The sequence below is a fragment of the Nicotiana sylvestris genome, chromosome 5, assembly GCF_000393655.2.
Source record: "Nicotiana sylvestris chromosome 5, ASM39365v2, whole genome shotgun sequence".
NCBI lineage: Eukaryota > Viridiplantae > Streptophyta > Magnoliopsida > Solanales > Solanaceae > Nicotiana > Nicotiana sylvestris.
In genome coordinates this window covers 174,953,373-175,025,461 of record NC_091061.1, presented here as the reverse complement: position 1 = coordinate 175,025,461, position 72,089 = coordinate 174,953,373, and the positions used below count along the sequence as shown (strand labels likewise).

Genomic DNA, 72,089 nt, shown 5'->3' with positions numbered 1-72,089 from the left:
ATTTTCGCTCCGTTTGGTATTCGACTGTGACTTCTTAATACTTTTTTTACCTTATTCACTGCAATTAACTATTTTTCATTCTATAGGTATTTCATGTCGCTATTATATATTTTTTCTTTAGTTGAAGCTTGTAATTTAACCCTTCTAATTTCATGATATTCATTACACACATATTGTAATATTATCGATTCTCATGTTTTTTTGTTTGTAAAATTCTTTTCTGATTATCAAAAATTAAATTAAAAACCAAAAGATTAATTAATAGAATGTTATATTTCTCATTGAGTACTAAAACATCAAATTCCCATCATCTAATACATGATTGTGCTAAATTTTATAATACAATTATCTTCGTTCAATGCTAATAAATTTTTTGGTTAAATTCATAGATGAAAGGACTCATAATTTTGAATGAAACAAGGAGACAAAGGGTACATGTATGTATTTTCATTTATATACATCAATTAAATATTTCAACAACAATTATTTGTATCACAAATAACTGGCACTTATGTGTAGGTATACACCTTGAGATTGACAATGATCTATTAGATATCTAAGGAAGGTGTTTTGAACGAATTTTCATATATATAGCTTCTACAAAACACTACTCTCATCTGACAACAATTTCTTGATGATTGGCAAAAATTTTTAGTGGCAAAACATTTACAACCATAGCCGACGTTTAAATTATGTGTTGTTAACATATTTTTTATAAAAAAAGAATCACCGTCCATATGATTAGTTGATATAATATAAGAATTCCATAATCGAAGTCATCAGAAATATAACTTCTGAAATTCATTCGATAGCAATTTTTTCAGTATAATAATAAAGATCGATTGAATAGGCTCACGTTCATCGGTTCAAGCTTGCATTTTTTCTCTTTAATTACTGTGCAACTCCTCTTATATTTATTATAATATTTTAAAAATATTAATACTAATTAGCATAGGACACGTGTCCAACAACTAGTATTGTATTGGGAAAAAACTGAGTTTATATTAAAGATGACGTGGCATGACACGTGGTTTGGTTAAATGGTCAAAGCGCAACAATTGACTAAGAGGCACGGATGGAGACAGCCACGGGAAGAGGAATTTAAATAGGCACGAGACGAAGTGCAGATACGAGTCTCGTACCAATTCAAGTCATTTACAGCCAACGGATTAGAAGGCATTAAAGACAAAGATCTGATGACAGAAAGGAGTCCAAATTCATTATTAAATACCTGATACGTTAGAAAATTGGTATTTAATAGGAATGATTGTATAACGGCTTATTTAATATCATTTATTACTCATAATTATATCATTAAAGCTGAGGCTTCATTCCTTTACCTAGAATTACCTATAAAAGGAAGAAGTATCATCATTTGTAAGGACACGGAATACTATTGGGAACTCATTGAAATACAAAATTATTTGCTATTTTACCATCATTCTCAAAAGTATTTTATTTTCGTCTCCTGATTATCAGTAACCCGAATTTCTTTTTAGCTTTGACCAAAGACTCAGATTTTTGGTTAAACAAATTGGTTCCGTTACCGGAAATCTGATAATCTTTACTTTTAAGCTATATCTTGTCCATTGTCGTCACCATGTCAAACAATAACACCGACAATAACAGTAATAACACATTGGGAAACCATGAGAATCAAATACATCAAAATCAAGATGACATGGTTCCCTCTCCTCCAGATTCACCACATCAATCTCGTGAAGGCACTCCTGTTACTGAATCCCGTGCTGATCAACAAGAACAATCTGAACACTTTGAAGGAGTTACAACTGAAGCTTTACAAAAGCTAATTGATGCACAGGTCGGCAAAGCTCTTCAGGCACTTGTTAGTCGATTGCCTGCTGCACCACCCACACCAACTCCTAATAATAATACATTGGAGAATCCCCGTTCTGGTCTTGATAATTCTGGAAACGGAGCAACCCCCAGTGAACCACAGGAAGGGGGACCAGGTAATTCAAATAATTCATATTTGTAAAATTTAGTACTAACCTTGCAGAAACAGATTAAGAAACAAAATGAGCGTATTGAACAAATCCCCGGAGTTCCGCCTGTAATAAAAGGAGTAGACATGGACAAATACTCACAACAACCATGGAAGCCAAGTGCTGCTCCCCTTCCGATTCCGAAAAAGTTCAAAATGCCTGACATCCCAAAATATGATGGTACTACAGACCCACGTGAACACGTGACTGCATTTACAACAGGCATGAAAGGCAACGACTTGACCAAACAAGAAATTGAATCAGTACTGGTCAAGAAATTTGGAGAAACACTCACCAAGGGTGCATTAATCTGGTATTCTCTTTTATCTGAAAATTTTATTAATTCTTTTGCTGAGCTTGCAGATTCTTTTATTAAAGCACATTCGGGAGCACAAAAGGTTGAGAAAAGAATGGAAGATATTTTCAAAATTAAACAAGGGGATTCAGAGTTGCTTAGAAATTTTGTTGATAGATTCCAGCGTGAAAGAATGACTCTACCTCGTGTGCCTCACAATTGGACTGCAATAGCCTTTGCAAGTAATTTAAATGAAAAAAGTTCTGAAGCCACGAGACGACTCAAAGAAAGCCTTCTAGAATTTCCTACAACCACGTGGAATGATGTTTACAACAGGTATAGTACGAAGCTGCGAATTGAAGAAGATACCGTACCTAAGTTTCATCATGAAGAAAGGGGTGGTCCCCGAAGATCAGAAACCGAAAAAAGATCAGGTAAAAACAGGTACGATCCATATATGGGACCTGCAGGAAAAGACCCACGGTCGAAACAAGATAGCCAGCAATATGATCAAAAATCGAGGAACAGGGACTCTGGCGCTTCTTCAAAGTTCAGGAATGATCGGAACAGACAAGAATCACGAGATGATGACAGAAGTTTAAAGGCACGATTCGGCGGATATAATTTTAATGTCTCTACCTCCGAGCTCGTAGCTGTTTTAAGAAGCATGGGAGATAAGGTACGGTGGCCAAAAGAGATGCGGTCAAATCCAAGTAGACGCAATCCATATCATTGGTGCGAATTCCACAATGATCACGGGCACAAAACATCCGAATGTAGATTCTTGCAGAGTGAAGTGGATCATCTATTGAGGCAAGGATACCTCACTGAGTTATTTAGCGTGAAAGGAAAACAGGCTTATATGAAAAACAGGCAAGAGCCACCGCAACCTCCTTCACCCAAGAGGACAGTGAATGTCATAAGCGGGGGAGAAGATATTCACGGCATAACCTACACAGCCTCCAACAAGGTTTCTAAGGTAACAATTACACACGGGAAACGGGTGCGGCATGTCCTAGAAAATGAAAGTATCTCGTTTGATGATGCAGATACCGAAGGAGTGACAACTCCACATGATGACGCACTGGTAATATCTTTACTTGTACATGATACTAATGTAAAACGAGTTTTGATTGATCCAGGGAGTTCTGTAAATATTATACTACTAAGGGTACTACAGGAAATGCAAGCTGAAGACAAAATGATACCCAAGGTGCACACCTTGTCAGGCTTCGACAATTCAAGTGTAGTAACAAAAGGAGAGGTAATTCTAACAACTTTTGCTACGGGTGTTGTTAAAGAAACTAAATTTCAGGTAGTTGATATGGAAATGGCCTACAATATGATCATGGGGAGACCATGGATACACGATATGGATGATGTCCCATCAACTCTGCATCAGGTTATTAAATTCCCATCACCATGAGGAATTTTCCAAATTCGTGGGGATCAGCAGATGGCTAGAAGTGTCAACGCTGTAACAAGTACGAGCACCGTAAATAAAGAAAAATAGCAATTACAGGAAACAGTTGAAGGTAAAAAAGATCAAACTTCAGCTGAACAAGAAAAGACAGATTTGGACTCAAGGCCTGACACAATTCAGGAACCTGAAGAAAATGAAAGCATCAAAACGACAATTGAAGAGCTTGAGGCAGTGATGTTATTTGAGCAATGGCCTGAACGGAAGGTTTATGTCGGGGCCAATTTAAGCTTAAACATGCGAGGTATGATAATCGAATTTTTAAAAGCTAACTTAGACTGCTTTGCTTGGTCTCACGCTGATATGACAGGGATACCACCAGATGTGATGACTCACAAACTCAATGAGGACCCTTCTTTCACACCAATAAAGCAAAAGAAAAGAAAGCAAGGTGCTTTCAAGAACCAGGTTATTCAGGATGAGGTCCAAAAATTATTAAAAATCGGATCAATCCGTGAGGTAAAATATCCTACTTGGTTAGCTAACACGGTGGTTGTACCCAAGAAAAATGGTAAGTGGCGTGTTTGTGTAGATTATACCGATTTAAATAAAGCCTGTCCAAAAGATTCCTTTCCCTTACCGCATATAGACCAACTAATTGATGCAACCGCAGGTCATGAACTTTTAAGTTTTTTAGATGCATACTCGGGATATAATCAAATTAAAATGGATCCTGGTGATGAAGAAAAAACTTCTTTCATCACAGACAGGGGGACTTACTGTTATAAAGTAATGCCCTTTGGTCTCAAAAATGCTGGGGCAACCTATCAAAGGTTGGTCACCAAAATGTTCCAAGAACATTTAGGGAAAACAATGGAGGTATATATAGACGATATGCTCGTCAAAACCCAGCGATCTCATGATCATATTTCACATCTGTCTGTTACATTTGAAATTTTGCGAAAATTTAATATGAAACTCAACCCAGAAAAATGTGCATTTGGAGTTGCATCAGGTAAGTTTTTGGGTTTTCTTGTTTCTAACCGTGGTATTGAAGTGAATCCTTCTCAGATCAAAGCAATAGAAGAAATCCCTGATATCCTTACTAATAAAAAGGAAGTACAAAGATTAACGGGAAGAATTGCAGCTTTGGGGAGATTTATTTCCAAATCCTCAGAAAGGTGTTTTAAGTTTTTCTCTGCACTCAAAAAGCAAGATCATTTTGAATGGAATGAAGATTGTCAACAAGCCCTTAGAAATTTGAAAGCTTATTTGTCAAAACCACCGTTGTTGGCAAAACCAAAGGTGGGGAAAAACTTCTCATCTATCTGGCCGTATCTGAAGTCGCGGTGAGTGTTGTTTTAGTCTGCGAGGACCAAGGTAAACAATCTCCTATTTATTATGTAAGTAAGTCCTTATTGGAAGCTGAGACACGATACCCACAGCTAGAAAAATTAGCATTAGTTTTGATCATGGCATCTAGAAAATTAAGACCTTATTTTCAATGTCATCCCATTAATGTAGTTACTGCTTTTCCGCTTCGAAATATTTTGCATAAACACGAACTTTCAGGAAGATTAGCAAAATGGGCTATAGAACTAAGTGAATATGAAGTTGTTTATCAACCCAGGACCGCTATAAAATCTCAAGTACTAGCTGATTTCGTGGCTGATTTTTGCCAGGGGATGCATTTAGAAGCAGAAAAAGAATTACTAGTTTTTAATGGTGCAAACCCGGGGACTTGGGTTTTATTCAGTGACGGTTCATCTAATGTAAAAGGGGCAGGCTTAGGAATAGTCTTTGTACCACCTGCGAGTGAGACTATAAGACATGCTATAAAATGTCATTCTATAACTAACAACGAAGCAGAGTATGAGGCTGTAATTGCAGGTTTAGAATTGGCGCGAGAACTCGGCATAACACAGATTATAATCAAGAGTGATTCTCAACTCGTGGTCAATCAAATGCTGGGGACTTATACAGCCAGAGAGACGCGAATGCAAGAGTACCTCGCAAAGGTACGGGAGTTAATAAAACAATTCCAAACTTGGAAAGTAGTGCAGATCCCAAGAGATGAGAATGTAGAGGCAGATGCTTTAGCAAATCTCGCATCTGCAGCAGACGTAGCAAATGATACAAATGCTTCAGTCATACATTTATTTCATTCCGTTCTCGAATCTGATAAAAACGAGGTAAATTTTAATCATTTAACATGGGATTGGAAAAACGAAATTGTTGCCTTTTTACAGCACGGTACAGTGTCTAATGACAAAGGAAAGGCTCACGCGCTTCGTAAAAAAGCTGCTCGATATTGTTTATATCAAGGAAATCTTTATCGAAAGATGTTCGGTGGACCACTAGCAAGGTATCTCGGACCCTCTCAAATAGAATATGTGATGAGAGAAGTGCACGAAGGACATTGTGGGAATCACGCAGGGGGACGGTCACTGGTAAGAACGTTAATTCGTACAGGATATTATTGACCTAAGATGGAAGAAGAAGCAACCAGTTTCGTGTCCAAATATGATAAATGTCAAAGGTACGGCAACAATATGCACAGACCAGCTGAGTTATTACATCCTGTTATAGCCCCGTGGCCCTTTATGAAATGGGGAATGGATATCGTAGGTCCACTTCCACAAGCAAAAGGTCAGTTAAAGTTTCTACTTGTACTTACAGATTATTTCACTAAATGGATAGAAGCAGGGGCATTTAAACAGGTACGAGAGAAAGAAGTTAAAGACTTCATATGGCGAAATATAATATGCCGCTTTGGAGCACCAAAAGAGATCGTGTGTGACAATGGACCACAATTCATTGGAGCTCAAATCACAGAATTTCTTCGAAGTTGGCAGATCAAAAGGATAACGTCTACGCCATACCATCCAGTAGGTAATGGACAAGCAGAATCTACTAACAAAGTCATTATCAACAACTTGAAGAAGAGGTTACAGGATTCAAAAGGTAATTGGCCTGAGGTGTTACCTGGAGTATTATGGGCTTATCGTACAACGACAAAAACAGGCACTGGAGAAACACCATTTTCAATGGTTTATGGTGCGGAAGCCTTAATTCCAGTTGAAATAGGTGAGCCAAGCACACGGTACGATCACGCAACGGAGGAATCTAATGATGAAGAGATGCGGGTCAACCTTGATTTACTTGAAGGAAGAAGAGAAGCTGCATTGATAAGGATGGCAGCACAAAAGCAAGTAAATGAACGATATTACAATAGGAAAGCACGCCTCATATTTTTCAAAATTGGGGACTTCGTGCTTAAAAAGGTGTTCCAATCTGCAAAGGCTGCCAACTCAGGAAAGCTAAGTCCAACATGGGAAGGATCATACAAAGTTCGTGACATTGCGGGAAAAGGAGCATACCAGTTGGAGACAATGGATGGTAAAATTTTACCCTCACATTGGAATGCCGTCCACTTAAAAAGATATTACTTTTGAGAAAGTACTTACGGTCAGGTATCACCATGTTAAAATTTCTCTCTTGGATTATTAATATTTTACTAACGATTTTAGATGCTAGGCAAAATACCCTAACTCGTGCCAAATGATGAGTCACAACCTGTAAGGCAAAATGGAGTATTCTTAAATTCCTAGCCCGGGGTTACAATTAATCTGATGGAAATACACACGAGTTAGGCAGTCTTCATCTATAATCGCACCTTCGAGTCCCGTATATCTTTCTGTTTCAGGAAAAGGCCAAAGTAAAAAGAAATAAACAAGTGCTCGAGGCTTCATACTTCACCGCTCAAACACTTGGGGGACCACAATATTGTACACAGATATGTGTATAAATGCAGATACGAATATCGAACAAAAGTCGGCCACAAAGAGACAAGTGTTGAGAAAAAGTTACGAAATCTTCAGCATTCATGAGAATAACAGAGTCATCTCTCAAAACTCATAAACAAAGTCACCTCTCAAACCCTTCTTAATATATAAAGATAGGGTCATGACTATGTACTGAAACAGGTTATGAAGAAAAACCTTGTTTATTCTATGTTATGTACAAATCTGTTACAAGAAAAACAGTTACGAGAAAGTTGTAGATGTATTGTAATACATGTAATAGTCAAACACTTGTTAAAGTTCATGAATAAAAACTTGCCAAAGTTGTTTCATACAAAACATGTGTATTCCTATTTCTTTCATCGTATTATAACACCATTATGAAGTTGAGACGTCTTCTTCATTAAGTGTCGATAAAATAAAAGGGCCCTCTTTTATAAGTCTCATGTTGATAATCCATGAGAAGAATCATAAAGCATTTTAAAAGGATAAAAATGCTAAGCTATTCCATAAGTCCTAAATAAATAGGCAAGAATAGAATATACAGAAGTACCGATAAAACTTCTTAATATAAAAAAAACTAAGTACAAACTTAGTCAACAAAATATTTATTTTTTTCAAATGCCCCATTATGATAACTGGGGACTTCATCAAAAGATCCCTTACAGCAATTTCATTTTCAGCTAGTCACTGAAGGGTTTGGAACATCAGAAGTTTCACCCTCGGGAGCAGGAATTGCAACCCCAATTGCTGCAGTAGCCACTTCTTCATTTAAAAGTTCTTCCGTTCCAGGAGCTTCAAGTACAGGAGAAGGAGTATCAGTAGATTGTTGACTTTTCTCGATGGTATCTACGACTTTGGCCAGTTTAGACTGCAAGTCAAAACCTTCCTGAGCAGCTTCCATTAAAGCATCACGGCGAGATTTTAGGAAAGCCCAACTCACCTCTATGTTGAAGTTCTCCTCCAGAAGTCCATATTCCTTTTCCCACATAGCAAGATCGTTTTTTCAAGATTTGGTGCTTAGCTAAATGGGAATCAAGGGAAGCTTCAAGAGAGGCATGAGAACTCTTCAAGGCACGAATCTCGTCAGAGGAGGTCTGTAAGTAAGCTTGAGCTTGAGTCAAGCTTTGCACTAACTCTCCTGCATACTCTTCTTTCTTAGCCAAAAGTGCCTTAAGCTCCCTAACTTCTTCACTAGCCGTTGATAATTGTTCTGACAAAGAGTATTCCAAAAGCTCTTTGTCTCTTTTAAATTGGCTTGAAGAAGCCTTGGCAGTTGCCAGTTCAGAAGTCAAACCACGGTTTTGCTGCTCCAGGAGGTTTTTATTTTCTTGCAACTCCTCTATGGTCCCTTGAGCATTCTCAAACTGTTCTTTCCAATTGGCTGCTTCAAGCTGGGCTCCCCTGGCTATTTCTTCGGCCTCGTGGACAGTTTTTTCAGACTCACGGGCTTTTCTTTCCAGAAGGGAAATTCTTCCCATTAATTCCGTACCAATGAGGTTAGCCTATAGATACAACTCATAGAAATGAGGGATTGAAGATAATTAAAAAAAAAACTTGTTGGTAAAAAGAGGAAAAATACCTTCAAAGTAGAATGAACTATGTCATTCATCAGAGTCAAGCAGCTATGGCTCTCCATCTTCTTCTTCTTAATATCTCCAATTAGGGGCTCGAGCCAAACATCGGCTCTACCAGTCTTTCTCAAGAGGCTGTGGTTGGCAGGAACTTCTAGAGTAACACTTCTCATAGTCATACTTCCACTGCTAGAACCCGTCTCTGTATGATGAACAGAGGGAAGAGGAGCAATGGAAGGAATGAAAGGAGAAGATGTAGAAACATGAATGGAAGGAGAAGATGTAGAAACCAACGCAGGAACGGACATAGGAGCGATAGAAACTGGCAAAAGAACAGAAGTCGTCAAAACTGGTAAAGAAATACTTACGGTTGGCAGTGGAATGGAGGAAATAGGAACGAATGAGGAAAGAGGAGCTTCATAAAAAACAGGGTCGAGCTCGCCACTCTCGAAACCACTATCAAAAAGATGCTGAATTGACTCATTATTATCTCTTGGTTCGGTGTCCTCGTCAGAATGAATCAAAACAGGCTCGGTGGTGGAGGTTCGAGCAGGAGTGTCTTCAATTTCATCATCAATGATTATTCGCCTCCTGACCCTTGGCCTGGTAATTAGGGAGGTACCCTCCTCTTCTTCAGAACTTTCTTTTATAGCTTTCCTTTTTGACAGCAAGGCTCGAGCCTTATCCAAATCAAGAGAAGCATTAGCAGACATGCGAATGGCCATAACTACTTCAGCCGTCATTCCTCTAACGCCAAATCCTGATTAAAGGAAGGATATACATGATCAAAATTGAGGAAAAAATGCTTAACATATAAAAAAACATATAAAAAGGGGCATACCATGTGTTTTCACCTTCCAGCCATGTAAGGAAGAAATCGATTTCCAAGTTCTTTGCTCCCTAGAAGTAGTCTTCAAAAGTGAGTCCACCCAACCACGGAAGTTGGGAATAGGTTCCACATCTTCCATGGTTGCTACAAAAAACCAAGAAGAGACGAGGTTAAAAACAAATTTCTTTTGAAATTCTCAAAAGTAGGTACGCTAAGTAAAAGGAAACCTACGTTCAAAATTCCATTTCTCAGGGAAGGGAGTATTTGTTTCGCCAATCAAGTCCACCGTACGAACAGCAACGTAACGGATATACCATCCACGATCTTTGTCATCTTCAAGATTTACCTGAACTTTTTTGCTCCTTGCAGTTAAGGTAAAAAACCCATGGCGTATTAAGTTAGGGTGGTATAAATGAATGAGGTGAGAGAAGGTGAAATTGACATTGGCTTTGGAGGATAAGTATCTCAAACAAGCCACTGTTCTCCACACTAGTGGACCGATTTGGGCCAGACAAATTGTAAAGAAACGGCAAAAATCAAGAATAACTGGGTCAATCGGAGGATTAAAACCTAAAGTGAAGGGGTAAGTATAAACAAAAGAATACCCACTTCTAAAGGAGGAAATTCTCTGATTTGGGGAAGGAATTGACATTCGAAGACTATCCTTCCAGTTACAATCTCTTCTTATGGTGGGGATTGTAAGCTCGGTTACTATTGTAGGATAAGTATCGGCTTTTTCCAAATTTGCAATTTGCTTTTGAAGAGACGTTTGATCACTTTCAAAAGACAAATCGCTGGGAACTATCTCATCAACTAAGGGTTCTTGAGAAGAATCAAGAATTTCTCTACTTCTAGAAGAGGGGCCTTTGGGATAGAACTCCTTGAAGAAGAACCAGAGGAGCCGCCTCGAGTAGATTCTAACCCTGTTCGAAGCCTACCTCCTCCGCCTCTTCTGTGTCTAACAGGGGCGTTGGGGAATTGGTCTAGAATCGGAACTTTTTTACGGTTAGGGTTTGAAGAAGACATTGTTAGGAAGGATAAGTCGAAAGAAAGTAGAAATAAAGAAGAAAGTGTTTGCTGAAGATTTGTGAAGAAGACAAAGGAAGAAAAAGTTATGTATATAATGGGAACCGTCAAACTTAGAAGTGTAATGATGGAAAGCCTATAATAAAGGCAACTATCACTTCATGAATAGTGAGAATGAAGAAGTCTTGAAAAAGGGTATAAATAGCAGAATCAATCAGAAAATGACACATGGGTGGAACATTAAATGGAAAAGACTACTGAGGCGTTAATACTGTCATAAGCATTAATTGTGGCGAAAATTCCTTTTTTATGAAGATCCACTTCCCAATTATTTAATTGATAAATAAATGGAAAGTGGGGGGACTATCTGTATTGGGAAAAAATTGAGTTTATATTAAAGATGACGTAGCATGACACGTGGTTTGGTTAAATGGTCAAAGCGCAACAATTGACTAAGAGGCAAGGATGGAGACAGCCACGGGAAGAGGAATTTAAATAGGCACGAGACGAAGTGCAGATACGAGTCTCGTACCAATTCAAGTCATTTACAGCCAATGGATTAGAAGGCATTAAAGACAAAGATCTGATGACAGAAAGGAGTCCAAATTCATTATTAAATACCTGATACGTTAGAAAATTGGTATTTAATAGGAATGATTATATAACGGCTTATTTAATATCATTTATTACTCATAATTATATCATTAAAGCTGAGGCTTCATTCCTTTACCTAGAATTACCTATAAAAGGAAGAAGTATCATCATTTGTAAGGACACAGAATACTATTGGGAACTCACTGAATTACAAAATTATTTGCAATTTTACCATCATTCTCAAAAGTATTTTATTTTCGTCTCCTGATTATCAGTAACCCGAATTTCTTTTTAGCTTTGACCAAAGACTCAGATTTTTGGTTAAACAAGTATGACAAATAAATAGGAAGAGTATATATTCAAATATACAAGTAATTTTCTATTTTACTTGAGAAACACATTAGTAAATTAAGATAATTTTAATTTCTTTTAAATTGTCTGACCTCTTAAAGACTAATGGGCATACTAGTGGCACATTTTTATTTCTACTTGCACGAGGAATTGGGTTGCTGCATTTCCACATCAAAAAGAATTTTTTCCCCATAAAATCTTAGATGACACTTACTAAAATGTACATCTACTTTTGTTTTCTTTTGACTTAATCCAAACAAAATATAAAAATAGGAATAGTTGAACGGAAAGGCACTTAAACTAGAAGGAAACAAAAAATTCAACAAAAAAGTTAAAAACGTCAGTGTTCGAAACAAAATTATACACAAAAAGGTTGACTTGGTTACGTTTTGTTTTCAAGAATCCAAACAAGAGTATGTTCAAGATTAGGGTCTTAATTACCATATAAGTACGCAGTCAAGAACATACAATTGATTATGACTCTATCGATATGTATCAATTATCATTGAGTCAATTCCGTCAATGATTAATATTTAGATAAACTCTAAATAGATTTAAGTCATATACACTACTATAAAAATATTCTTTTACACTATCAAAATATTTAAATTAGGTAATTAAATATTAACTTTATGGTACATTTGTATCTATACCCGCTTTTTGGGTCACGTTTTAACTTGTACCCGCTTTGCAAAAAAATTGCAAGCGTACCTACTTTTTTGCGTAACTTCAGCATACGGGCTTGAAGTAGCAAAGGCAATCACGCAAACTTCAGCATTCTAGTAGACGGGCCTGAAGTAGCAAAAATTGCTGAACCAAGTGTGCTGAAGTTTTTGTTTGTAATTACTGAACTTAAGCATTCTAGTGCTGAAGTTTTGTTCTCTATTTGTGTCACGACCCGAATTTTCCACCATCGGGAGTCGTGATGGCGCCTACTCGTAGAAGTTAGGCAAGCCACGAAATATAGAAAATTTCAATCTCTTTCATTTTGATCATTTTTAACAACTTGTAATAACAAGTGATCAACATTTAAATAATAGCGGAAGATGAAATTAAGCGGAAGACTTAGACTAATATAATACCAAAATTAGTACAAAAATGCCAAAATGCGTCTCTACCGAGAAACCGGTGTCACAATATTCACGGACTATCTATGGATACTACATACAGATATCTGAAGAAAAGAAATACAGTCTGTCTCGGATACAAATAAAAACAGAACAGATAAGTAGATAGAAGAGACGTCGGGCTTGCGGATGCCTGCAGGACTACCTTGGGATCTCTGTGGACTGAAGGCTGGCTCCTCAAGTGCTACTGTTCCGGTGCTGCTCCGATATCTGCACAGAGTGCAGAGTGTAGTATTAGCACAATCGACCCCCATGTGATGGTAAGTGTCTGGCCTAACCCCGGCGAGGTAGTGACGAGGCTAGGACTAGACTCCAGATAAAACCTGTGCAATTATATAATATACAGCGGAAAATAAACAGGTAAAAGCAGTTTAAATGGGAGGGGGTGCATGCTTCGGGAGGACACATCAAATCCAGCAGAAATAAAGAGAAATATGAAAGAAAATAACTCAAAATCTACAACAAGTAATAATAACACTGTTGCGGCGTGCACCCCGATCCAATATATATAACATTGTTGCGGCGTGCAACCCGATCCAATATATATTGTCACACCTCCTTTTTCCGCCCCCGCGAGGGTACAAATAGTTTTTTCCAATTAAAGGACAATCGAAACGGGATTTATTTATTTATTTCAGAGTCGCCACTTGGGAGATTTAGGGTGTCCCAAGTCACCAATTTAATCCCGGATCGAGGAAAAGAATGACTCTGTATTACAGTCCGCGAATCAGAAATCCGGATAAGGAATTCTATTAACCCGGGAGAAGGTGTTAGGCATTCCCGAATTCCGTGGTTCTAGCACAATCGCTCAATTGTCATATTCGGCTTGTTTATCTGATTTTATTCAAATATGAACTTATGTGCAAATTTTATCTTTTTACCGCTTTCATAATTATTATTATTATTTTTACAAGGAATTGCAACGTTGTGAAAATGTGTCTCGAACCGCGTCACAATCAATGTACCCGTGGTCGTTGACACACTTTGACTCCGTTGAGATTTGGATTTGGGTCACATAAATGTGCACCCGAATTTAAGAAAATTAAATTATTAAAGGCGCGCCTAAAGTGACTAGCGTATCATTTACTTTGGGTAGGGCCGTGGAATTTTGCTAAACGGTCCATCCCGAAGTCTAAGCAATTTTAAAGCAAATGTTTATTGAGGGCCCCACAATTTTGTATTTTTATTTGGCGAGGCTCATCTCATTCTTATTTTTTAAAAGGAATTTGCAACGTCATGGACACGCATCTCGAACCACGTCACAATCAATGTACCCGTGATTAGAAACACATTTCGACTCCGTTGAGATTTGGATTTGGGTCACATAAATGTGCACCCGAGTTTAAGAAGGTAAGTTAATTAAGTCGCGTCTAAAGAGGCTAACGCGTTATTATCTTTGGGGAAGGCAGTGAAATTCACTAAACAGTCAATCCCAAATTCTAAGTATTTATTATGACCAATTATTGAGGGCCCCGCAATTTGCATTTTTATTTGGCGAGGCTCGTCTCATTATTTTTTTTAAGGATAATCTTAGAATGACTACATTTTCTATTTTTCGTTTTCTCTAAAATAAATGAAGAAAAAGGTCCTAATTTTATTTACATACTTTCGAGTTATTATAGTTAAGTTTCGAAAGTGAGTTGTTTAAAGAGTTTACATGGGCAGCGCATCGAATATTCTACATACAGACGGAAAAGAAAGAAAAGACTACATTAAATTACAACTTCAAATCTTTCTCATTTTTGCATTCATGCTTCGAGTGGCTTACAAGATGAACCAGTGTATCAGTTTGTGTACCTGGTATTTGGAAAGCAAGGAAAGAAGATGAAGATCAGTAGAAACAGCAGTAGTGTAAATACACAACAACAACAACAACCCAATAGCAGCAATTCGAATCAGATTCGAAACCTAGAAAACTTTGAAGAAAATCGAACAACTCAATAGAACAAACCCAAAAGTATGTAAATAAACTAAACAGCAACAACCCACGCGTGTATTAAACTTGAAAACTAAAACACGTTTCTCACTTTTTCTTTTCTTTTTTTGTCTTTTGTTTTCTCTTTTTAAACTCTCCAACACTCTCTTCGGATTTTCAGAATGTCTTCCTATCTTTCTAAGTAAGACTTTTTTACTTTAAGTCTTTTCTCTCCTCCCCAGTCTTCAAAAAACTTTCTAGAAAATAATCCTCCTAATAATAATCTTCTCCCTTTTTCTTCTGTTCTCTATCTTTCTCTTCTTTTTTTTTTTTTTTGCATAGCTTCTTCCTTCGAAGACTACCTCCCTTAAGGCTCGTTTTGCTTTTCCCTGAAAGGAACCGCTGAGGATACCGATTTTCACCCAACTTGTGTTGGACTCCTCAAAACTGCTAGGGATAACACTGTTGGGGAATTATTTACTTACCTGTTGGGGGATAAAATGTTATCAGCTGGGGATAACGTTGTCGAGGATAACACTGCTGGGGGATTTTCATTCCTTCAAAATTGGTGCTCTACTCTTCTGAAGCCTGCTGGGAGCGACACTGGCCCTTTGCCTTTTCGAACACAAGTTTCAATCTTTTTGTTCTGTCCGCTGGGGATACAGTTTCCTTTATTAAAACTTGGGGATAACACTGGTTCAAAGATCAGCTCTCTTGAGACTGGTGTTATCTTTCTTCTTCCCCAAATGGGTACCTGACTTCCAGAAAATTTTCTAAATGGAAGGAAAATTTTCTGCCCCAGTTTGATAATATCCCTTGTGGCATGCATTTCTGTCATCAATGCCATTTCCTTTACCTGTTTCAAATCAAACAAAATTTGTTAGTTTAAAACGCGGTGGTTGGTTGTGATACTCCTACTGGGATGGCTTTTCCCTTTCTCCTTCCCTGCTCTGCGTTCCAAAACTTGTTGGGGATGATATTATTTGCTGGGGATAATCCCTTTCTGCTGGGGATATCCCTCTTCTTTTGTGGCATAGCTCGAAAACTGGCATTTCCCCGACCTTTTAGTCTAGTATGAATTTCACCAAATCATGCTCACTCCTCTCCTTGCTTTGTCCACGGGCCTTGGCCTTGAGGTTTATAACCTTTGATTTCGGCAAGGATATCCCTCTTGACACTCGTCAATCCTTTTGTCAATTCCCTTTTGCTGGGGATATCTTTCTTGACATTGGCCTCGCGTTTGTTCCTTGCTGACTATACCACTTGGGATGTACTAGTTGGATCTCATCTTGTATAATTGGAAAGCCGATGGCAGATTTTGAAGTCATTTCTCACTTGTTCTGACCAAACAGACTCTACTGGGGAATGTTTCTATGAAAGGAGAAAGATAAACAAAAGGGGAACCGAATAAAAGACCAAGGAAAAAGATGACTCTTTAACAAAAGAAACTATAAATAAAAAAACTATCAAACGCAGATACCGACTCTAATGGTCATGACATGCACATGTGGCCTATCCTCCGCCGTCAATCGTCTTTCAAGACCTTCAATTGGCAATTCCCCATCTGATTCTCAATCTTATTCGACTTGTAGTGCCCGAAGGGTTTTCACTATCAAGCCTCTCTCATTTTGGTTTTTCTCTCAGCTTTCATCGCCTTATGGTGTCCGTGAAGATTTTCACCGATAAGACTCTCTCATTTGTATCACTTTCCAGCTGGGGATTTGGAGTGTTGCCGGTATGACTCTCTCTGCTGGAGATTAGAGTCCTTTCTGCTGTGGAACAGAATGTTATGTTCGCCGGTAAGACTCTCATTTGTCTGACTTGGCATCTTTTGAAGACTGGTCAGAAGGTCTTTCTTTGGACCGTAATGTGGGTTTTGGATAGGGCTAGAAAAAAAAGGGTATTAAAGGCTCAAAAATGCATTAATTCTGGGTTATTAGTTACAACTTTCGGAACTAGATTTATTTACCACAAACGCAACTTTTGCCCCAGTTTCTTGCTTGGGGATATTTTACTTGATTGATTTATATTTTTTCAAAACTATGACCGAGCCGTGAAGCGCCTACGTATCCTCTCCGTGAAGCGCCTACGTATCCTCTTTGAGGAATCAGGTCAAACGCAGTTCCTAATTCCTCTTTTTTCATTTGACTTTCCTTTGTTTTTGTTATCATTTTTCTTTTTCTTTTTTTTTTTCTCATTTCTCCTTTCTTTTTGTCATTTTTTTTCTTTTTCTTTACCTGCCATGCTTGCGTTCTCTAGTCGTTTCTACTGATTCCGAACGAGGGGTACGAAAGAAAATAAATAAGGCTCAAAAGGGATAACGAAGGATAAAGTGTTTAGGTAGCAGAACAAAATGCCTTCGTCATTCCAGTCTTCAAAATATGCCAAATGCAAACAATACAATTAAACAAAAATTTGCAGCCTCTTCCGATGGTGGTGGACTTGACAATTATATTCAACATCTGCTTGTTCATTTGTCACTTCTAAAGCACCGTTGGGCGACACTCTCATTCTCATTACCATAAAAGGTGAATCTTGCTTTTAATTGTTTTCTTTATGTTTTACTTGCCCTAGTTCTGTATGACTCGAGCTCTGAATAATCTCAAATCGTCCTTATTTTCTTTAAATGTTCTGATCACCTCTCCAGGGTTTTATGATTAACTTTAAAGACTAGGCCCAAACTGTGTGCGCATGTCATGTCACTGGAATCGGCGCTGAACAAAAATGATAAAAGGACTTAAAAAATGACTGGAAATAATAAAAGACCGGATTTTGCATTAGACTACCGGTGAAATGGTTTGAATAACAAAACAAATGAAACAAACCAGAATAAAATCCCAAAATAGCCTGAACAAAACTTAAACAAACCGCTATGACAAAATGGAAAGATAAGAAGGTTTGACACAAGACAATATTCGGATTACAACCCTAAGAAAAATCCGGACAACAGAAATGACAACAAAATAAGCCACCAACAGCTTCTCTCTTGCTAACCAAGGAACGAAGCGTCCTCCCACTTTATCAAAATTGGCATCTTAGCCACTGAGCTTTGCATCAGTATTGTCCAGACCATTGCCAACTTCAATATCATCAACCTTAGTCAACAATTCCCCAATAGGATTCGAGTGCTTCTGTCATCAGGCCTGATCCCCGCAAAGTGTGCTTTTGGATCTTGTATTTTCGGCTTACCACAAACCAACCACCTTATCTTTCTTTGTGATTCAAAGCAAAACAGGTTAGAATGGACTCAGTCGGTCCTAATTATTAATAACATCTTTCTTTCTTTTTTCGATTTTTTTCCCATTTTTTTTTCTTTTTATTTTTTTTTGTGTTGTGGTCGAATCTTATGGAGATTGCATACGTATCATGACCCCGCATGAATCAGACCTTGCGTAGTTCGGACAACAATGAAACATTTTTTTTATCAATTTTCATAATAAAACAAACTGGGTTTCAGAGGTTTAAGGATGACTTAAAAACTCGAAAATCAAACAACCCACATATTCTAATCAAAAGCTTTACAAACTCAAAAACAAAAGGCCATCTCCCTTTCTCCGTTTGACAAATGAAACCAAACGGTTATTTTTGCAAATGTGGCCCTTTCCAAATTTCACATGAATTTTGAGGCCGGGGAGGATTATTTTATGACACTTTACAAACTTGTCCGTTCTTTTACGAAAATAGCCTTTCGACAACTGAAAGATACTCTAAGGTTATTTCGGCAAGAACGGTTTAAGACGCGGCCGAAGCTGACTCAGCTTATTTTTGACTAAAAATCCAAACGGTATTCACCTGACCGCTGACTCTTTGTTTTTTTTTTCAAATTACAATAAAAACCTAGTGTTGCAAACACGACCCTTCAGCGCCTTGGGGACGAAGATTTTTAAGGTTGTGTGGGTCAACTGGACCAAAAATCCTAAACATGACCCAAAAGGTGGCTGTTTATGCAAAGTCAGCCTTCCGGTGTCCCTTTCGGGAACATTCGGCTATTTATGACAAAACAGCATCACCTGACTTATTTATAGCTCTTTTTATCGTTTTTCCAATTAGAAAACTCAATATTGCAAACACGGCCTTTCAACGTCTCGGGGACGAGGATTTTTAAGGCTGTGTGGGTCAACTGGACCAAATCTTAAAAAATGACCCGAAAGTGGCTGTTTATGCAAAGTCAACCTTCCGGCGTCCCTTTCGGGAACATTCGACTATGTTTTGACAAAAAAGCGTCACCCAACCTCTTTATGACAGAATTAAAATTTTGACATGTTTTTTATTTATTTATTTGCTTTTGGCTATTTTAGCAAAAGGTGGGGTTGGACTCGATGAGGGTTGCCTACGTATCTCACATCCGCTGAGAATCAAACCCGCGTAGTTCGGGCAGATCATGAATAAGTAAATGAACTAACTTTTTTTTTTAATTTTATTTTATTGGAATTTGTGAAAGAACTGCTTCAAAAGAAGAAAGAAAGTATATTTTTTTTTTTGGATTTTTGATCGATTTTCTTGTAAGAATTCCTTTTCTTTTGATTTGAACTTTGAGAATTTCAAAAGTAAAAGAAAGATATTTTTTGTCTGAATTTTCATTTGTTTTCTCTTATTCTAAAGAAGAAAGAAAATATTTTTGGAATTTTACCTTTAATAAAAGAAATGCTTCTAAAAAAAATATTTTTTGAATTTTGAATTTTAATATATATATATATATATATATAAATCAATAATGGAAAATAAAGATATATATATATTTTGCAAGACATATCTTTTTGGAATTTTACTTTGAATTTTCTTGGCAAGACAAATACTCTTTGCAACAAATAAAGATATATATATATTTTGGAAGTAAAGAAAAATACTTTTGAATTATATATATATATATATATATATATATATATATATATATTTTGGAACAAATAATAAAACCACGTTCAACGCACGACTCTTTTTATTTTTATTTTTGGCATTTTCATAGACAAACAAATTAAAAAAAACCATTTTAAAAACAAGACTCTTTTTCATTTTCATTTTCATGGCAAAATAAACTATTTTCCTTTTCTATATTTTTTTTTGGAAAACAAGACAGAACAACGACTTTTTTTCTTTGCTTTTAATAAAACAAACTAATAAGATATTTTTTTTTTCATTTTCTCAAAATTTCGGCAGAGTTTTGACAGTATTTGTGTATTGGATTTTTTTCAAACATAAACAATCAATTCCCTAACCGCTATTTCTTTTTTTTTTCAACTTCACAATATTCCTGATATTCAAAAATCTGTCAACACACAAGTCCGAATCGAATAAATGCGCAAGTAGCAGCAAGTAAGATGCATCAGGATGGTCATTTTCATTTTTGGTGCACCTGTCCTAGACAGACCCAACCCCTGTGTTGAGCCTCAGAAGTCAGATGCACGTGATGCAAACAAACGTTCCTACTAGGGATCCAGCATGAAGCTGAGTTATTCTAAGTTCATAACCTGGGCATTTGTTCTAGACTGTGTACCCGAGCGGACAACTCGGGTCGAGGAGGGGCTACGTACCAGGGACCCGCGGGGTCGTCCGAATTTGTAACTTATCCGACCTCTTTCTTATTTCAAGTATTGACACTAACAGAATAGGGAGTCTCGACCAGCGAGCTTCTCCCCGGAGGTAAGAAGAGAAGGGTTTCGTCACAGTTTATATACAGTTCACATAATATCAAAGCGGTAAAGGCAATCCATTAGCACATTAGGCATGTATCATGTAACAAAATCAGATAAAACCAAATATAACAATTCATATAAGCTCGAATTTCTAACCCTGAACCATTGGTTCTGGGTCTAAATCCCCAGCAGAGTCGCCAGAGCTGTCACACCTCCTTTTTCCGCCCCCATGCTTAACATAAAGAATTATTCAAAATGTTCAATTACCAAACTACCCCTCCGACCTTATTGCAATTACCATTTTACCCCTGAACGTACTGCAATTTACCAAACTACCCCATCAGCTATAACCAATTCACCTAATCAATCTCAAACAAAATATAGCCAATATGACCAATTTCTAAACAAATTCAACAACAACTCATATGAACACAGATGAACAACATCAAATTAATGTGAATGAATTAACCATATTGGAACCAATCCTGGTTAACTTAGACCAAAAATGAATGATCAAAAGAGACAACAATATTAACAACATGATTCAAACTAAATCAACAAATCAAAAACCAAAAACATAAACTCACATTAAATCACTGGATTAAAAACGAACTTCAAACAAAGATGAACATGAATTAAATCCATTTTAAACAACAAAACATGACGGATTCAAACGATTTAAACTAACATATTTCCCTATTACAACTAAATTCTTTTAGACAAATAACAAAAACAAAACCGAAAGAAGAAACAATTACGAATTTAAACTTGAATCTAACAACATTAACAATTTCTGAAAAAGTACATAACACATGAAACAAACTGAAGAAATAATTAATTAAACTTCAATTTGAATCTAACAAACATTAAACTAATAATTTCACATGAACAAACTGAAAAATTACGAAACAAAACAAACATTTGCCGATTTTAGATTTGAGAATATCAAAAACAAATTACGGACAAAAATGAAACTCAAAACCCACTAACCGGATCGAAACGACGAACTCGAACTAGGTATGGACTGTTTTGACGAGCCCAACCAAAACTCGAACAAACGACGACGAAGACGATGAAGCAGCCGCGTAGCAGAAACAGTGATGGCGATGGGGTCTGTTTGGATGCAGCGAAGAAGAAGCAGTAGCAACTGGGGATGGAGGTCGATGAAGCAGAGGGCATCGATGGTGTTATGGTGGAGCTCGACGGAGCAGCAACAGTAACACTGCTGGATCAGGCTGAAGAAGATGAAGCAGTAGCAGCATGACGGAGCAGCAGCGGCATCAATGGAGAAGAATAGTAGCAGCCATGGACGATGATGGCAAAGCTTAGAGACGACGGGTTGGTTGCTGCTGGTCGTTTGGAGACGACGAGCATGGCAGGGCTGTGAGACGACACTGCGCGCAGAAGCAACTCACGTCGACGAACTTGTGGTCGTCCATGGCAGGGCTGTGCGACGTGGTCGTGGTGTTGATCCAGTGGTCGTGAGGGCGGAGAAGATGAAGCAGAAGCAGCTGGGTCTGGACGCAGCAGAAGCAACCATGTACGTTGGTTGTTTCTGCCATGGATGTCGAGACGAAGCTCGAAGGTGGTCGCTTGGTTTTAATGGCGGACGGGGGGTCAACTTGGGTGTGAAGGAGAAGACGATGGAGGCTCGGGCAGCCATTGGAGAGGCTTAGAGTTTTGGAGATGGGAAGGAGAAGAGAGAAAGAGAGGAGGGGGGGATGGATTTCTTAGGTTTTTAGGGTTTTGTTTTCTTTTTCTGTTTTTTGTTATGTTTTGGGAAAAATAAAAAATGAAGAGGAGTTGGGTATTGGAGTTATGGGGCGGACCGGGTCAACCCGTGTGGAGATGGACCTGGTCATGGGGAAGGTTGGGCAATTATTTGGGCCTGTGGCTTACAATTGAAAAAGTGGCCCAATCCGATTTTTCTTTGTATTTTTGCTCTTTTTTCTTCTTTTATTTTCTAAAACTAAATTCTAAAAATCCTTAAATTATTATATAGAATTAAATTAAGTTATAAAAACGCAAATTAACTCCCAATAAAAATTAACGCACAATTAAGTAATAATTAAGCATAAAATTGTACAATTGGACATTAAATGCTAAAAATGCAAAAGATGCCTATTTTTGTAATTTTTAATTTTTGTAAAACAAACTTAATTACTAACAATTGTAGAATTAAATCCTACATGCAAAAATGCGACATATTTTTATATTTTTTTATTAATTTAACAAATAAACATGCACATACAAATACAAATAGTTATCCAAAAATGTCACAAAAATTCTCAAAATTGCACACCAAGGAAAAATCATTTTATTTTGAATTTTTTGGGAGTAATTCTTTCATAGGGCAAAAATCACGTGCTTACATATATAACATTGTTGCGGCGTGCACCCCGATCCTATATATATAACATTGTTGCGGCGTGCAACCCGATCCAATATATTTATATACGTTAAACTCAACTGTACCACGAGTCCCGACAAGGGATCAAAAATAAACTACATTATCCCGGCAAGAGAATTCAACAGTGAAAGTATATACGTCCCAACAAGGGAGATCAACTATAACCAATCTTGACTCAACTCCTACTCATCTCAGTTAACACCAATACTAAATCATCAGTAATTTCTACGAAAACAAACTAAATCCTTGCTCAATATCGGGAATCACCAATTAAGCATCCATATCATCATTTAAGAACACAAAAAATATCAATTTAAGACTCACGGTCATGATCGACACCAACATATAGACACTCGTCACCATGCCTATACGTCGTACTCAACAAGAAGCAAATAGGAAATAGGACACAACTCCTAATCCCTCAAGCTAAGGTTAGACCAAACACTTACCTCAAACTTCCATGGCCAACTCAAGCCTCAAACACCGCCTTTCCTTTCGAATTCAGCTCCAAATCAATTGTATCTATACATAATCGACTTAATAACATCAATAAATGCTTAACAATCCAATTCCAATACTTAATTATAGCTTTCTAATCATTCTTCCCAATAATCCAAAAATCGACCCCGGGCCCGCTGGGTCAAAACACGAGATTTGGACCAAAATCCGATCACCCATTCACCCGCAAGCCCGAATATACAATTTATTTTGAAATCCGACCCCAAAACGAGGTCAAATTCCCAAATAATCAAAAAGCCCTAACTCTAACCAAATCCCTAGTTTTCTACCCTTAATCACATGATTTAAGCCTAGAAATCTAATGGGTGTTAATGGAAATTGAAGAAAAATGAGTCTAAGATTACATACCTATGAATTGGTGGTGAAATCCTCTTTCAAAAACCGCTCAATCTGGTGTTTAGATGAAGAAGTTATGAGTTTTTGTGAAAATCCCGTAATGCTACTGTTTCTGGTCCTTTAAAATAACTGGGCGAAAATATTCATCGCGTTCGTGACAGGCCACTCGCGTTCGCGGAAAATGGTTCACGTTCGCGGAGAAGAAACTCCTCAAGCCTCGCATTCGCATGCAAAGGATCGCGTTCGTGTAGGTCAAATGCCCCACCCCTGCCCAGGATCAATTAGCCTTCGCGTTCGCGTGCCAGGATCGCGTTTGTGAAGTGAAGGCCCACCAAGGCTTCGCATTCGCGACCTGGGTTTTCGCGTAGAAGGAATTTCCTTCAGCAAAAATTAATACATCGCATTCGCGAGGGTCCTCCCGCGAACGCGAAGAAGGGTATATCAGAAAACCAACAGCTTAAAACCTGTAACTTTTCTTAAGTCCAAAACCTTCTGAAGCACACCCGAGCCTTCGGGACTCCTAACCAAACATACGTACTAACTCAATAACATCATGCGAACTTATCCGTGCAATTAAATCTCCAAAATAACCTCAATAACAATGAATTAAACCTCAAAATCAAAGAATTTTTCTCAAACTCTTAAAACATCAATTTTTTTGCAATTTAAGTCTGAATCATGTCAAATGACATCCGTTTTTCACCAAATTCCACAGAATTATCTTAAATCATATATAAGACCTGTATCGGGCGTCAGAACCAAAATACGGGCCCGATACCATCATATTCTAATCCAACTTCATTTCAAAATTCCTTTAAACAATTTCAGAAAATAATTTTCTTTAAAAATTCATTTCTCGGGCTTGGGACCTCGGAATTCGATTCTGGGCATACGCCCAAGTCCCATATTTTCCTTCGGACCCTCCGGGACCGTCAAATCACGGGTCCGGGTCTGTTTACCCAAAATATTGACTGAAGTCAAATTAGCTCATTTTATAATCAAAACTTATCATTTTTCACAGATTTTCATACTTAGGCTTTCCGGCTACGCGCCCGGACTGTGCACGCAAATCAAGGTAATGCTAAATGAGGTTTTCAAAGCCTTAGAACACATAATTCAATTTAAGAGCATCACAATTTGCTGAAATTTTTATTTGTAATTGCTGAACTTAAGCATTCTAGTAGCTAAAGTTTTGTGATGTTGAAGTTATTTTGTTCATTTGTAAAAACTTCAGCACTAAATAAGCTGAAGTATTTTTGTCCTAGATTCATTAGTTTTGTCATTAAGCTTTTTCAAAAACTTCAGTAGAAGATGCTGAAGTTATTTAGTTCATTTGTAAAAACTTCAGCATGAAATAAGCTGAAGTTGTTTTGTCCTGGATTCATTAGTTTTATCATTAAACTTTTTTAAAAACTTCAGCAGAAGATGCTGAAGTTATTTAGTTCATTTGTAAAAACTTCAGCACGAAATAAGCTGAAGTTTTTTTTTGTCCTGGATTCATTAGTCAAAAACTTCAGTAGAAGATGCTGAAGTTATTTAGTTCATTTGTAAAAACTTCAGCACTAAATAAGCTGAAGTTTTTTTTCCTGGATTCATTAGTTTTGTCATAATCAGACTACTATAAAATAGTCAGGTTGCCAACAATATCTAAATCATAAAATTTTGGAAATAATAAACGTAAAAAGAACAGAATTATCATGAAAAGAATCACTAAGTGTGACCTTATACTTCCCGTACATGGAAATATTCACAAATTATTGTCTACTAACTTACGTAATTATTTATAATTTATTTTTAAATAATCTGATAAACATACTTATGACAATCACCCATGAACTGAGAGTTTCATAGCAGCACCAACAACAGAAGAAGAAGAAGAAGAAGAAGAAGAAGGAGGAGGAGGAGGAGGAGGAGGAGGAGGAGGAAGGAAAGAAGGAAGGAGGATGAAGTTGTTTAAAAAGTGAGTAAAAGTTAAAAAAAATTTAAAAAATGATATAAGTTAAATGGGGGCGACCAAATAAGGCGTCCCGTGCAATATTTATTAATTAACATTCCTCATCCCTTCACTTTGAGATTGTCTATGTGAAAAATGATTTATGCATAGTTGCTTTAAACGAGATCTTAGCTTGGAAGAGATTGTTAAATTAATACTAATTCACAGTATGAGTGGTTTTATCATTAATGGGGTACAACTACCAGAATGAACTCGAAATCATGATTCTCCTTATCTTAGATCTGTATAACTTGAATTATTCTTCTTCTTTTTTCCTTTTTACAGATAGCTTCTATTTTACTTTAAATTACTTCTATTTACAAATTTTGCATCATTAAAAGTAAACACATGAAAAAGCCAACGGAATTCAACATCATTATATAGATATAAAAAATAATGTTGTGTCTTAGAGTGCTATCGGTTAATATTGGATTCACACAATTTATCGGTTAATATTGGATCCACACAATTTTTCCATTTTTCATATTACCGAACCTTATTTATTTGTTATTGTTATTGTTTTTCGTCTATTTTCTGGTCCTTATGATATTGTTATTATTTTTATGGTTTCTGTTGATGATACTGATATATTATCTCTTTTCGTCTTCTAGAGCCAAAGTCTCTATCGGAATCAACCTCTCTATTCCTTTGGGGTGAGGGTAAAGTCTGTGTATACTCTACCCTTTCCAGACTCCACTTGTGAAATTTTACTGGATTGTTATTGTTATTGTATATACATATAAAAAATAATTTTGGCTCCGACCATGTATCTCTATTATGTATAAACACATTTGTTTCATGTCTAAACTGCTGTATTGTTATGTGGTTAAATTAGAAGCGTATCACATGTAGTTTCATATGAATGTGCATGGTCTTAATTAATCCTACGAACTAAATGCAATGTACACGAGATTCATAGTTTTAGAAATCCCATTAAGAAACGAAAACTTTTTATCTTAATTAATCTCGTTCATGTACCAATAATTTTTTTCAATTTTATTACTACTAGAAAATTAGCAATTCATTGGAAATGTTCACAAGGAGACAAGATCTCTTTGATATCCCTATGATGTTGTCCCAACATACCTATGAAGATACAAAAAAAATTACTACTACCGAAGATGTTGACTTATTTTGACATGTCTCGAGATTTGTTTTCAAGCTTATAAGACCTAATTTTAAAATTGGTTTAAATTTAAACATTCCGCCAATATAATTTGTTACATCAATATAGTTTAATTTGTTCTATTAAATAATTTATCTATTTTTTAAGTTACCAATCGAGTTTGCTATAAATAATTTAGAGAGACCGATTCAGAATTTAATTTTTATGTGTTCGAGTTCGAGACTCGACGACAACTCCTTTGATTTACCGTGTTCGAAATCAGCTATTTATACTTATATGGTAAATTTTTTAATACATATACAAAGTTCGACCTAAAACTACTACATTCAGATGATATCACTATACTTTTGTTTAAGCAACTTAACCCGATGATATAAATATTATTACACGGTCCACAAACACATAAGCATTAAAAAAAATTAACAAAGGATAATATACGTACTCCACCATTCAAAATATTTTCTACCTAAAATACCCTTCAAACTCTCTAAAATTTACATCAAGTTAGTTGGGTTCGTTATTTGATTTTTTCCCCGACAATAGACATAGCGTTAGTTGCGCCAAAAATCAAGAATGTCCAACTCCAACGGCTAAGATTTCATCAAACACAAAGCAAATCAAGTATGTCGAAATCCAACGGCAAAGATTTCATGCCCCCACAAATTTTATAATTACTAATTAATTATAGTATTTGCATTCCATTAGCGTATAAATAAATGTAAGCACACATAATATTATTCCAAGTACAACATAGCCGGTTTTCTCTCCTCTGTTTCCTCCTCAACCTCTCTTTTCTTCAAATAAGAATAACAACTTCTTTAAGATATACCATTTTCTCTCTTTTTTCTCTTCTTCTTAGGGGAGAAGAATTATGAATTATTATTGAACCTCAAATGTAAACCTTCATAGAATATGTTCTAATTCTTCTAAATTCCTTTTCATTTGCTTCATAGCAAATTCTTCAAATTTATTCATTTGTGTTTAACACAACATCTCCAAATATACCATGGAAGGTTCTTTCCTTTCCCTTTTTTTTTCCTTTCATTTTTCTTCCTTTTTATGTGTATTTATATTAAACCTTTTTCTAAATATTGAACCTTTTACGCATGTAAATAAAGGTCGATTCAGAATTTAAACATGATGGGTTCTGTCTTTCTGTTTTTATGTTTACGTCACTCAACTCATTATACGTTTATAATTATAGGTTCAGAATATAATATTTGTTGAAATTTTAGTAGTTTTTCATGTATAATGATCCGTCTCGACGTATAAGCTTATGTTGGTGGTGCAAAAAATTTGGAGAAAAATTGATTTTTTTTCTCTTATATGAATTTTTGTAGGTGAAAGTGCAGTACAAGTTCAAGAAAATGGAGAAAAAGAAGAAATGAAGAGAGAAGAAGCAGAAAAGGAACAAGAAGAAGTAGAAGTAAAAGTAGAAATAGAAATTTTGGAGGGCAAAGAAGAAAATGGAGAAAAGGACAAAAAAACCAAAGATGATCAGTCATCACCAAGGGCAGTTTTGGAAATTCATATCTCAGGGACATCAGATTCCGACAACAGCAGCATTAGCAGCGGGGAAAGAAGCAGCAGTTTCGGGTCATCTCCGTCTCCCGGCGGCGAGAAAACGGCTGTTTCCGGTGGCGGAGATGGCGGAGGAGAGGAGGCGGGACAAGGGTTGAGTTTTAAGAATTTTTTTGATCAAATGAAGAAAAAGTCTATAAGAAGATTATCGACTATACAATTATTTGGAGGATATGAAAATTTACTACCAAAGAAAAATATAAAGAGGAAATTGCTGGCTAGAATTCGAAGTGCAGAAGAAGATAGAATTGATTGCCATGATTTTGTTGTGCCTAAGCCTTCTTGGAGGAATTTTAGCTTTGATGAACTTGCTCAAGCTACTGATAATTTCACTCCAGGTAAATCTATAATAATTTTAGTAATTTTTTTAAATAATTTTGATGTTTATGTCAACTTGTACGCGCATTAACTATTTTATTAGATATTTACGTTCTCTCCGCCAGAGTCTTGGCGTAACCACTAAAGTTATTGTCATGTGACCTAGTAACTAGGAGGTTACGGGTTCGAGCACAAATACAATTTCTTGCAAAAATGCAGGATAATAATACATACAATAGATCCTCATGGTCCGACCCTTTCTCGAACCCTCAGTATAGTGGGAGTTTAGTTCATCGGACAGCCATTTTATTTACCGTCTGCCAGCATAACTAGTGTGTGTAAGATTTAGATAGATGAGAAAAAACACATTACTTATATTTATAAAGGGCAATTCGATGCATAAATCATCTTGCATTGAAGCAGGATCCGAAAATAAACCGCAACTCGAAGGGTATGATATAGAGAACCTACCATAATATAAGCATTATTAGGAGCTTCTACTACTCTAACCCGCGGCAGAAATCACACGAGCGAAGATAATTATACCGTTGCTCGAATGTCCCCTTCAAATTACTTTATTTATATGTGCTATAGTTTGGATCATGATTTTCATAGTTTTTCTTTTATTGACTTAGCCCATACACCTTAGTGTTACATAATTTTAAGTTTTTAGTATATTTTGTTGGTTTATTCAAAATTATTTATGCTTTAGTGTTACATAATTTTAAGTTTTTAGTATATTTTGTTGGTTTATTCAAAATTACTTATGCTTATAGGTATTGGTATTACCTTTCGCTGAAAATTTGCTTTATGTTCCCACTTATTCTTGGGATGCTAAAACAATTGGGAGTTATAAAAATCTGGACCTTTTTCTATTTTTTTAAAAGAACTACTTTTTTTTTTTACTAAATTTTTTTTGTTTGAGTTATTGAAATTGGAAATTTGCAGATTTTTCTTTTTATTTAATTTGTTTCGTATTCTCCTTCATGTTCTTTCAAGAAACACACCGGTTATTGCCCAAAATAAATAAATAATTTTATTTGAAATTTGAAGAGATTGAGGTCTATTTTGGGAAGGAATGTAGAACTGTTGAAGTGTTGTACGGTAGCAAATGCTAATTGAGTCAAATAAATTTAATTTAATTAATAAAAAGTTTTTAGTTGTGGGGTTACTACAAACCTAAAAAGTTCCCAGCTATTTATAACATGGAACAGTTAGATTTGGGGTATGACTCTTTCTTGACAGAGACAAGACTTTACTACTGCTCCACCCAAAACTTTAACTTATTAACATCCTTATCCTTCTTCTAAATCACAAAATTTTCATTTATAAGATTTAAATACATTAGAAAGAAAATTTTACACTACCTCCCTCATTAAAAGATTGGCTCTAACATTTTGAACCTTGCTCTACTTGTCACAACCCATAATACGTATGGTTCATTTTTTTCTTGATTCATTTTCATCCTCCCGTTTTTCGCCATACTCTCTCCGATTTATTTTAATTGATGCTTTTATATTTTTTTTGTGGTTCATAATATTTGATTTTTTCAGATATCTAGAATGAATTAGCTTCCTTTTGTTAAAGTTGCAGTTTGAATAAAGAGCATAGTAATATTTGTTATAGTTTCAATGAACAAATTAAGATTAATATAATCAATTTTATTATTAATTAATGTTAAAATGTAGATTCCTTAATATATATAAAACAATCAAAAAATTAATTAAAGTGGACGGGAGGGAGTAGGCATCACAGACATCACGTGTAAAAATGCATAGCGTTTCTCCGTTGTTCCAACGTTCCGCCTTTGAGAAATAAAACTTCAAAAATATTTTTTTTTAAATTCCCCGTCAAATAAGGAGGATCTATAGTATTTCTATACTTTTGTTCCGGCGTGGCTCGAATTCAAGACCTGTCGAGGTACTTTTATTTATACATAAAAGACAATATTAGCACTGTTGCCTTTTACATAATGAATTTAGAAGCAAGAGCCTAGACAGGTATGGGACATATGAAGAGTACTATTTGTGCATTTTAAGGCCGCATGCTATTGCCTGCTTTATTATAAGTTCACATTTAAGTTTTAGTTTTTTTAATAATGTTGGGTTCAGGGAATTCAACTACCCCACTTCTCACTAGTCAAAGCAGCCTTGTACTTGATCTTCTACTTTTCTTTAGCCATAGCAGAAAAGTAAACATGGACTGCTCAAGATTTTTATTACAATAATCAAAGTGATAGTGACTTGTGGGGATCTACTTATTCACTGCCAAACAGAAAAATGCTTAAAGGTCTTTTCTTATTTAGGAGTTTTTTTGAAATCGTATTATCTGATCAGTTTGTATACACCTCGATTAATTTTATCTACGACTTCCCATCTGTACAAGATTCGAGTAACACTATCCACCAAAGATTGAATAGATAAGAAGAAACCACCTAATATTTTTCCTGTCACTGAAATTTAGACCCGAAACCTCATTGTACTCAACAGTTTAGGAATATTATATATCAGGAAGGTGGCAAATTAGTAAAGACTTGACTAATTTTATTAGGAAGGTGGAAATTTGGTAATCTTGGTCGGAAATTCCGAATAAATGTGGTTAGAAAAGCTTCTCATTAAGAGTAAAATGAGAAAAATAAAGAATTTAGAATTAAATTATTCAATTGTAGAAATGTGTCATTGCCAACAATGAAATTGTATTATCTAAATTGAAACAAAAGGGAGTATTTAATTTTTCTATTACTGTCTATGGGCCTTGATGTTTCAATTTGTCCCCTCAAGTTTGAAATTTCTGCTCCAAGGCCATGTTGATGCAGCTGAGCAGCTGCAAGTGTACTCATCTGCACATGCCTGCAGCTTCTTGCCATTATTATTGACTCAAAAAGAAAAAAAATAAATGAATGGTCCAATTGTCCAAGAATTCCACAAGCTCCTAAGGGATGAAAATATAGAAAACTTGATTCAAATTCCAACCATGATAAAAAATGCTAGGTGATTTCTATCTATCTATGTGAATCTTCGTAGTCATTTTTAGGAAAAATGGCACTATATAGCCGCTCTCGAAATAATAGATGAAAAATGTATAATTTTTTATATATTTTTTGGATATGTATATATTTCTGTATGTTATATACAAGAAAATACATAAATTTTATACACTTTTGCAGCTACCAAATATAAATAATTTCGCCCGCGGGCTAAAATTGATCTTTATCCTCATTTTAACCCAATAATGTTGTGAGATACCCAGTGAAATAATTAAGTTGGTCCGGATACAAAAAGAAAGTTTTTTCAAGAATCTCACAATTTTACCTAAAATATGTTGCTTTCAAGGAAATGTATTACTCCCTCCATTTCAATTTATGTGAACCCATTTGACTGGACACAGAGTTTAAAAAAAAAGATAAGGCTTTTAAACTTGTGGTGTAAAATGAGGCACATATATTTTGTGTGGCTATAAATCATTGCATAAAGGTAAATTGTTTCCAAATAGGAAAAAAGGTCATTCTTTTTGGCATAGACTAAAAATAAAATAGGTTCACATAAATTAAAACAAAGGGAGTATAGTCTTATAATTAGATTGCATAATGTGCACGCTTACTTGAAAATAGAAGTGCCAACATCAAATAACTTTGCACGTAGTTTATGCTAAATATTCTACTGATTTTATACCTTGGAAATGTGACAGATAACTTGATTGGCAAAGGAGGACATGCAGAAGTGTACAAAGGACATTTACCTGATGGACAAGTTGTAGCAGTCAAGAAAATAACAAAGAAAGAAAAGAATGATGAGGACAGAGTTGGAGACTTCTTATCTGAGCTAGGAATCATTGCTCATATCAACAATCCTAATGCTGTTAAGTTAATTGGTTTCAGTGTTGATGGTGGTTTGCACCTTGTTCTTCAATACTTGCAACATGGCAGCCTTGCTTCTGTACTACACGGTGCTGTATTTCTCTCTCTCAAGCCTCAACTTTGTTGCTGAATAATTCTCTTGAAATTGTTAGAAAATACACCAGTCCCTCATCATAATGTACGAGGCCACTTCAAGCCGCCTTCAAGTTTTGGATTGGATAATATCACTCTAAAAGCTTAAACTTTTAGATGAGGTGGTCAAACAATTAAATATAGTATCAGAGTAGAGGTCGTCATTCAAATCACCGTTACAAAAAATAAAATATATTTCCTAATAGTTGGCTCATGAAAAAGAATCAAGGGCAGCGTGTCGAGACACAATGTAATTAAAGGGTAGCCTGGTGCACTAAGCTCCCGCAATGTGCGGGGTCCGGGAAAGACCAGACCACAGGGGTGTATTGAACGCAATCATACCTTGCATTTCTGCAAGAGGCTGTTTCCACGGCTCGAACCCGTGACCTCCTGGTCACATGACAACAACTTTACCAGTTAAGCAATAAAAAGTGTATTCTTTCAAACATTTTTAGGTTTTTGATGAGGTGGTCACACAGTTCACGGGAATAATAAACTATGGTTGTTTGATATTGATCTCTAGTCTAATGCTTTATTACTAGGACATGTATCATTTAATGAAGTATAAAATGTAATGAGGTGAATTGGGATGTTGGTGTTGTTTGACTGATAAATGAAGAACTCAGCATTTTTCAGGTAGAGAAGAGTGTCTTGAATGGAAAATAAGATATAAAGTGGCAGTTGGAGTAGCTGAAGGATTGCGTTATCTTCATTCTGATTGCCAAAGGCGCATAATCCATAGAGATATTACAGCCTCTAACATTCTACTTACTGAAGATTATGAACCTCAGGTTTTCATTCTTGTTTTTTCTTTAAAAACCTTGTAATGAACAATTTCAACTCACTCGCGTGTAATGAATAATTTCATATTGTTGCAGATATCTGATTTCGGACTTGCAAAGTGGTTGCCAGAAAAATGGGCTCATCATATTGTTTCCCCTATTGAAGGAACTTTTGGGTATGTAAAGTTCAGCACAACTGCATTTTAAATGGGTTCATTCAATCATTCATTACAAATTGTTGGTCTGATGAAAATATGACATAATTGGTTCTCAGATATATGGCACCAGAGTACTTTATGCATGGAATTGTTCATGAGAAGACCGATGTTTTTGCCTTTGGAGTTCTGCTATTGGAACTTATTACTGGTCGTCGTGCTGTTGATTCATCCAGACAGAGTCTTGTGATGTGGGTATGGTCTTGTTAAATTGACACATTCTTTGGACGAACTTGTTTTGATGCAGGGGTACAACTAAACTCATTACTTTTTGACTCGAAAAATATATACATATGCCAAAAAAGTTTAAAGCGTATACATATAAGAAGATTACCTCATTTTGAACTCATAGATTCTGAATCTTGGATTTGCCTCTAGATTTTGAATTTCTGAAGAAATATTCATATCTGCTGCTATTTTGCATAGGCAAAACCAATGCTGGAAAAGAACAATATCAAGGAATTAGCAGATCCTCGTCTAGGCGATGCCTACGACATTGTTGAGATGAAAAGAGCTATGTTTACAGCTTCTACATGCATTCATCATTTGCCAAACATGCGTCCCAACATGAAACGGGTATGTCTTTATCTTTTACACGTTGTTTGCAAGTTGAAAACCATATCCTATTGTCCTTAGACAATCAGTTTGGAAATCCTTAGACAACTAGAATTACTCATCCTATTGTCCAAACTTGAAATGACTAGAAATACTACCGAGGATGTGAAACGAAACCTCACTTTAATTGATTTCAACTTCATATCTAATAGCTCTAGCATTATGCAAACAATATGATTTGGTGCATGATGTTACTGAATGCATGCAAAACAACCATCTATGAGTACAAGATGAGATTTACCCGAATGCCTGTAAATTCTTGGACTATACAGGCTGTTCAGCTGTTGAAAGGCGAGAATGAACCAATAGACATGAAGCAAAAATCAACGGGAGGAAGATCATTAATGCTGGATGCTTGTGATTTCGACGATTACAGTAACACAACTTATCTCAAAGATCTCAATCGTCATATGCAGCTCGTTATGGAGTAATCTTTTGATCTTATCATCAAGTCTCATTGATCCTTGTTCTGCATCTGCTACTGTTAGCTATTCGTACTTGTTCTCCGTTTGTACATAAATCTTGTAAAATCAAGAGTTCAATCCAGTCACATATTCCACTAGCTGTTTTTTGGAGTGAAAGGTTTTGATATGCTGTCCATCTTAACACTGAGAAGCAGTGTCGCAAACATCTAAGTTTATCTTCTAATGTGTCTCCATATTTAGATGTCAACTGTTGATTTGCCAAGAACGAAAAAAGACATTAGCAGAACAAAATTGATGCAGCAAAAAGCAAGTGATTATACTGCATTAAGTCAGTTTTCACTCATCAAAATTTCATTTTGGTTTTGTATTATTATTGGATTTGGTTGCACTGATCCAACTTATAATGTAATATGTAAATTATGCAGTTGTCTGAGAAATTTATACTAGTAATTATTAAATGTATGCAAAAGATGTTTCCCAAAGGCACACAGACACCAGATGAAAGGCATAAGATTAAAAAAAGGGGGAGAAAATGATTCATTTTGATATTTACACAAATCAACTTGCACATATACTTCTCCCAAAGCTTAGAGACATCAACAGCAAAACTAACTATTTATTTGAGCTTTAATTTTACCTCCCTTCAAAACTTGAAATAAAGTCGTTGAGAATAAAGAGGCGAAGTCAGTATCTCAGCTTTATGAGTTTTGGATTTTGGAACGACGACGTCAAATACTAACAACTCAGTTCTAAATTTAATATTTGTTCATATTTAATGAATTTATTACATAAATATATTATTTGAGCAAAAGTTACTGGATTCGGCCGAACACGTAGTCGGACTTCTAGCTTCGCTCCTGATAGAGATTCTTTTCAAATTTAAAAATCCATATTAAAATGTTGATCATTTCATAAACTAAAATTACAGTGCATTTTCTTTAATTTTACTTTCTAAACCTTTCAAATCTCTTGATTAAAGGGTTGGAAACTATTTTAAAGGAAGGAGCTTTTCGCTTTCTATTGGAACAAACACCACAAAACAGAGAAGTTATTTTTTATAAGGTAAGAAACCGAAAAGTTATAATTCGTTTTGAAAGTACTAATTATATGAAAATTACTATGTAAAAGATACATTAATTTTGAATTTCTAATATCAAAATCATCTTATTCATAATGCAAAATTTCATTTGGTATAAGACGTTACATCTCCAAAATTGAGCGTCAGCGAGCTGCATTATTCACAAAATTTATGATATACCAGCATAAGTACACTGGAACTCCAGCATAATATACTGGAGGAGCACCGGTGCTCCAGTCTCCGGTATATTATACTGAAGTCAGCAAAGTATACCGGTCCAGCATAATATGCTGGAGTTCATACACAGGTGCACCGAACTCCTATATTATGCTGGACCAATCTCTATTGCAGCAAAATAGTGGCTATTTTTCATTGACTTCGTAAATGCTGACTATTTTTAAATAACCAGTCCGAAAACTGGCTATACCGTGTTATTTTCACGACCAGAAATTGTTATCAATAGCCCATAATGGGCCTTCGGTTAACCCTTCACTATTGGGCTTTCAATAGCTATGGGCCTTCAGAAAAACAACGACCCAGAACGAAGAAAACTCGAAAAAGGGACAATTACCATTGGATTCACAGTCCTCCGTCAGCACATTGTACAAAGGTTGGTGGAGCTCGAAGCTCAGTGCTCCGTTTGGCTGACACTCCAAAAAATGGAGACAGACATACTGATTCAATTAATTATCCTCCTTTTCACACTCGGAATTTTCTACGCCATGTACAATTTCCCCAAACAAGCTCTAACCCGACTCCGATCAAAAAACCGATCCACTGACCAAGCCCATATCCACTTCATCAAAGGAGCACAACTCCTCTCCCGAGCAAAATCTAATCGGAATAAATCAACTTCCTTCAACCTCGCAAAATCCGCCGCCGGCGAAGCTGATAAGGCTTTAGCTCTCGAGCCCAAAGATCCAGCGGCTCATATTCTCAAAGCCCTATCACTCGATCTCATGGGCCATAAAATTGCTGCTTTGAGGTATTTGGATTTGGCCCTATCGCCGCCGGCGGTGAAGGCGTTGTCCGATGGAGAGAGAGGCGATGCTTTATTGAAACGGGCCGAGTTGCAGGTGGCGTTAAATCGGAAGAGACGAGTTGACTCGGCTTTGTTGGACCTTTTAGAGGCTGTGAAATTGGGCTGTTCGGATCAAGCTAAGGCCTTTTGTTTGTTGGGCCAGTGTTATGAAATGAAGGGATTGAAAATTGAGGCCCAAAATGCTTTTGAAGAAGCTTTAAAGATTGAGCCCAATTTCGTCGCGGCCCATGAAGGCTTGGGCCGCTTAAGTTAGTGAACCATTTTATTGTTTATTGGGCCTTGTTGTTGATCGGCCCGATGTTGTATAGTTTGTTTTCATATGAACTCTTTGTTTGTTCCTTTAACTATTGACCATAGTAATTAGAGGGATTTGACAATTTTAAAATACAGTTTTAAAATCATTTCACTTGTTATCTTATTATTGTTAGTGCTACTTCTTGTTACTGCTTCCTTTTCATAGTTTATTTGTTATTATATTTCTTTTCGACAATGTTGTGACTGAACTGGTGGTCTATTGGAAACTATCTACCTTCACCAGGTCCATTGTTGTTGGTTAGTTTACTTTATATTTCATTGAGTGTCATACACCAAAGTGTAATGATTTTCACACTACTTAAAACTAATTGTTTGCGGGAAATGTGGATTGTTAATTGTTGAAAATATGCGTTCAAGCTAATTACTTAGAAATACTACATGGATATTTTTGAAGTAACGCCATTCATCATATGATTAAAACAAAGGCAATATTCATCGTTTTATGTGTTTAGTTGATGTATTATTAAAAGCTCGAAACTCCTTTAGCGAAATTGTATGGGTCAAAATTCATTCTAGAATATTTGAAATAAGATAATGCTAAGGAAAGGGTTTTTTAGCTGCTGTTGGTCGAGTGAATCAGGAAGTAGTAAAGTTCATACCCGAAGAGTCCACTTGGGTTGAGGTCGAGGTGTCAGTCATGATCGAGCTCGAGCACCGTTAATAAAGTTGTAACGGCTAAATTTTAAAATAGGGTATTAAAGGGAATATTCTATGAATATTCTCTGTACATATATTATTAGGATTTACTTGGAATGTGTCTCATATAAATAGGAAAAAGAGTGAGAATGGAGACACGTGAGATTCAATTGTAAGAACAACACTTTGAAAAAGGTTCATTCTACACTCAATACAAGACTTCACTTTTCACTAAGATTCTCGTCAGATCCGAGGAATCCTCAATAGTTTGAGGATCTATTGTTTAATCATTGTCAGGTGGAAGGTTCTTTTGTTCCACCTTTTGCTTATTAAATTGTTCCTCTTAATTACGTGACTGGCATCATATTATCATTTATTGAAAATCATATGCACACTGTTACCCTCGTAAATGCTATTCGACCTCCTTTTTTGATTTACAAGATCCGAGGACATTATTCTTAACTAAGATTAATCAACATTTAACAGAAATTAATTATTTAAACCAAGATTTATATTTTTGGGTCAAACAATTTTGCGCCATTTGTTGGAATTTCTTAGCTAAACTTTTAGTCCCCTCTAGATCTATAACTAACGCAGGTCACTAACGTCACAAAGCCCAAGATCTTTTCTCTTTCCTTGTGCAAAATCCGGCATGACATGTAACCGAGAAGAAAGAGTGAGGATAACAAGTGACTTACCTACCAACCTCCTAACTGTCCTCATTGAGAGTTGCGAAACAGCTGGTGAGGATACGACGCTGAGTGTGTCCCCTAGGCGAGATGAGTCGCCGCCTCCACACTGCAGCATAACAAAACCCCATGGGAAAGGAGCCACTATGTTCGGGGGGAAGGAGCACCCATATCTGTCAAAAAGCTTCTCGAGGCTTGGTTGATCGATACGCTGACCAACATCCTTAACAAACCCAACCCAGGCAACTACTAAAATCGGAGGGACTGTTACGATCTAACAAATGGACGAACAGGGTAATCAGCCACCCCGTCCAACGACAGGTACCACTCGCAATGTCATTGATAATGCGGGTGATGACGCCCTTACAGCCATCCTAAAAAGGATGGAAAAAATGGAGATTGAAATAAGGTGCTCCAAGATCAGATGAAAGAACATCAAGAGCGGGTCGATAAAATACCAGGCGCCCCTATATTGCTACCGAAAAGAGACACCGATTGTTTCATTCATCAGCCATACAGTGATGATGCAGCTCCTCATGCCATACCGAAAACCTTCAAAATGTCTCCCTACCTCAAAATATACGATAGCACAACCGACCCCGAGGATCATGTGACCTATTATGTCACAGTTGTGAAAGGAAATGACCTCGCCAAAGAACTAGTGTCCTCCATCTTGCTAAAAAAATCGGCTAGACCCTCGTGGGAGGAGCATTAAAGTGGTATTCACAGTTGCCAGCGCGTTCCATAGAAACCTTCAAAGAGATGGCTGACAAGTTCGTAACGGTCCATGTTGGGGCCAAGAAGGCCGAAGCAAGAGTGAACGACATATTGAGCCGATCGTAACGGAATGGCAGTTGCAGCCTTTCAGAACGAGCTAGGGATGGTTCGAGAGCAACCAGGAAATTATAGAGTCGACCGATGAAGTATCCTCCATCTTCTTGGGACGAAATGCACAACGCTTATTGTGCCGAGGTCCAAGCAGATGAGGAAACCTCAATGGACCCACTCGTCGCCTGACCTCAGTACAAGTCGAATCCATAAAAGATCGAAGGAAAGACACCTGAAGAGATCTTGCAGCTTCGCGGCCTAAAAGGGAACAATATCAACCTTATGTCAGAACGACTACTGCAGCCTCCCCACGTTACAAAGAAGGTTCGCCTAAACCAAGGACATGGACTCACCGGAAGGAAAGAGGTATGCCCTCTTTACTATCAGCTCAAAATTTTGTGTGTCGCCTGCAGAAATAGTCTATGCTTTGGAGAAACTCAGACCGAAAGTAAAGTGGCTGCAAAAGATAAGGTCAATCTGAGTACCAAAAAATGCGACGCCCTCTGCGAGTTCCATCAAGAACGAGGGCACAAAATCAAGGACTCCATTGCCCTAAGACAGGAGGTCGTAAACTTGTTGCGACAAGGACACCTCAAAGAGTTGCTAAGCCACACGGGAAGGACCAACTTCACTAGAGGACACGAGCAACACCAAGGACCACAAAAGACACCGTCACATGATCCACATGATCTCGGCAATAGCAACTACTCATCCGTCAACAGCGTAAAATTCACCACTACCCACAAGCTCAAGCACTCAATCACCCGCAAGCAGTATGACAGACTAGAAGAAAGTATCGTCTTCGATAAGTCAGACACCAAAGATTTGACCTTTCATCATAATGATGCTCTTGTTATTACCTTACGAATTTTAGATACCGATGTGAGATGCATTATGGTAGATAACGGGAGTGGCGCATGCATTATACATCTTCAAGTACTTGCACAAATGAAACTCGAAGTTAAGATAGTGCCGCATTGCATCACACTAACTAGTTTTAACAATGCAGTTGAGCGAACATCTGGAGAAATCACACTCCTTGTTCTGGACGATGGTGTCACTATGGAAACCATATTCCACATCATGGACCAAGATACAACGTACAACGCCATAGTAGGGAGACTGTGGATACACACCATGAGAGTCGTCCCTTCCAGCTCATGCAAGGTCATCAAGTTGCCAACCATGTGCGGAATATTCAGTATATGAGGGGAACAACACACATTCTGAGAAGGCTATTGTATCGCCCTAGACAGCTCGTCCACCCAACAAAAGAAGGATAAAGAAAAGGAGGCATAGCATTTAGAAGGGTCGAGGTTGGCACATGACGATAGCGGAGACGGTGTCAGAGACCCGGATATGTTTGAAGCTACAAGATAACCATAGGAGACATCGACCCCGTTTAATTAGACCCCACCGACCACAACAACAAGTCTTACTTTGGCTACAAGCTTCAGGAACCAGGTAAATTCCAACAATTCTTAGCAATTAACGCAGATTGTTTGCTTTATATAGATATGCCAGGAATACCAAAGGAAATCGCCACGCACAAACTAAACGTCAACCCATTCCACCCCTAGTAAGATAGGTCAGGTGTAAGTTTAACCCCATAATTAATGACTCGGTACACGAAGAGGTGGAAAAAATATTGGAAAATGGCTCAATAAGGGAGTCAAAGTACCCCTAGTGGGTTGCCAACATGGTCATGGTGAAAAAGAATAATAGGAAATGGCGATGTGCGTGGATTTAACAGATTTGAACAAAACATGCCCGAAGGATTTGTTTCAATTACCCCATATAAACTAACTCACCGACGCAACGTACGGGCATGAATTACTGAGCTTCTTGAACGTTTATTCAGGTTATAATCAAATCCTCACGGAAGAAGAGCATCAGGATAAAACCATATTCATCACTCATCAGGGAACGTACTGCTACAGGGTCATGCCCTTCGGGCTAAAGAATGCAGAGGCAACTTACCAAAGGTTGGTGACGAGGATGTACAAAGACCAGCTCGGCAAAACGATAGAAGTCTATATAGACAACATGTTGGTCAAGTCCAAAAGGAAAGAAGATCACATCGCGTTTCTAAGAGAAACCTTAAACATACTCAGATGATACAGAATGAAACTGAACCCCGAAAAATGTACATTCAGTGTGGCCTTAGGAAATCTTTTAGGTTTCCGGCTATCACAGCGAGGAATCGGGGTCAATCCTGATCAAATCAAAACCATTGAAGGGATACCGGAACACTTGACCACCAAAAAGCAGGTTCAAAGGTTAACTGGCCGTATTGTCGCCCTATCAAGGTCCATTTCACAATCATCAGATAGGTGTCACAGATTCTTCGACATACATAAGAAGGAGAACGACCTCCAATGGACTTCTAAGTGCGTCCAGGCCCTGAAGGAATTAAAGGCATACTTTCCATCACCACCATTGCTTTCAAAACCGGAGCCAGAAGAATGTCTCCTTGTTTGCCTTGCTGTATCTAAAGTAGCTGTAAGCGCAGTACTAGTTCAAAATAATAAAGGTACGCATTCCCCCATCTATTATATTCGCAAAACACTAGTCGACGCCAAGATAAGGTACCCTCACCTCAAAAAATTGGCCATGGCCTTAGTCGTAGCTTCGCGAAAGCTTAGACCTTATTTCCTATGCCACCCCATCTCGGTCATCACGACTTTCCCCCTAAGAAGTATTTTTCATAAAACCGAGCTATAGGGAAGGTTGGCCAAATGAGCCATCAAACTAAGCGAGCACGATATCACATACCAGCCGCGAACAACAATAAAGTCACAAGTGCTCGCTGACTTCGTCGTCGACTTCAGCGTAAAAATAATTCCCAAAGCTGAAAGAAAAACCTCCCTCACTTCCCCCAAACACAAGACCTCTGGGTACTATACACTGACGGCGCATCCAATGCGCCAGGGTCCAGACTGGGACTCGTACTCAAAGTCCCAACCGGTGGAGTTATTCTCCAGTCCATAAGGTGCCCGAATATGACTAACAACGAGGCCGTAATTGTAGGTTTGAGCCTAGCACTCAAGTATGGGGCAAAACGATTAAAACTACGATGTGATTCCCAACTCGTAGTCAACCAACTAATGAGGACTTTCCAAATCAAGGAACAATTGTTACAAAAATATCAAACTGAAATTTACAAGCTGCTTCCCCGAGTTCGGCGAATGTCAACTCGACCTAATTCCATGAGCACAGAACACTGAGGCAGATGGCCTCGCTACGCTAGCTGCAACCACCAAAAACATTACAACTGGAGACAGAAGCGTGGTCCACCTCCTCAACTCGCCACTCGACCAAGTCAAGGTAAGAACCATAAACTTAACTTGGGACTGGTGCAATCATATTATTACATATTTGTAGGACGACATACTCCTAGATGATAAAAAAAAGGCCAAGAAACTAAGAATGCAAGCGGTCAGGTATAGTATCATTCACAACGACATGTATAAGAGAACTTACGGCGGCCCTATAACGAAATGCTTGGGCCAAACCAAACTCGATGCGTCTTTGAAGAGGTCCACGAGGGCAATTTTGGAGCTCACTTTGGCAATCGGGCCCGGGTCAGATGCCTCATACAGGCAGGATACTACTAGCCCACCAGGAAAAAGGAGGCCACGAATTTCGTAAAATGATGCGAGCAATGTCAAAAGTATGCCCCAATGATTCACCAGGCGAGTGATCACTCCATTCGATCACCTTACCTTGGCCATTCACCACGTGGGGAATGGACATCGTAGGCCCCCCGGCAGGACGAGGTAATGTACAATTCCTTTTGGTTTTAACTGACTACTTTTTTAAGTGGGTGGAAGTAGGAGTATTCGCCCATATACCAGAACGGGAAGTAAGCATTTTCCCAAATACGGGAATGGGAAGTAATCAGCTTTATACGGAGAAACATCATATGCCGGTGCAGCCTCCCAAAATAGATCAATTGCGATAACAGACCCCAATTTAAGGGAATGAAAACCGTTGAGTTCTTTGCGAAATGGCATATACAAAGGATACACTCGATGCCATATCACCCTGTTGGCAACAGGTAAGTGTTGTGGGCTTATTGAACAACTCCAAAAACGAGCAAAGGTAAGACGCCCAACTCATTGGTGTATGGGACTGATGCAGTAATACCAACCGAGGTCAAAGAATCCAGACTAAGGTACTCCTATAAAAGTGGTACGAGCAACGACGAAAGTAGAAGGCAGGAGCTCGACGAACTCGAAGAGCGAAGAGATATGGCCTATATAAGAATGATCGCACAGAAACAACGAGCAGAATGCTATTATAACAAGAAAGCAAAGGCCAGGCCACTCAAAGTCACGGACTACGTGCTTAAAGCTAAAACACAAGCAAGCAAAGACCCACGAGAAGGCAAACTAGGAATGAATTGGGACGGTCTGTACAAGATCACAACAAAGGCAAATAAATGAGCATTCCAACTAGAAACAATGGAAGTAAAGTTACTACCAAACAACTAGAGTATTAGCCATCTCAAATACTTCAACTTCTAAAAGATAAAGCGTCCACCAAGTCGTACTCTTTTTTCCCTCACTTGAGTTTTGTCCCAATTGGGTTTTATCAAGTAGGTTTTTAATGAGGCGAAAAAAGGAACACTTTAAGTCAAAGTACTCAAGGACGACACCGTGACTACCAATTCATTGCTTGAAATCTCAAGTACTCTCTAGGTAAACCAATGAAGGGACTAGATAAACGGGGACTGGGACTGGAACGCTAGCCGACGCCCAAAAAACTAATAAATTTCTCCAAGTATGTAACCAAAGCAATAATGTTGAGGAAATAAACTTCACGATTATCAACACATCTTTCTAAAATGTAGGTTATGTTCGACCTTATTCAAATTAACACCTACTGGCCCTAGGCCATTATTAAACACAGGTTATGTTCGACCTTGTTTGAATTAACACACTCGTCCATAATTAAACAGGGTTATGTCCGATTTTGTTCGAATTAACACCTACTGGACCTCGGCCACAATATAGGTTATGTTTAACCATGTTCAAACGAACACCTACTAACCCTCGACCATAACCAAATTCAAGCTATATCCGACCTAGTTCGAACTAGCATGTAGCGGCCCTCAGCCGCAGTCTTGATAAAAGACTATGTTCGACCTCGCTCGAATAAATTCCTATTAACCTTTGTCCACAACTCGTCATTAAGTGATCACGACCAATAAAAAAATCAAGTCGATCAAGCGACAGAATTAAAAAACACACAAACACAAAAACAAACTACAGGAAGAGAAGCAGATACAAAAAACGAAGTTGGAATTCCATACTTGAAACATTCTTTACAAAGGCTCGTGAAGATGCCACCAACTACTCAACAAAAGTCAACACAAAGATAAGAAAAGAAAAACTACTGGTCACCATAATCAGGGACTTCCACACTTCTACTGTCCTGACTACCGACGTCCTCGCTACCTTGATCACCCCCAACTTACACCACCCATTCCATCGGGATAAATGATATCATATCAATCATCCTCTTCAAGATGGTTGACGATTTCGTCATCGCCCTTAGGAGTAGCGAGATCATACCCACAAGAGACTCGAGCTTCATAGGATTTAGCACGAACATCCTCGAGAGCAACTTCAGAAACGGATACCGCCTTGTAAAAATCTCAATTTACATCCACTTGAGCTTCGACATAAATCCACTCCTCATACGATGCCCGAGGAACGTTGAGAAATTTTGAAGTATGGGAAGAAAAGGGTTGTGCAAGCAGTTGAGCCTTCTCAGCCTCCAACGTAACCACTTGACCATGAAGGGAGGCGATATCTTTCTCGAGATCTCCGACCATCCCCTCTAGTCGCTCCTCTATAGCTTTCTCCACGGACCGGTCATTCTCCCGCTTAACCCGAAGGGTGTTGTTTGCTAGCTCAAGTACCTCCAATATGCTTTGGGCATCTATACGGAGAGATTTCACTTTCTCGAGCTTGCTTTGTTTCTCAGCAACCTCACCCATAAGGCCCTAAAACTGAAGACGACAATCTTCCAATTGCCTATGCAACTCAACTATTTGCGCTTGAAAATCGCTACATTAGGCCTTCACACCCTTGCTGATTTCAAACTCCTCCTCCTTACTTCGCAATGTCCCCTCAAGAACACTGCAGTTTTCGATGGACCTTACCAATTCATCATCCTTCTCCTTTAACTTATCTCGAAGGGCTTACATGTCGCCCTTCTCATCAAGCCGCCGATGAAGTTCCTGATGATTGCGTCGGTACTCAAAGTTTTTCATTTGCAATTTCATAAAGGTTTCCCTATGCTTCTACTTCCTTCGAGCACTCTCAATCTCCAATATCATCGTCTGCGACCAGAAAAAAAAAAGAAAAATGAGTCTGATAAGTAGAGATTTTGACAGCTTATTTTCTCTCTTTTATTTGCGTTTTAGCTCAAAAATGCTTAAAGTTATTCCCGAGAACTAATGAAATGTTCTTTCTTGCAGGAATATTGGGAAACAAGCTAATGAAGTTAAAATCAACTCAAAAAGAAGCAAAATTGGACAAGGACCAAAACAAGGCAAAAAGGGCCATAGTACCGACCGCATAATATTGTGTGCGGCTGTAAACTCTGAAGGAGCACTGATGGAATTTCCTCACAAAGTGAGGACCGCACACTTATTGCGGCTGCAGAAAACAAGCTTCATAGAACTTTCATGTTGGGTTATTGAAGATGTGCGGGGCACAGTATTATTGTGCGTTCGCATAATGCTAAGTGTGGCCGCACTCATAGTTATGCAGTCCGCAGAAGAGGAGAATCAGAGAGCCATGTTTTCGGAGGATTGAAGATGTGCGGACCGCACTACTATTTTGCAGCCGCAGGATGCCAAAGTGCGGCCGCACTCATAAATGTACGGTCCGCATAATGAAGGCCAGCTCCAGTCCAAGTTCAAGTGTGCGGCCGCACTCAGAAATGTACGGTCCACACTATTAAATGAAGTGCGACCACATCCCAGTTTTATGCAACCGCAGAAAGCCCAATTGACCAGTCAATATCAACATACGAACCACATACAGAATTGTGTAGCCACACAACCTCTGCAGGGGCAATTTTTTCGGATATTTTTAGCTTAGTATAAATAGAACTTTTTGTCATTTTTAGGTCAAGTTTTGTAAGTTGAGAGCACCTGAGCCATTTTTGTTTACTGTATTGGGTAACACTGTACTAGATTAGCTTTTAAACTTTAGATTTTCTATACTTAATCAAGTATTATAAATTCTATCTTAATTTTTTCTTTAATTTCTTTATTTTCCATGAGTAGCTAAATCCTTAGCTAGGGTTGTGACCCAACCCTAGTATGGGTACTTAATGGTAATTGATTTAGAGCTTATTTATGATTGTTTTTATGATATTTAGCCTAGTTCTTTCTTGAATTTGAGAATTGATGGTTCAAACATTGATTCATGCTTATTTGACTTAGTCTATACTTGAGAAAGAGAGACTAAGTCTAGGAAAAGTTGGCTAACTAGGAATTGGGATGAACTCAAGAAATTGATAGCCCCCAATTAAAGGATCGAACCTAGAGATAGTAAGACTCGACTAGAACATTTATCACTTGCTTTGTGAAATACCCGTTTGGACTTGAGAAAATCAAATCAGGCAAAATCACTCAAAAAATCGAGAGGTATAGAGTGAGTAATTGAGTGTGATTGCTATATTGTATCCCGATCAACCAAACATTCCCTAAAGCTCTAAATCCGTTAGGTAACCAACTAGGCGGAAGTCGCAACTCTAGATCTTTCAGAACTTAAAAATCAACCAAAACCAAAAATATTGTCTCTTAGCTCTATAATTACAATCAATAGCTTAAAAGTAGAAGTAGAAGCAATAATTGAAAATATGGAAGTGTAATTTGGGGCACATCACACAGCACACTAGGTGTATACTAATCCAAAATCTAAATCCTTGTGAATTTGACCCTGACTTGTGTTGGGTTTTTATTATTGCTTCGACTGCCTCACAACCTATATTTGTGGTGTGAGTTTGGGCAAGATCAAAGTCAAAAACAAAAAAAAAAGGATTAAAAAAAAGAGAAAACAAAATGCTAGAAACTCACTCTAAGGGAGCAGCCAACAATACTCCTCGACAGGGTATCATCGTCCAATTATTTAACAGGTCGTGATCCATAGGGATCACAATGGTCCTCGTAGACCCCTCCAACCTTACCTCAAGTTGGGTGAAATCATCCTCCATCATTCAGAGATCGCCGGAATCAAGATTCGAGCCAGTCTTATAGCCTTCCTCAGCAATGCCTTTGCCGGTTTCAACGGTCGACAAAGAAGCATCTTCAGCCGGTTGTGAAGTTGATGGCCCATCTTGCTGCAAAATGTCTAGGAACCCCACAAGTGGTCTTTTGTATCCATCATTACGGGGGAAGGCACGTCGACATCAGCTTCCCCTAACCACGAAATCCCCAATGACGATTCTCCCTCGTCTATAATGATGATAGTCACCGTCTAGCTCAATGAAAAATAACCTCCCTCTAAGTTAACGACGCGAGTGACCCCGTCATTAGTACCCACGTGCCTCCTCTTGGGGGCATCAAGTCTTCTTTGTCAGTTACCAGCTCCTCCTCTCCTTTATATGTGAGGCAAAATAATGAGGCGATCGAAGGATGAGCAAACCAAGACGTACCAACAGAAGGAGCCAAGGCACGAGCAATGGCAGTAATAACCAAAGGGGGAACCGGGGTGCGAGTCAAAGATGATATCGTCGAAAAAGGAGCGGAATTAGAGTCCTAGGCATTCTTCCCCTTTTTGAACGCGGGGATGGGGGCTCTCAATCTCGTCGAAGACCACCCGGCTAAAGTTAAGGAAAATATGAAAAAAGTGAAAGTCAGTGAAAGTGAACCCGAAAAGAAAAGTAACCAGGAAGCTGATAATAAAGATGACTTACTAGTCGGGGGAGGATGAGGGCCAAACTTTTTGACGAAGCCTGGACACTCGCGTTTCCTACGATGAGAGGAAGAAGTCATCCTACCTAGTTAGAAATAGCGTTGACCAAGGGATGAGGAAAACACATAGCAGCACAAAAAAGACGGAGGGTTAGAACCACAACCAAGCACGGTGAGAAATAAAATATTTACAAATAAGAGAGTCGCATACTTAAGATTGCAATTCCAAAACTCAGGAAAACCCTCGAGATTGGCCACCACATCCTCAATTCCAACAAAGAAGAAGTTAAGCCAGAATTGGCGGTTAGCCTTATCATTTATCTTTACCACCAAGCACTTGTTGGAATTCAAGCAATCAAGGTGGTTGGAACAATCAAAACAACCAAGGGAATTGGAACAATCAAGGAAATCAAGGAAATTGGAATGGTCAAAATAACCAAGGCAATTGAAGTGGCAATAATCAAAGCTATTGGAGAGGTAACACTCAAGAAGGGTGGAACAACAACAACAACAACAACCGGGGGTCAGGCTTCCAACAATGAGATGGGATGAATCGAGAATATGTCTAAGCAGATGATGGAGAAAAATGCCGACTCTGATGCTCAACTAGCCTCTCACAACACTTTTATTCATAACTAGGAAGTTCAATTGGTCCAAATTTTACAAGCTTTGAGCACTCGTCCTAAGGGGTCACTACCAAGTTATATGGTGGTGAACCCAAAGGGTGGGAATAATACGGGACATGCAATGGCCATGACTATAAGAAGTGGAAAAGGTGGAGATACAACTACCTCAAATCAAAGAAGAATTATGGATGATGATGTTGTGTTTCAAGAAGATAAAATTCCAAGCAATGTGGTTCAAGCTAATGAAGAAGTGAGAATTAATATTGATGAAAATGTGGAGGAGACACAAGAAGAAGTGAACCCATCTAGGAAACATGTAATTGACATGCCGGAACCGGTAGTGCCAAAGGCTAAGGCACCAATACCAAGGCCTCATCCTCCATACCCTAAAAGGCTCGCCAAGAAAAATAGGGAGAACTAATTCAAAAAGTTTATTGATATGATGAAGAGTTTGTCTATTAATATGTCGTTGGTTGAGGCATTAGAACAAATGCCGGGATATGCAAAGTTCATAAAGGATTTAGTGACAAAGAAAAGATCAATGAATTATGAGACTATCAAGATGACACATCAAGTGAGTGCTATTGTGCATTCAATGGCTCCGAAATTGGAATATCCCGACACTTTCACAATCCCTTGCACTATCGGGGGTGTCGATTTGCCAAAGCTTTATGTGATCTTGGGGCGAGTATCAACTTGATGCCCTACTCAGTGTTCAAAACTTTGGGAATTGGGCAACCAAAACCCACATCTATGAGGTTACAAATGGCGGATCGTACTATGAATAAACCATTAGGTATTATTGATGGTGTGTTAGTTCGTGTCGACAAGTTCATCCTCCCGGCGGACTTTGTGATTCTTGATTGTGAAGTGGACAATAAGGTGCCTATTATTTTTGGTAGACCTTTCCTTGCTATGGGGAAGGCTCTTGTTGATATGGAAGCCGGTGAGCTCACCTTCCGGGTGGGTGACAAAAAGTGGTCTTCCATGTGTGCAAATCTATGATGCAACCGAATAGCAATGAAGTTTGTTCATTCGTGGATTTGGTCATTGATGTGATTATTAATGATGCTAGTGCCACAATGAATGTTTAGGATAATTTGGAAGCCGTTTTGCTCAACCTTGACGATGATGGGGAGAAAGAAGGCTATGTGGAGTGTGTGACTTCATTGCAAGGAATGAGGTCGTACACTTATGAGCCCCGCAAGCTATCCTTCGATCTTGAAAATTGGAAGACCCCTCCAACAAAACCCACAATCGATGAGCCTCCCATTTTGGACTTAAAGCCGTTGCCTCCACATCTCAGGTATGAATTCCTTGTCTTCTACTTTACCGGTTATTCTTTTTTCATGTTTGACTAACATGCATGTAGAGTCCACATTAGAGGTGCTACAAAGGAGGAAAAGATTAATCGAATGGACATTGGCGAATATCCGGGGCTTTAAGCCCTGCTGTTTGTATGCACAAGATTATTTTGGAGCAGTGTGCCAAACCCTCTGTTAAACATTAAAGGAGGCTAAATGAAGCAATACAAGAGGTGGTCAAGAAGGAGATAATCATGTGGTTGGATGCCAGGGTTGTTTACCTCATTTCCAATAGTTCATGGACTTCTCCGGTGCAATGTGTCCCAAAGAAAGGGGGCATGACTGTGGTTGCCAATGACAAGAACGAATTGATCCCTACAAGAACGGTGACCGAATGGAGGGTGTGTATGGACTATTTCAAGCTCAACAAAGTCACAAGGAAAGATCATTTCCCACTTCCCTTCCCTAATCAAATGCTTGATAGGTTGGCCGGCCGTACTTTCTATTGTTTCCTCGATGGGTATTCCGGCTACAGTCAAATATTCATTGCTCCAGAGGATCAAGAAAAGACCACTTTCACTTGTCCCTATGGTACTTTTGCATTCTTGTGGATGCCATTTGGGTTGTGTAATGCACCAGCGACTTTTCAACGGTGTATAATGGCTATTTTCACCGATATGGTGGAGGATTTTCTTGAGGTCTTCATGGATGATTTTTCTGTGGTCGGGGATTCTTTTGATGATTGTTTGCAAAATTTGGATAAAGTCTTGGAAAGATGTGAAGAAACGAACTTGGTGTTGAATTGGGAGAAATGTCACTTCATGGTCGAGGAAGGCATAGCCCTTGGCCACAAAATTTCAAAGCATGGTATTAAGGTCGAAAAGGCCAAAATTGAGGTAATCTCCTAACTCCCTCCCCCTAAATCCATGAAGGGAGTGAGGAGCTTCTTGGGTCATGTGGGGTTATATCGCCGATTCATCAAGGATTTTTCCAAAGTGGTGAACCCCTTGTGTAAAATTTTGGAGAAGAATGCCAAGGTCCATTTCAACGAAGATTGTATGAAGGCATTCGAATTGGTTAAGTTCAAATTGACTACTACTCATATTATTACCACATCAGATTGGAGCTTACCTTTTAAGCTCATGTGTGACGCAAGTGATGTAGCGGTAAGAGCGGTGTTGGGGAAACGTATCAACAAAATCTTCCATCTGATCTACTATGCTAGCAAGACCATGAATAATGCCCAAGTCAACTACACAGTGACCGAAATAGAGCTCCTTGCTATTGTTTTTGCTATGGAGAAGTACCGCCCATACTTGATGGGTACAAAGGTAATTGTTCACACAGACCATGCGGCACTTCGATATTTGATGAGCAAGAAAGATTTTAAGGCAAGGTTAATGCGGTGGGTGCTTATATTGCAAGAGTTTGATCTAGAGATTCAAGACCGCAAGAGTAGTAAAAACCAAGTGGCGGACCACTTGTCTCGTTTGGAGGAGGAGGGGAGGCCATATGACGGTCTTGAGATCAATGATTCATTCCATTAAGAGCAACTCTTAGCAATTTCAATGACCGAGATGCCATGGTTCACCGATTTAGCCAATTATCTTGTGAGCGGCATTCTACCGAATGAGTTCTCTTCAAAGAAGCTCAAACGAGATTGCCTTGACTATTATTGGGATAAGCCATACCTTTTTCGGATTTATACCGATAGTGTGATTCAAAGATATGTGCCGGAGGAAGAACAAATGGGAATTCTTGAGGCTTGCTACTCTTCACTGTATGGTGGTCACCATGGTGGAGCAAGAACGACGGTAAAAGTGTTGAGTTGTGGATTCTATTGGCCTACTCTTTACAAGGATGCTAGTGAGCTTGTCAAGCATTGTAATGAATTCCAAATAGCCTGTGGAATCTTAAAGAAGAATGAAATGCCTCTCACCGCCATTTTGGAGATAGATATTTTCGATGCGTGGGGTATTGATTCATGGGTCCGTTTGTTAGCTCTTGTAGAAACACCTACATTCTAGTTGTTGTGGATTATGTATCTAAATAGGTCGAGGCCATTGCTTTGCCCAACAATGAAGCAAGGAGTGTGGTGGCATTCTTGAAAAAGAACATCTTCACGAGGTTTGGTACCCCAAGGGACATTATTAGTGATGGGAGCTCGCATTTTTGCAACAAGGCTTTTGATACCTTACTCACAAAGTATGGTGTCACTCACAAAGTATCGACCCCCTACCATCCTTAAGCAAACGGACAAGTTAAAGTCTCCAACCGGGAAATCAAGAGTATTTTGTCAAAGACAGTGAATGCCAACCGGACGGATTGGTCAAGAAAACTTGATGATGCTCTTTGGGCTTATAGAACGGCCTACAAAACACTGGTCGGGATGTCTCCATACCGGTTAGTTTTCGGGAAGACGTGTCATCTTTCGGTGGAACTTGAGCATAAGACCATGTGGGAATTGAAGAAGTTGAACCTTGAGTGGGATGTTGTCGCAAACCTAAGAGTGGCACAATTGAATGAGCAAGCTCGTCCCTTTACAAGGAGAAGATGAAGCACCTCCATGACAAGTACATCCACAACAAGGAGTTTAAAGATGGTGATCTTGTGCTATTGTTCAATTCTCGGTTACGGATGTTTCCGGGTAAGTTGAAGTCAAGATAGAGTGGCCCATTTGAAGTGTTGAATGTAAACCCCTTTGGTGATCTAAATTTGAAAAAAAGAACGATGAGGTGTTTATAGTCAATAGGCACCGAGTTAAACATTATCTTGCCAAGGTTGATGATGGCTAGATTGTGGCGGTTCTTCATTTCAAATGATTGGTAATTTGCATCGTGTCACGACATTAAATCCCGCGCTTCTTGGGAGGCAACCCATGTGTCTTTTTCTTTTTCTCCTTCATTAGATAGGCTTTGTTGTGTGCTAACTAGTTTTGAAGTGTATGCAGGAATGGGTGTGCATTCTAGGGGCTATACCTGGAAAAATTTGGCCAAGTGTTGAAATTATGCGGACCGCACAAAAATGTTACAACCGCAGAGAAGGGTTTGCGGCCGCACAATTCTTTGAGAGGCCGCACAACTGGAGATCCAAAAGCACCAACTTTCTGATGTTGGAATTTGCAGAAAAGTGGCCAAAATGCGGCCACACAAAAAAGTATGTAGACCGCACAAGGATATGCAGCCGCAGTCATTTTTGTGTGGACCGTAGAGCTCAATTCATGTACAGGTAAAGCGTGTGGACCGCACTCAAAATTGTGCGGACTGCACTCAAAATTGTGCGGCCGCACTCAGGTAATTTCTGGACCGACTAGGTCAAAGTATAAATAGGGCTTTTCACCACTATTCACACTTTACGCTCTCTGAACTCCCAAGCCCTAGAAGACATTGTGCATCCCAAAAATAGTTCACAAATCACACTCGATTCATCAAGTTAGATTCTCACCTGTATCATTCACTATTGGTACGTTCAATCCATGTTAGTTTTTTGTTCATTTTTCTTAATTTTTATTTTTGTTTTCTTTGATTAGTTTAGTTATTTTTTAGGCCTAAAAATGTCAAATGTGCTTAATAGGTCCTTCAAAACCATGTCGGTAGTTTCATATATGTTTATTAGGGAGTAGGTAGACCAGTAATCTTGTCAATTTGTGCACACCATGTTTAATTTGTGAAAATATTGCAAGAACACTAAGTGTAGTGCCGTCACTGTTTGAATTGTGCGGCTGCAGACATTTTTGTGCGGTACGCATAGCTATTAAATAGGGTAAAGTTGGTGCTTGAAATGTACGGACCACACTCACAATTTTGCGGTTCGCAGAAAAATTGTGCGGACGCATAAAAATGTGTGCGACCGCACTTTTGAACTTCAGATAATCAGAAACTCAGGTTTGGACTTGTGTGGCGACACTCAAAATTATGTAGTCCGCACTTGAGGATATGCGGACGCACTCACAATTATGCGATCTGCACTTCAGGGTGTGCGACCGTACTTCAGAATTGTGCGGTTTGCACTAGACAGTCTACGGTACGCACTGTCTCTTTGATGACTGTGTTCTGCAATTGTTCTGTAAATGCTTTAATTGTTTTAAACTCAACTGACCTATGTTCCTTGTATTGCAGATAATGGTTAGATCACATAGTATAGGCGATAAATCAAAAGGGAGAGGTGAACCCTTCCGTGGCCGAGGTAAGAGTAACCGACCACTTGCAATATAGAGAGCAATAAACAAGAAGGCTACAACCAACAGAGTCCCAGAATCTTCAGACACTAGTGAATATGCCCCTCTAGGGAAGCTTCAGAGGGAAACTCTGTACAAGCACAACCGGAAGACTAATCACAGCAAGTTCCAGGGATATACCAATTCCGTGACAATTCCTCCACCTCAGCAAGTTCTTTCGAGGGTTCAGATGTTGGTAGCCAGGGTTCAGAGCCCTCCTCTACACACATTTCTCCTGCACCAGTTGACTTAGATGATGATGACGATGTTCCCGAATATAGTAGAAGAGGTGACACTTGAGTGGGCGGCCTTGAGAGATCGAAGAAGAAATAGATGTGGGAAGACAGATTCGTTAGCTTAACAGCCTTCAATAAATTCAAATGGTGGTGGCCCCAGAGATCGCTCACACTTGAGCGATAGTTCTTGATAAAGGATTTGGACATTCACAATCCAAATGTCCTTAGACAGTTCTGGGAGAGAAAGGGGTGGAAGTGGTTCACCCATAGTGTCATCGATGCAAATAAGCACTTGGTTAAAGAATTTTATGCCAATGTGGCTCACATAAAGAAGGGTACCAAGATAACAAAGGTAGAAATCTGAAAGTCCGATTCGACTCCTGCTCTTTGAAAACTTATGTGGGCTTTGAAAAAGTTGAGGCAGTTCAGTATTTGGAAAATGTGGCTATGGGTGATGCAGCCCGTTGCTAGCTGAGATTTTGGCTGCTCGGGGATCACCACCCCCGTGTATTATAGTAGGGGTTCCTATCATCCGGGCCACCCGAAATTTTGAAGCAAAAGGATGGCAAACCTTTATGCGCAGCCGTATTGACCCATGTATGAATGAGAACAACCTCCCACTTCCCTGATCAACTTTGGTAGCTTCTATTATGATTGGATACCCGATCAATATGGGTGACATAATGTCAACCAACATCACATTAAGTGTCAAAAAAGATGAAAGATCATACCTTACCCAAACTTCCTCACAGAGTATTTCAATGATCAAAAGGTGCATCCGAGGCAATTTGATACAAAACTAAAGGCCAAGAAGCCCTTCTCATGGTACCACCTACAGGGTGCTGACAACCCAAAGTTCAAGGGTAAGGCAACTACCTACGCTGGCCAGTCTGAGGAGCCAACGATAGTGGTTACTAATTCAACTGCTGAGCCTTCCAGCACAACTGGTCCTTCTACCGAGACAGCTGATATGCCACCACCTCCACCTGCTAGACCATCTACTTTAGTGTCTGCCTCTTCTACATATCCACTCATTGCGCTGCGAGTCTCTCAGACATTGGCGAGTCTCAACCACTAGATACAGATAGCTTCATCAAAGTTGTCTGTCATATCCAGTGTTGTTGCAGCACAGTCCTCTACCCCAGCAGTACCCCAGCTACCTCCATCAATGGAGGAAATACTATCCAAGATCCTAGAAAATCAGAAGACAATTATGGAGACTATGGTGTCACATGGGTAAGTCATTGAAGAGTTGGGCAAACAGGTAAAAACAAATGCGGAAGTCTCAGTCTTCGAAGAAGTCGGTGGATAGGTTAAGAAAAGAAGTTGCCAAGATTGCATTTGCCGGAGATCAACTACCAAATTTACTAACAGAGTCAGCACCTGCAGCACCATCAGTACCTGAGGTATCACAGGCAGCAGCTGGCCAATCTGAAGAGCCAGACCTTACTGCCCACACCACTGAGGAGATGCTCCAGATGCTCAACAACCCAGTTGTCCCTCAGTCAGGCGATGATGAGATACAGTTGGAGGAGACCAAGGGTGTTGAGGATGCCATGCAGACTGAGACCACATAGGGATTTCCCTTAACTCTCTACCTTTCCTTGTTCTTATTTTTTTTAAGCATTGGGTACAATACTTGTTTTTATTCAGGGGGTGGTCTATTTTGATTGATTTGACATTGACATTAGCATGTAATAACTCTAATACCATTTTTATTTTATATTTATTTTCTCTTTGGTTATGTATATATTCCTCCCTTTCACTTGATGTATATATTCATTTTCCCTTGGTTTGTATATTCATTTGTCTCACTTTCCGTGGTTTGGTTCATAGCTTCTTTAGTTTGTCTCTTCTTCGTAGTATAACTTCTTATTTACTTTAGTAGCTTCTTTTTTATTTGTTAGATTCTTTTTACATTTGAGTGAACAATAAGCCTTTGGTTTTCTTAATGCCACGGTTCTTTCCAAAGGTGGATTTTGTGTGAACCGGATGGCTCTTCCCAATGATGGATGGCGTGACAACCTTCTTAAGGGATTGAGTCCGTTTTTTTGTGTTTAGGCAAAAATAATAGTAATGAATAAAAGGGTCTCAAGCATGCTTCATTGTGTACCAACATATTTACCTACGGCCTTATGGTTAAAAACAAGTTGTTGGCAGAAAATAGCTCTAGTTGTGATCTTTTGGCTCTTGTGTTGACTTAAGCAATCATCGAGTGGTTCAGTCGAGCCATTTGTGATTCTCAATCTTAACTAGGGTTGTTGTGGCCCTCGACTCCATCCTCTTTAGCAATCCAGCAGCATGAGAGGTGAGATAATTAGTTGCAAGTCCTAGTACCCATGCTAATAATCTAGATCTTGCCCCAAATATTTTTCAAGGCAAAATTCTAAGTGTAGCTTGGCTTGAGAAATGATTGTAGGCTCTCCTTCATCCAATTTGAAATCTTTCATAGCCTACCAATGTGATATCCCTAGTCAACCTATTTGAAAGTGATATACAGGTACAAAGAAGAGAAAGAAATGAAGATAAGGGAAGGAAAAGAAAAGAAAGAAAGAATAAAAAGAAAAATGCCAAAAAGAAAGTGAATAAAGTGAAAAATTGAAGGGATCCAAAGAATAATAAGAATGAAAGGCATGAAGTAAGTAGAAAAGGAGAAAATAAACATCCTGACCAAGAAAGAGTGACATTATGTCTCTCTAGTTCCCACGAGGAAAAAGAAAATGACTCAAAGAGTCGACAAAGTATGAGCCAAAAAAGAAAAAAATGGAATGCTTAAAGAAAGATGAACCCATTCTATTCCAACAAGTCTTACTTTGGTCCAAAAGCCTTCATTACATTCTGAAAAAGCCCTACATGATTTCAAGTTGAGTGAGCTTATATTAGTGGTGATTTACATGAGGGGAAAGCATATGGAACTTAGAGTCGTACTTGTGACATTCGTTTGAGAGAGATGAGCGAACTTTTCACAATCCTTGATTTGAGTGTTAGATTCTAAAGTGAGTTATGCTAGCGGAGAGTAGAGGAGGAGGAGGAGTTTGGTATCCATAATGACCTACGTGAAAGAGAGAGCTTCCTTGATGAATAAGTCAATTCTTGATGTTCTAGTGTCACATTAGAACTATTGTACTCAAAAAATCAAATCATTGCATTATTGATAATTCACACATGTTATGGGTAATTGTTGGTCCCAATTGACGTGTGATTGATTCACCTTAGGCCAATTGAACATTTCTTGTCTTGTGGAGGTGAGAATTACTTTATTTGCTTGAGGATAAGCAAAATCTTAAGTTTGGGGGAGTTGATAAGTAGGGATTTTGACAGCTTATTTGCTATCTTTTACTTGTGTTTTAGCTCAAAAATGCTTAAAGGTATTTCCAAGAACTAATGAAAAGTACTTTCTTGCAGGAATATTGGGAAACATGCCAAAGAAGTAAAAATCAACTCAAAAAGGAGCAAAATTGGACAAGGACCAAAACAAGGCAAAAAGGGCCACAGTACGGACCGCGCAATATTGTGTGCGGCCGCAAACTCTGAAGGAGCACTGATGGAATTTCCTCACAAAGTGCGGACCGCACACTTATTGCGGCCTTAGAAAACAAGCTTCAGAGAACTTGCATGTTGGGAGATTGAAGATGTGCAGCCGCAGGATGCCAAGTGCGGCCACACTCATAATTGTGCGGTCTGTAGAATAGGAGAATCAGATAGCTATGTTTTTGGAAAATAGAAGATGTGCGGACCGCATTATTATTGTGCGGCCACAGGAGGCCAAAGCATAATGAAGGCCAGCTCCAATCCAAGTTCAAGTATGCGGCCACACTCAGAAATGTGCTGTCCGCACAATTAAAAGTGCAACCGCATCCCAATTTTATGCGGCCGTAGAAAGCCCAATTGACCAATCAATCTCAACAAGTGGACCGCACACAAAATTGTGCAGTTGCACAACCTCCTATAGGGGAAATTTTGTCAGATATTTTCAGCTTAATGGTGATCGAACCTGATGTGGGTTATCTACGTATCATATGGGAACATGAATCAGATCTTGAGTAGTTCGCAAAGATCATGAATAAAGTAAATAAACTAACTTTTTTTTTGACTTTTTTCTTTTACTTTTTTCGAAAGAAAAACTTATAAAGAAGAAAGGGAATATTTTTATTTTTATTTTTCTTCAGCATTTTTGCAAAGAAAGACTTATAAAGAAGAAAAAAAAATTTAATTTTTTCTAGAATTTCGAAAGAAAAACTTCTAAAGAAGAAAGAAAATACTTTTGGAATTTTATTTTGAATTTATGAAAGAAATGCTTCTAAAAAGAAGAAAATATTTTTGAATTTTGAATTTTCTTTTCAATTTTGAAAGAAGAATGAAAATATTTTTGGATTTTTGGAAGAAATTAAAAGAAAATATTTTTGTATATATATATTTTAAAAAAAATAATTAGGGTCTAAAAGAAAGGCTTTCTAAAGAAGCAAGTAATGGAAAATATATTTTTGGATTTTTGAAAATTGGGGTCTAAAAAAAGACTTTTCTAGAGAGGAAGTAAAGGAAAATATTTTTGATTTTTTTTAAAATTATGGGCCGGAAACGATGAGGTTTGCCTACTTATCTCACATCCGGTGAGAATCAGACCCGCGTAGTTCGCCCAATTTTGACGGAACAGAAAAAACATGACTTATTTTGAAATGAATTTTTATTCAAAAATTCGGCAGAGTTTCAGGATATTGCAAATACCTACCTCTCACTCTTGATTTTTTTTTCTTTCTTTTTCGATTTTGATTTTTTTTCTTTTTTTTTTTCATTTTCTTTCCCTATTCTAGAAGTCAGTCAACATGAAAGCCGAAACAGACAGATACACAAGTAGCACGTAAGATGCATCAGGATGGTCTTTTAATTCGAGTACACTTCTCCTAGAAGGACCCAACCCCTGGGTTGAGTCCCCAAAGTCAAATGCACATGATGCAAACGAGCATTCCTACTAGGGATCTGGCATGAGCCTATGTTATTCTAGGTTTAAAACTTGGGTGTATTGTTCTAGATCTGGCTTACCCGAGCGGACAGCTCGAGCTGAGGGGGGGCAGCGTACCGGGAATACAGAAGCTTCACCTGCTTTGCAACTTGTCCGAACCTCGTTCTAAAATTGGGATATGACTCTAACAGAAAAGAAGTCACACGAAGTGCACACTTCCCAGATGATTTAGAAGACTCAGAGAGAAAAGGGTTTCGTAACAATTTATATACAGTCCAAATAATGTCAAAGCGGTAGAAAATGACATTTAGCACATTAGGCTCAAACATGTAAAAATCATATAACAAATAAAAGCCAATCATAATAGCTATTCTAAGCTCGAATTCTGAACCCTGAACCAGAGATTCTGGGTTCTTCTCCCCAGCAGAGTCGCTAGAGCTGTCACACCTCCTTTTTCACTACACCCCGAGAAGGGGTATATAAGGGAGTTTTTTCCAACTTAAAGTGACAATCGAAACGGGATTATTTATTTATTAAATTCAGAGTCGCCACTTGGGATAATTTATGGTGTCCCAAGTCACCAGTTTAAATCCCGAATCAAGAAAAATATTGACTCTGTTATACAGTCCGCGAACCAGAAATACGGGTAAAGAATTCTATTAACTCGAGAGAAGGTGTTAGGCATTCCCGGGTTCCATGGTTCTAGCACGGTTGCTCAACTGTTACAATTGGCCTATTATCTGATTTTAGTACGCTTTTAAACCTATGTGCTTTTTAACTTTAAATCGCTTTTAATTAATTTTAGAAATATTCAACGTTATTTAAAACACGCCTTGAACCACGCCACATGAAATCCACCCGCGGTCCACGACATATTTTATTTAACATTGTTGAGAATTGGAGTTGGGTCACATGAAATGCACACCCGAGTTTAGGAAGGTAATTTTTAAATAGCGCGCCCAAAGCAACTACGCACTTTCAACTTTGCGAGGGCCATGAAAATTCAACTAAATGGTGTGCCTCGATTTTTAAGGATAAACAAGATTAATTAAACGAGGGCCATGTAATTTAAGGTTTTATTTGGCACGACACACCTCGATTCTAATGTTAAGGGCTAACTAGTTTTGTGAGGGCCATGGGCTTATGAGATTTATTGTAGAAAGAGGGTAGTGTTTAGTTTACATGACAAGGCCAATGGTACATCTAAATTGTGCAAAATGTTCATTAAATAAGATGACTCAGTTTATAGAAAGTGAAATCGTCCAAAATCGTACTCCTACGACCTAAAGGTCCTAAACATATAGTCAAAATTAATTAGCAATGTAGCAAACTCCGACTTCTAAGTGATCATAAAGCATGGCTGATCTTGGAGTAGCTTTTAAATAATCAAATAACTGAAATCAAACTTTAAAATTTACTACCAGGAGAATTACTTTACAAACACAAGCACACAACCAACATAAAAGGCATCCACGAGCTCTATTTCAGATTTCCAAGATAGTGCATAACCTTTAACACAATAGACTTAGGCTCAGCGGAAAGTATCACGAATAATGTATGAAAACAGGGCCTAAGACATCCAATTATTAAAGCGACAAAAATGTGGCCTAAACAAAGAAAAAAAATTCTCTATTGCTTTAATGAATTTTTCCAGATATGCCTTCATGGTCTACCTATCAAACAATTTGAAACTTAAAACTTCAATATATGGAAAGAAAAGGAAATTAACTTCATATTTCATCTTTAGATATCATCAAACCAACAATTAACATTAAGCTAGAATAAAATGAGTAGAGGATTGAAGAATTGAATCTCAGTTAGAGCTTTCCGATTAATTGAGTTGCAACAATTACACGGACTTACTGCTGGGAAGGAAACCGGGTCAAAACACGAAGACCGATGAGCTGGACCCAACTACGACCTCGAAAATCCGACAGAAAACTTCAACCAAAGTACCAAACTCCATTTTTTGTGGTGAGAATGAACAGAATTTTATTTTTGATAATTTTATACAAGAAAATTAAAACCGAAAATCAGAAGAGAATTTCTCTACTTTGTCCAAAGAACGAGCTCGCCGGACAGGAAATGGAGGGCATTTCTTTTGTTGAAGATAGCCGGCGGCTCCTCTTTCTTGTGTAAGAATCCAAAATTGTTGAGTTGTTTTTCAAATCCCAAAAGCTAGTTGCTGTTTTTTGTTTTTGAAATTAGGATCAAAGATCCTTTCTCCAACAAAGGGAGATCGATGCCTTTTCATTTTTTTTGGTGTAGGAAATTTTTGAGATTTCAAGCTAATGGTTGTCGTTCTTTAGAAGTACATGAAGTTCTTTTGGTTCTTGGTTTTGTTTTAAAAATGAAGAAGAAAACTCTAGCCTTGATAGAATATGGCTGATACTCTAGGTTTTTAGGCGTTTTTTTCATGGGAGAAGGAGAATGTTCAAGGGTCTTGTGTATATGGTTCAAGAACGGCGCTGATGGTTTTTTTTAGATTTTCTTTTTAGGCCTCTCCCTTATATTTTAGGTGTAGGTCCTATTACATAGGGGTAGGGATTAGGTTACGGGTATGGGCCTAGGAGTTATGGGCTTGGAAATTATGAGCTAGGTCCAAAATTAGGCCTAAAATGAGTTATCCGAGCCCAAACTTTACTCTTTCCACGCGAATGAGATTAAAATACGATCTCATTTATTAATTGGTCATGTTTCAATAAAATAACTATTAAAATAAGACTGGCCATTAAAACAACACTATTTTTGGTATTTTTCAAGATTAAAAATAATTACAAAACATTAATGAAATTATTTATGTAATCTTCATTTTCTTGTAATAAAATAAAAGTAAAAGAGTAAAAGTGAGTTGAAATAGCTATATTAGGCCTAAATTAAATATTTACGTACTAAAATGTGAAAAATCTTGGGGAGGGTCAAAAATCACATGTCTACAGCTGCCCCTCTTTGACTGGAAATACGAAGTATTTTCAGACAAAGAACGACTAGACATGTTTTTTCTTGACCCGACCCTTATTTAAGGAAACCAAAACTAAGAGAAAAAGGGAATGTGACTGAGCCCTGGTATCTGAGCTGCCTACATATCCTTGGCTATAAAGGAATCAGGCCACATGTAGTTCAGAGGTGAGTGAGATGATGGAGTATACCGAGATGGAGAGCCAGTCGAGGTGCCGTTCCGCTGAGGTTCCGGTCCGCGGTCCCGTTATTACATCAAAATCAAAAATGAAAAAAAACTAACTAAGCATATCAGCTACGAGTTACAATATTCCTATCTATGAGTTTTCTGAAGCTTGATCTTGAGTCTTGGTTGGTTCTTCATGCGGACCCTGATCTGAATCTTGATGCTTGTCAGTCGCAGGTGTTGGTTCAATCTTCTTCAACTTTTCAAACCAAGATGGGACATGCAGAGCTTGTGACCTCAGCCCTGTCTTGAGCAGCTCACATCTTTCATTAACTTCTGCATTTGGATTCACTTCTTGTCTTTCCTTTTGTTTTTTTTTCTTTTTATTCTGGATTGTGACTAACTTTTGTTGATCATCTAGGACTGCTGACTCGCATTCTTGACGCAAGCTTCTTTTGTTGCTGACCTGAATTGCATTCTGAATTGAATTTCCTTTTTTTTTCAGGTGGGCGCCTGATTGCTGAAGTTGAATCGTCTTCTCTTGTTACTTGACACTATTTTCCCCTGCACCTTGAACCATTTTCCCCTGAAACTTGAACTGTCTTCGTTCGAAACTGCTTTCCCTTGAAACTCGAGTTGTCTTCCTTCAACACTGCTTTCCCTAGAAACTCGAGTTGTCTTCCTTCAACATTACTTTCCCTAGAAACTTGAGTTGTCTTCCCTTGTTCTCTAGGTAGGCGCCTGATTACAACAAAATAGACAAAACAAAAGAAATTTTTTTCTGCCCCAGTTTGCACTAGGAAGATTTGTGAGTTATTAGAAAAATTATAAACCACTCATACTATTGATGCAATGATGAGAGTAAACTAAAAAATAGACTAAAAAAACTATAAACTAAGCTTGACTAAAGTAAAAACTAACCCTTTTCTCCAGGCAGAGCCCCCTGATTTCAGGAAAACTAAACATTGATAATCTTAAGAAAACTAAAAAAAATGACTCCCCTTTTTTTCAAATCCAAACTTCCTTTTTCTTTTAAATTATCCTAGGAGAAAATTCGTCAGACTAGGTTTTCTATCTTAGGAGAAAAATCCATCAGACTAAGACGTTTATCCTAGGAGAAAATTCATCAAACTAGGTCCTTTTTTTCTCTCTTTTTTTTTTGCTTTTGTTTTTGGTATCTTAGGAGAAAGATTCATCCGACTAAGACGTTTATCCTAGGAGAAAATTCATCAGACTAGGTTTTCTATCTTAGGAGAAAAATTCATCAGACTAAGATTTTGATCATAGGAGAAAGTTCATCAGACTAAGTCCTCTTTTTGTTATCTTAGGAGAAAGATTCATCAGATTAAGATTTCTATCCTAGGAGAAAGTTCATCAGACTAGGTCTTCTCTCTTAGGAGAAAAATTCACCAGACTAAGATTTTGATCCTAGGAGAAAGTTCATCAGACTAGGTTTCTTTTTTTTTTTGATACCTTAGGAGAAAGATTCATCAGACTAAGATTTCTATCCTAGGAGAAAGTTCATCAGACTAGGATTTCGATTGGGAGGAAAATCCATCAGACTAGGACTTTTTATCCTAGGAGGAAAAATGTGAAGATCAATGGCAAGATTTTATGCACAATAGCAAGACAAATAAAGGCCAAGATTTGAGAAACTTTCCTTTGTCGGCTCTTCTCGTCTTTTCTCCTTCTTCTTTTTTTCATTTTTTTCTCTTTTTGAATCACTTTCCTTGTACCGCTTTGTTCCTGTTTCATACGAAGAAAAACTTGTGAGTTTTCAAAATGGTGGTCGGTTTGTGGCCTTGAGTCTTGGGCAGCTTGGCTTTTGCTCAATCAGCTTGAGTCGGCTTTAAGAGACTTTTACTCTACATCAACCCTAATTGTTTCACACCTAGTATCATTTGTACTTGCGGCTCAATCAGCCTTATCTCAACTGGAGATCTTTGCCTAGGTGACCCTTTCCGATATCTTGAATGACTTTCTGCTTTTTGAGCAATTTGTCTGTCAAAGAGAATCACCAGTTATTTTTTTTGCGCCAAGTAGGCTGAGAAGAGTCTTTTTTGGGGAAGCCTTTGTATGAATCCTCAAGGTATATTGACAGAAACAACTTAGTGTTGGCCAAATTTGCTTTATGCAATTGAAAAGCTGGTAGCAGATTTTGAAATCTTTTCTTGCTTGTTTTGACAAGGACCGACTCGGAGTGAAGGACACAATGATGCAAAGAAACAAGTATTAACAAGAAATGCCCCTGTCGGAAGGACAGAAGGAAGAGTTCTTTTTTTTTTCTTTTTTTTTCAATAACTAGCCTTAATGATCATGACATGCATTTTGGACTTAACGACCGATCTACCAAACTAATTCAATCTTCCCTTTTACCATTCTTATGACCTTTGAAGTCGGGCTTGTTCGTACCAATCCTTTGTATCAGCTTCAAGACTCACTTTCGACTAGTGGTGCCCCGAGGGATTTTCACCAAAAAGCCTCTCTCATTTATTCATCTCTGTTTATCATCGCCTTATAGTGCCCGTGAGGGTTTTCACTAGTAAGACTCTCTCATGTTTCTTTTTCTTTTTCTTTCTGTTGCTTTCTTGTGTGGGCAACTTAACAGTGTTCTATGTCGCGTGACAACCGTTGCCCATTGCATGCTTCTCTTGGCATTCTTGAAGGCATATCGTAGGGTTGGGCAGAAGGGTTGGCATGAAGGCTCAACGTAGACTCAAAATAAAGGTGGGGGGGGGGTGTAGACTTACAACTCTTGGAATCGACTCTTTCAAAAGTAAAATAAAATCTTTTCCCCAGTTTCAGATACAGGGGATTTTTTTGGATTTTTTTTCTTTTCTGAATTTTTATTTGGTTGGACCGAACCGTGAGGTTGCCTACGTATCCTTTTTAAAGGAATCAGGTCTAACATAGTTCAAACATCTGACCTAAACTATTTTTCATCTTTCTTTCTGTTTCTCTTTTCCTTTTTTCTTTTTTTTTCTCTTTTTTTTTGTTTTCTTTTTTCTTTTTTTTTGTTTGCCCCAACTTCTATTTTTGAGGGCATGGACCTTTGACAATTCTTTTTTTTTTTCTGAACTTTCTAAGAATTGCCCCAGTTTGTACTCTTGGGACATGGATTTTTTTTTGACTCAAAACTTGATTCCAAAAGAGGGTAGTCAAAGAAAAATAACACAAGCTCAAAAGGGGTAGCAAAGGATATACAGTGTTTGGGTAGCAGAAAAAGGGCCTCCCAACCTCAAGAACGTCAAACATGGTATCTTTTCGCGATCACAACATTGACAAACATGTCTGTCTTCTTGGTGTGCCGTGGTCACAAGACATTTTTTCATCCCTTAGTGACAAACGTTCCAATAAACTTCAATTGATTAAACATCCGCAAGCCCGATCTTCACAATGATTTGAAGGTGAATTTTACTCGAATCCCGACAACTTTCAACATTGTGCCCCTGCGCATTAGAATGGTATTCACACCTTTTAGAAGGGTCAAAGCTTTTCGCACGTGGGTTCACATGATTTGGAGGAATAGGTGCAATCATGTCATAATGCTTTAACTTCTCAAATAAGCTTGCATAGGACTCTCATATTGGTGTAAAATTATCTTTCAACCTTTGTTCCCTTTTATACCTCTGGCTTGGATGTGGGTTATAGGGCACTTGAAAATTTTGTGGAGGCTGTTGGAGATTTCGTGATGCTCGTGCTCGCCTTCTAGGGTGTTTTCGTGGCTGAACAACATACTGAGGTGGAGCGACGGAGTGTTGTGGGTTCGGAGGTGGATAATACTGCTCAGGGGAGTCATGGAAAACTTGAGGAGGCTGCTCATACCTTTGAGATGTTCTCCTGGGACCTCTTCTTGACCCTGATGTCATCATGATTTCTTCGTGCTTCTCATTCGTGTCACTAAATTGTCGGATTCAATTGGGACAGCCTGAGTTGCGGATTTGAGAATTGCTCGACTTATAATTTTGCCTATCTTAAGACCATTCTCAATCATTTCCCCCATTTTGATTGCTTCCGAGAAGGATTTACCCACTGCGAACACCATGTTTTGAAAATAATCTGGCTCTTGAGCCTGAAGGAAGACAGTGATTAACTTGTGCTCATCCATGGGTGGCTTAACTCTGGCCGCTTGCTCTCTCCATTTAATGGAATATTCCCTAAAACTTTCAGTTGGTTTCTTCTTCAAGTTTGAAAGGGAATTACGGTCTGGGGAAATGTCAATATTGTATTGGAACTGTTTGACAAAGGCCTGTGCCATGTCATCTCAGACATACCAGCGAGACGTGTCTTGATCCATAAACCATTCGGAGGCTACTCTTGTGAGGCTTTCCCCAAAATAAGCCATCAACAATTCTTCATTTCTTCCCACACCTCTCAGTTGATTGCAATACCTTTTCAGGTGGGCTATAGGATCTCCATGTCCATCATACTTTTTAAATTTGGGAGTCCTGAGATCAGGTGGCAAGTGGACATCGAGGAACATACATAGATCTTTGAAGGCAACACTCTTTTGACCTGCCAACCATTGCATGTTTTTCAACCGTTGTTCTAAGTTTTTCACTTTTTGGGTTATTTCTTCCTGTACCATGTTTCGGGCAGGCTTCTCAATGTTTGCAGGAAGATCAAACAAGTACGAGTGGTACTCAGGAGAGTGGTACTGCTCTTGCTGTGTAGCAAATTGTGACTCATGACGAGGCTGTCCTTGACCACTGGCCCATGCTTGACACATTTCGGTCATTTGCTGTTTCAGTATTCTATTTTTCTCAAACACAGTAGACTCTTGTTGAACCCTCTGACCCTGAGTCTCTTGAGCACTTGTAACAGCTTCAATGTCAGTTATCATTTTTCCTTGGATCTTGTGTTTCCAGCTTACAACAAATCGGCCACCTCAACTTTCTTCACAATCAAAACAAAACATGTTAGAATGGACTCAATCGGTCCTTATTATTATCAATATTTTTTCATTTCTTCATTTTTTTTCATTTCTTTTTAATGGTGATCGAACCTGATGTAGGTTGCCTATGTATCATGTGGGAACATGAATCAGATCTTACGTAGTTCGGAAAGATAAAGTAAATAAACTAACTTTTTTTTTGACTTTTTTCTTTTATTTTTTCGAAAGAAAGACTTATAAAGAAGAAAGGGAATATTTTAATTTTGATTTTTCTTCAGCATTTTTGCAAAGAAAGACTTATAAAGAAGAAAGATTTTATTTCTTTTGAATTGTTTCTAGAATTTCGAAAGAAAAACTTCTAAAGAAGAAAGAAAATATTTTTGGAATTTTATTTTGAATTTATGAAAGAAATGCTTCTAAAAAAAGAAAATATTTTTGAATTTTGAATTTTCTTTTCAAATTTGAAAGAAGAATGAAAATATTTTTGGATTTTTGGAAGAAATTAAAAGAAAATATTTTTGTATATATTTTTTTTTTAAAAAATTAGGGTATAAAAGAAAGGCTTTCTAAAGAAGCAAGTAACGGAAAATATTTTTTTGTATTTTTGAAAATTGGGGTCTAACAAAAAAGACTTTTCTAGAGAGGAAGTAAAGGAAAATATTTTTGGATTTTTTAAAAATTATGGGCCAGAACCGATGAGGTTTGCCTACGTATCTCACATCCGGTGAGAATCAGACCCGCATAGTTCGTCCAATTTTGACGGAACAGGAAAAATATGACTTATTTTGAAATGACTTTTTTTTTTCAAAATTTCGACAGAGTTTCAAGATATTGCAAATACCTACCTCTAACTCTTGATTTTTTTTTATTTTTTTTTTTCGATTTTCATTTTTTCTTCTTCTTTTTTTGCATTTTCTTTCCCTATTCTAGAAGCCAGTCAACATGCAAGCCAAAACAGACAGATACACAAGTAGCATATAAGATGCATCAGGATGGTCTTTTAATTCGAGTATACTTGTCCTAGATGGACCCAACCCATGTGTTGAGTCCCCAAAGTCAAATGCACGTGATGCAAACGAGCATTCCTACTAGGGATCTGGCATGAGGCTATGTTATTCTAGGTTTAAAACTTGGGTGTATTGTTCTAGACCTGGCTTACTTGAGCGGACAGCTCGAGCTGAGGGGGGGCAGCGTACCGAGAATACAGAAGCTTCACCGGCATTGCAACTTGTCCGAACCTCGTTCTAAAATTGGGATATGACTCTAACAGAAAAGAAGTCACACAAAGTGCACACTTCCCAAATGATTTAGAAGACTCAGAGAGGAGAGGGTTTCGTAACAATTTATATGCAGTCCAAATAATGTCAAAGCGGTAAAAAGCGGCATTTAGCACATTAGGCTCAAACATGTAAAAATCATATAACAAATAAAAGCCAATCATAACAGATATTCTAAGCTCGAATTTTGAACCCTGAACCAGAGATTCTGGGTTCTTCTCCCCAGCAGAGTCGCCAGAGCTGTCACACCTCCTTTTTCACGACACCCCGAGAAGGGGTATATAAGGGAGTTTTTTCCAACTTAAAGTGACATTGAAATGGGATTATTTATTTATTAAATTCAGAGTCGCCACTTGGGATAATTTATGGTGTCCCAAGTCACCGGTTTAAATCCCGAATCGAGAAAAATATTGACTCTATTATACAGTCCGCGAACCAGAAATCCGGGTAAGGAATTCTGTTAACCCGGGAGAAGGTGTTAGGCATTCCCGGGTTCCGTGGTTCTAGCACGGTTGCTCAACTGTTACAATTGGCCTATTATCTAATTTTAGTACGCTTTTAAAACTATGTGCATTTTAACTTTAAATCGCTTTTAATTAATTTTAGGAAGATTCAACGTTATTTAAAACACGTCTTGAACAAAGCCACATGAAATACACCCGCGGTCCACGACATATTTTATTTAACATTGTTGAGAATTGGAGTTGGGTCACATGAAATGCACACTCGAGTTTAGGAAGGTAATTTTTAAATAGTGCGCCCAAAGCAACCACGCACTTTCAACTTTGCGAGGACCATGAAAATTCAACTAAATGGCGCACCTCAATTTTTAAGGATAAACAAGATTAATTAAACGAGGGCCATGTAATTTAAGGTTTTATTTGGCACAGCACACCTCGATTCTAATTTTAAGGGCTAACTTGTTTTGTGAGGGCCATGGGCTTATGGGAATTATTGTAGAAAGAGGGTAGTGTTTAGTTTACATGACAAGGCCAATGGTACATCTAAATTGTGCAAAATATTTATTAAATAAGATGACTCAGTTTATACAAAAGTGAAATCATCCAAAATCGTACTCCTACGACCTAAAGGTCCCAAACATATAGTCAAAATTAATTAACAATGTAGCAAACTCTGACTTTTAAGTGATCATGAAGCATGGCTGATCTTGGAGTAGCTTTTAAATAATCAAATAAGTGAAATCAAACTTTAAAATTTACTACCAGGAGAATTACTTTACAAACACAAGCACATAACCAACATAAAAGGCATCCACGAGCTCTATTTCAGATTACCAAGATAGTGCATAACCTTTAACACAATAGACTTAGGCACAGCGGAAAGTATCACGAATAATGTATGAAAACAGGGCCTAAGACATCCAATTATTCAAGCGACAAAAATGTGGCCTAAACAAAGAAAAAATTTTCTCTAATGCTTTAATGAATTTTTCCAGATATGCCTTCATGGTCTACCTATCAGACAATTTGAAACTTAAAGCTTCAATATATGGAAAGAAAAGGAAATTAACTTCATACTTCATCTTTAGATATTATCAAACCAACAATTAACATTAAGCTAGAATAAAATGAGTAGAGGATTGAAGAATTGAACCTCAGTTAGAGCTTTCCGATTAATTGAGTTGCGACAATTATACGGACTTACTGCTGGGAAGGAAATCGGGTCAAAGCACGGAGACCGACGAGCCAGACCCAACTACGACCTCAAAAATTCGACAGAAAACTTCAACCAAAATACCAAACTCCATTTTTGTGGTGAGAATGAACAGAATTTTATTTTTGATAATTTTATACAATAAAATTAAAACCGAAAATCAGAAGAGAATTTCTCTACTTTGTCCAAAGAACGAGCTCGCCGTACATGAAATGGAGGGCGTTTCTTTTGTTGAAGACAGTCGGTGGCTCCTCTTTCTTGTGTAAGAATCCAAAATTGTTGAGTTGTTTTCCAAATCCCAAACGCTAGTTGCCGTTTTTTGTTTTTGAAATTAGGATCAAAGATCCTTTCTTCAATAAAGGGAGATCACCGCCTTTTCCTTTTTTTTGGTGTAGGAATTTTTTGAGATTTCAAGCTAATGGTTGTCGTTCTTTAGAAGTCCAAGAAGTTCTTTTGGTTCTTGGTTTTGTTTTCAAAATGAAGAAAAAAACTCTAGCCTTGATGGAAAACGGTTGATACTCTAGATTTTTAGGCATTTTTTTTCATGGGAGAAGGAGAATATTCAGTGGTCTTGTGTATATGGTTCAAGAACGGCGCTGATGGTTTTTTTCATATTTTTTTAGGCCTCCCCCTTATATTTTGGTGTAGGTCCTATTATATAGGGGTAGGGATTAGGTTAGGGGTATGAGACTAGGAGTTATGGGCTTGGAAATTATGGACTAGGTCCAAAATTAGGCCTAAAATGAGTTGCTCGAGCCCAAGCTTTACTCTTTCCACGCGAATGAGATTAAAATACGATCTCATTTATTAATTAGTCCTACTTAAATAAAATAACTATTAAAATAAGACTGACCATTAAAACAACACTATTATTGGTATTTTTCAAGATTAAAAATAATTACAAAACATTAATGAAAATATTTTTGTAATTTTCGTTTTCTTGTAATAAAATAAAAGTAAAAGAGTAAAAATGAGTTGAAATAGCTATATTAGGCCTAAATTAAATATTTACGTGCTAAAATATGAAAAATCTTGGGAGGGTCAAAAATCACATGTCTACAACAACCAAAACCAAAAATATTGTCTCTTAGCTCTACAATTACAACCAATAGCTTAAAAGTAGAAGTAGAAACAATATTTATAATGTGGAAGTGTAATTTGGGGTACATCATACAGTCACACTAGGTGTATACCTAATCCAAAATCTAACTCCCTGTGAATTCGACCCCGACTTGCATCGGATTTTTATTATTGCTTCGACCGCCTCACAACCTATATTTGTGGTGTGAGTTTGGGCGAGATCAGAGTCAAAAACAAAAAAAGGGATAAAAAAGAGAAGAAGAAAATGCTAGAAACTCACTCTAAGGGAGAGGC

At 38.0% G+C, this 72,089-nt stretch overlaps 4 protein-coding genes and 1 long non-coding RNA gene across 5 annotated transcripts; 4 read left to right on the top strand and 1 right to left on the bottom strand.

Annotated features, from left to right (window-relative positions):
- Positions 1-27,695: 27,695 nt before the first annotated feature.
- LOC104219511 (receptor-like cytosolic serine/threonine-protein kinase RBK1) lies at positions 27,696-35,015 on the top strand. The gene is made up of 8 exons (XM_009770205.2): positions 27,696-27,967; positions 28,295-28,873; positions 32,541-32,798; positions 33,478-33,632; positions 33,720-33,799; positions 33,898-34,033; positions 34,265-34,414; positions 34,726-35,015. Exons 1-8 carry the CDS (start codon positions 27,961-27,963, stop codon positions 34,882-34,884), a joined length of 1,524 nt encoding a protein of 507 aa, XP_009768507.1. The 5' UTR covers positions 27,696-27,960; the 3' UTR covers positions 34,885-35,015.
- Positions 31,480-32,657, bottom strand: LOC104219509 (uncharacterized). Its single transcript, XR_709293.2, has 2 exons — positions 32,525-32,657; positions 31,480-31,702 (listed from the first exon to the last, which is right to left on the bottom strand). It is a non-coding gene; the product is annotated as an uncharacterized lncRNA (long non-coding RNA).
- A 1,512-nt stretch (positions 35,016-36,527) lies between the features above and the next one.
- On the top strand, positions 36,528-37,399 carry LOC104219512 (uncharacterized). The gene has a single exon (XM_009770206.1). The coding sequence runs from the start codon at positions 36,616-36,618 to the stop codon at positions 37,249-37,251; it is 636 nt and encodes a 211-aa protein (XP_009768508.1). The 5' UTR covers positions 36,528-36,615; the 3' UTR covers positions 37,252-37,399.
- Positions 37,400-38,919: 1,520 nt separating this feature from the next.
- LOC138869680 (uncharacterized) lies at positions 38,920-40,675 on the top strand. Its single transcript, XM_070147321.1, has 2 exons — positions 38,920-39,047; positions 39,880-40,675. The coding sequence occupies exons 1-2, from the start codon at positions 38,920-38,922 to the stop codon at positions 40,673-40,675; spliced, it is 924 nt and encodes a 307-aa protein (XP_070003422.1).
- Positions 40,676-49,795: 9,120 nt separating this feature from the next.
- On the top strand, positions 49,796-51,881 carry LOC138869679 (uncharacterized). Its single transcript, XM_070147320.1, has 4 exons — positions 49,796-49,993; positions 50,125-50,336; positions 50,543-50,925; positions 51,454-51,881. The coding sequence occupies exons 1-4, from the start codon at positions 49,796-49,798 to the stop codon at positions 51,879-51,881; spliced, it is 1,221 nt and encodes a 406-aa protein (XP_070003421.1).
- The last annotated feature ends 20,208 nt before the right edge of the window (positions 51,882-72,089 follow it).

What these genes read in the sequence shown, in the direction of transcription:
- LOC104219511 (XM_009770205.2), top strand. An exon ending in TACTGATAATTTCACTCCAG is followed by an intron (nt 28,874 to 32,540) that starts GTAAATCTATAA and finishes GAAATGTGACAG; the next exon opens with ATAACTTGATTGGCAAAGGA. An exon ending in TGCGTCCCAACATGAAACGG is followed by an intron (nt 34,415 to 34,725) that starts GTATGTCTTTAT and finishes TGGACTATACAG; the next exon opens with GCTGTTCAGCTGTTGAAAGG.
- LOC104219512 (XM_009770206.1), top strand. Translation starts at nt 36,616, where the DNA reads ATGGAGACAGACATACTGATTCAATTAATTATCCTCCTTTTCACACTC.
- LOC138869680 (XM_070147321.1), top strand. Translation starts at nt 38,920, where the DNA reads ATGGACGAACAGGGTAATCAGCCACCCCGTCCAACGACAGGTACCACT. An exon ending in AAAATGGAGATTGAAATAAG is followed by an intron (nt 39,048 to 39,879) that starts GTGCTCCAAGAT and finishes TGTCGCCTGCAG; the next exon opens with AAATAGTCTATGCTTTGGAG.
- LOC138869679 (XM_070147320.1), top strand. Translation starts at nt 49,796, where the DNA reads ATGGCGGATCGTACTATGAATAAACCATTAGGTATTATTGATGGTGTG. An exon ending in CCGGTGAGCTCACCTTCCGG is followed by an intron (nt 49,994 to 50,124) that starts GTGGGTGACAAA and finishes ATGAATGTTTAG; the next exon opens with GATAATTTGGAAGCCGTTTT. An exon ending in CACTTTCACTTGTCCCTATG is followed by an intron (nt 50,926 to 51,453) that starts GTACTTTTGCAT and finishes TTACCACATCAG; the next exon opens with ATTGGAGCTTACCTTTTAAG.